Here is a 72,089-nt window from a genome sequence, read left to right as displayed (position 1 = left end):
TGTGAAGGCATAATGACTGCAGTTACTGCATTAGAGTCGCGCCAATCTATAATAGAGGAAAATCTGTCTAAATTATCTCCCCAAGTGTCGCAGCATGATCACATACTGAGAGACATTGCACTCCAGATAGATGACTTAGAGAACAGAGGACGCCGTAATAATATTAAAATAAGAGGCTTGCCAGAGGACATTAGTGAGGATAAACTCCCAATAGTGGTAAAGGCAATTTTTAATCGCTACCTTGGGGCGCCCGAAGATACCAGTATTGAACTGGACAGGATTCATAGAATGGCAGGCCCACGTGGTCTTGAGCGAAGTCGCCCCAGAGACATACTATGTAGGGTGCATTTTTTTCAGCAAAAAGAACAGGGTTAAATATTAAGATGTGTCTTAAAAGAAATAGATTCTGTCTGTGTTAGAGTGTAATCACTATGACATAATTTGATTTAGAGATATGGTGGAGAATATGAGCTTATAAGATACAGGAAATGTTTCTTAAGAAGTATTTCCTTGTGCAGGTGTAAGTTTTTTGTTTTTTTTTTGCTGTATTTAGAGAGACCGGAGGAACTGGCCTTACCCCCTATAGGAAGGATGTAATATGTGGCATTGATGCACTGTATGTATTTTTAAGGGATCCCGTATCTTTTTGTAATTTCTTTTTTTCACAGTTGTTTTTTTTTTGTACTTGTAGTTTTTTCTATTTTATACTGCTTTTTCTGGGGGGGGGGGGTATCTGTTTTTGTTTTTTTTTAGCATTTTTAATTCATGCACTTTTCTTTTTTTTTTGCATGTTTTTAATGTAGCTTTTTTATGCAGTTTTTTTGTGTGTGTTTTTTCCGCATTTTTCTTTTTTTGTATTTTTTTTTTCTTCTCTCTTTTTTTTTTGTTTTTGTTTTATTCTCTAATTGTATTGTTCTTTCTTTCCTCTGGTCAGCTTTATCTTCTTTTTCCTATTTTGAAGACTGCTCGTGATCAGATGGGCTTGGTTTTCCTAAGTGTGTGTGTGTGTGTGTGTGTGTGGGGGGGGGGGGTCCGGTAGGTGCTCGGTTTTTTTGCCCTACTGTTTTCCTGCCCCTAGTAGGAATTTGAGACACATAAAATAAGGGGGTTTCTGTGTAGGGTTAAAAACCCAGGGTGGGTGGTTGCGGAGGGTGGGTGTTTGTGGGTTTTTTTGTGTCTGTTTTGTTGATATTTCCCCTTTCCCTGTAAATGTCCCCTCTGACATGTATATCATTAAACTCTCAGGGTCTTAATATACCAGAGAAAAGATCTGCTTTCCTCAGATTACTATGGAGCAAGCGGGTAATAGTAGCACTGTTACAAGAAACCCACTTTAGACTAGACAAAATTAAGAAAATTACTAATCATTGCTTTTCAAAAACAAAAGGGGTTGCGATTCTTTTTTCTCGTACAGCACCATGGGAATATATGTGCCACCTGGCAGACCCGGGTGGTCGATATCTTTTTGTTAAGGGCAAAATGGCAGGTACAGTGTGTACTTTTGGCACAGTCTATCTCCCTAATAATGCTCAGTCATCAGCTTTGGAGACATATCTCCGCATAGCAGAGGATTTCCTAGAGGGCCTGGTGGTATTTGGGGGAGATCTTAATGTGGCACTAAATCCCCTAATAGATACATCTTCTGGAAACTCCCCGATATCATTTAAAACACTACGCAGGGTCAAATCAACTCTACATTCATATCAATTGATGGACGTTTGGCGTCTTATGCATCCAACAGAAAGAGATTATACTTTATTTTCAAATCCACACAACTCATATTCCCGTTTGGATTATTTATTTATCTCTCATTCCCATCTTAAAGTAATTTCAACTTCTATTGACCCAATAGGGTTTTCTGATCATGGTTTAACCCCTTAAGGACAGAGCCTGAAATGGCCTTAATGACAGAGACAAATTTTATGAATATGACCAGTGTCACTTTATTCATTAATAACTTCGGGGTGCTTTTACCTATCCGGCTGATTCTGAGACTGTTTTCTCGTGACATATTGTACTTTATATTTCTGGTAAATTGGAGTCGATACTCATAACAAATCTTTATGAAAAAAACCCAAATAATGTGAAAAAATGTGAAAAAATGCATTTTTCCAACTTTGAAACTTTTTTGCATATACAGAAAGTGGTTATACCACATAAATTATATAATAAATAGCATTAGCAACATATCTACTTTATGTTGGCGGCATTTATTAAACTATCTTTCATTTTTTTAGACAATAGGGAGCTTAAAACATTAGCAGCAAATTTCCAAATTTTCAGTAAAATTTCAAAATCAGATATTTTTAGGGACCTGTTCAGGTTAAAGTGTATTTGAGGGGCCTGTATGTTATAAAGCCCCACAAAGCACCCCATTTCAGAAACTGCACCCCCCAAACTCTGCAAAAGCACATCCAGAAAGTGTTTTAACCCTTTAGGGGAGTCACAGAAATAAAAGCTAAGTGTGTAAGGAATTTGAAAATTTTAATTTTCTGTGCAGAGATTTTATTGTAATCCAATATTTTTCATAATTATAAACCTATTACCAGAGAAATGCACCCCAATAATTATTGTCCAGTTTCTGCAGTTTATAGAAATACCCCATATGTGGCCCTATTGCGCTATTTGACGCAACCACAAGCCTCAGATATAAAGGAGCGCCTAGTGAATTTCAACGCCTCCGTTATATTTGGTCATTTTTGACTGTACCACTTCAGGTTGGCAGAGGCTCTGGGGTGCCAAAACGTAAAAAACACCCCTAAAGGGACACCATTTAGAAAACTACACCCCTCAAGGAATGTAACAAGGGGTGCGGTGAGCATCTGGACCCCACAGGTGCTTCACAGATTTTCAGAACAATATGGCTTGAAAAAAGAAAAAAAAAATTTTTACACTAAAATGTTGTTCTAGCCTTCAATTTTTCATTTTCTTAAAGGGATAAGAGGGAAAAAAAAGACAAAAAATGAGTAGCGCAGTTTCTCCCGAGTACGGAAATACCCCACATGTGGCGATAAAGTGCCAAGGGGGCGCAGGACGAGCCTCCAAAGTGAAGGAGCGCCAATTGGCTTTTGGAAGCTGAATTTCACTGAAAAGGATTTCAAGGGCCATGTCGCATTTACAGAGCCCTCGTGCTGCCAAGACACTGGAAACCCCCCACAAGTGACTCCATTCTGGAAACTACACCCCTCAAGGAATCTAACAAGGGGTTCAGTGAGCATATGGACCCCACTAGTGACGGGCACAAATGTGGAACAATGTGACGTGAAAGGGAAAAATTTCATTTTTTCACTTTCATGGCACAAATGTGCCCGTCATCAAGGGGTCCATATCCTCACTGCACCCCTTGTTAGATTCCCTGAGGGGTGCAGTTTCCAGAATGGGGTTCCTTGTGGGGGTTTCCAGTGTTTTGGCAGCACGAGGGCTCTGTAAATGCGACATGGCGTTCATCATCCATTCTAGCCAAATCCAACCTCCAAAATCCAAATGGCGCTCCTTCCCTTCGGAGGCTTGCCCTGCGCCCACATGGCGCTTTATGTCCACATGTGGGGTATTTACGGACTCGGGGGAAATTGCTCTACACATTTTGTTTTTTTTCCCTCTTTTAACCCCTTGTGAAAATGATAAATTCAAGGCTAAACCAACATTATAGTGTAAAAAATTTTATATTTCATTTTCACGCCACATTGTTCCACATTTGTGTCCGTCACCAGTGGGGTCCATATGCTCACTACACCCCTTGTTACATTGCCTGAGGGGTGCAGTTTCCATAATGGGGTCACTTGTGGGGGGTTTCAACTGTCTTAGCAACACAGGGGCCTTTTGAATGCAACATGGCCCCTCGAAATCCATTCCATCCAAATCCAGCCTTCAAAAACCAAATGGCGCTACTTCCCTTCGGAGGCTTACCCTGCACCCGCATGGCGCTTTATGTCCACATGTGGGGTATTTCCGTACTCATGGGAAATTGCGCTACACATTAAATGTTTTTTTTTATCTTTTAACCCCTTGTGAAAATGAAAAAATCATGACAAGATTAATGATTTAGAGTAAAAATTTTACAAAAATTACACTAAATGTTGGTCTAGCCTTGATTTTTTTCCATTTCCACAAGGGGTTAAAAAAGAAAATGAACACAAATCGTGTAGGGTAGTTTCCCCTGAGTACGAAAATACCCCACATGTGGGTATAATGTGCTATATGGGCACAGGGCAAGCCACCAAAGGGACAGAGCGCCATTTAGAGGCTGGAATGGAGGATGGAGGCCATGTCGCAATTACAAAGCTCCTGTGCTGCCAGGTCAGTAGAAACCCCCGACAAGTGACCATATTCTGGAAACAACACCCCATAAGGAATCTAACAAGGGGTGCAGTGAGCATATGGACCCCACTGGTGACGGGCACTTACGTAGAACATGTGCCGAGAAAATAAAAAATACAATTTTTTTCATTTTCACGTCCCAAATGTGGCCGTCACCAGGGGGCCATATCCCCACTGCCCCACTTGTTAGATTCCTTATCGGGTGTAGTTTCCAGAATGGGGTCACTTGTCGGGGGTTTCTACTGGCCTGGCCGCACAGAGGCTTTATAATTGCATCATGGCATCCTCTAATGGGAATGGCGGCCATACCTACTTAGCTGGGGAAAAAGGGACAATTCTAATTTATTTGGGGGTATTAGGCCAATTATTAGTTTATAAGGTTGGAAATGACAGGTGTCCATCAAACTCAACCTGTGTTGATCCAGAGGAAGGCAAAAACCCCTCGTGAGGCAGACAACAGTAGCCTCATCACTGGGGAAAAATTCCTTCCCGACTCCATAATGGCGATCAGAATAGTCCCTGGATCAACGTGACCCCTGAAATAGGAATAAGGGACAGAATATAGATAATGTAGAACCCCAATGACGTGTAGTACGCCTTGAAGCGAACCAGTATGCAGAGGCCGGGGGGATCAGGACAGGTGTCACACTGGAAAATGGCATCCCCCTGTTACGCCACACTCTGTACTTCTTCTGGGGTCTCCTGTTCTCCAGTGTGGGGGACGTCACCTGGAAAATGTTGTCCTGGTGCGATACGGGGTCCTTCATATCCAGAAGCGCTGGGTCCGCTCCATGGCTGCTAAATATTAGGGCGCTATTACTACTTCTGATATTTTCGGATCGTGCCGCAAGCTACAGGGCAGCGAGGGACCGGAAGAGGGGGTGCTGGTATAAAAGTTATCCCCGTACAGGTGGTAACCTTTATCCAGCTAAGGGAAGATCAGTTCCCGGACGATCTTCCCAGTTGTTCCGAGGATGGGGGGGGGGGGCATCTGGGGCTGGATTCGGGTGTCCCTTCCTACATACACTCTAAGGGTACGTGCACACTGCGGAATCGCGACAGATAACCCTTCGTACATTCCACAGCTGGCACCCACCGGCGGACTGATGCAGGCGCACGTCTCCATCCGTGTCATAGACTCCATTCTGTTTCAATAAGTTTTTATTAGGAAGAATTTTTCAAAGTTATTTTCAAATATAACAACAAAATAAAAGAAAAAAGAAAGAAAGGGCAATAACCCTCAACACAGATATGTCGCAAAAGTAATAAAAGCACCCATGCCGGGCACCCCCCCTCCAGCGCCTCCCGATATATCTATAAGTGCGGAGTCAATGAAAATGTCAAATAGAGACTACAAAAAGATGTCACCTTTCTTGACTATGGAAATGTAGCTAGCAAGTACACACTTAAACACTGTGGGAATGTCGGGAGATCACCAATGAGGGATAGCGGTGGAGGCGGGGACGCCAAACACAGACTGCCACAAAAGAATAATACAAAACCCAACAAAACAAAGAAAGAAAATAAAGGAAATAAAGACCTAAACAGTAGGCCACAAAGATTTGCTCAAGACAAAAGCATAAACATACCTAGAAGTAATTGAAAAAACCACATGGAGGTCCACGCCGCTGCACCCTCTCAGGAAAAAGGTTGAAAGCATGTAATACCGACTCTCCGATAGGAAGTATGTAACTACGTTAAATATGGTCTGCCAAAACTAGAGGAAGCTCAATACAGCCTATGATAGGGACAGTGAGGAATGACAACTAGGAACAATGGGTTGGAGAATGAAGTAAGCAGTGTTCCCAGGGGGCCCAAGTTCCACTAAAAGTTTTTATTGTGTGATTGCTCAGAGCTATGAGTCTTTCTAATGAATAGCAAGTACGTACATCAGTGATGATTTCCCCTATTTCCGGGGGATTCGGGGATTTCCAATGCCTCGTTATCCCCAACCTAGCAATGGTAAGGATTTTGCAAAAGAGAGGCTGTACAGGGGAGGGAAGTCCCTCCAATTGTAGAAATAGCAGCGCCTGTGGGGCTGTGAGGGACATCTGGACGCCTGTAGCATCCAGCAGAAGGCGGGTAACACCCGCCCAGAAGGATGCAAGACAAGGGCACTCCCACAATACATGCAACAGTGAGCCTATCTGGCCACACCCCCTCCAACACAGTGGTGAACTATTAGGAAATAAAATATGCAATTTTTGGGGGGTATAATACCATTGTAAGCGTACTTTTACGGCATTTTCTCGGTGAGCAGCCGACGTAGCAGACCTCATGGACCACTTATATGCTGAAAGCCATTGATCATCTGTGAATGTCTCGGAAAGGCTCCTTTCCCAACTCTTCAGTGCAGTGGGCTTAAAAAAGTCGTGAAAACCGCCTAGCCACTCATAAAGTGAGCGTAGGCCTTTTGTTCGGGCCGCAAAGGCTTGATAAAGAGAAAGGTCCCAAAAGGCTGCAGCAGTAGGCGTCTCAGTGAGGCAATGCCTAAGTTGGAGATATAGAAAAAATGATGACGAGGGCAAAGTATATTTTCTAGTTAGGTATTGAAAGTCATGGAGTTGTCCATCTCGTGATAGATCTTTAATTTTAACAAGGCCTTTGTTGCGCCATTGTGTCAATACTGTCGAAGAAATGTGTGGCAGAGTCGCAACCAAGGCATCAATGGGAACAGGGAGATCTATGAGTTTATATTGTCGTTGCCCCAAGACATGTAGGTGTGTCCAACATTTAAGGGTGGCAGCCATAGCAGGGGGGTAGTTGGAGAGTATCGGTCGTTTATTCCAAACATGGGAATATATTATAGCACTAAGTGGGGGCTTGCAATAGAAGTCCTCTATTTGTTGCCAAGGCTTAAAATCAGATGGTGGGGTGAGCCATTCACGAGCTTGATGAAGCAATGTGGCTCTATAGTAGTTATTGATATTAGGGACGCCAAGGCCACCAAGCAGAGGAGGTCTAATCAGAACTTTATACGCAATCCGAGAATGTTTGTTGTTCCAGATAAATTTAGAAGTCATTGTACGGGCTTTCCTAAAGAAGCTAAGAGGAATTTGAATCGGTAAAGCTCTGAACAAGTAGAGAAGGCGAGGTAGCAGCAGCATTTTGAATGCAGCAATCCTGCCAGACCAGGATATCTCCAAATTGGACATATCATTGGCCGCCTTTTGCAACTCCGCCAAAAGGGGAACATAGTTCTTGTGGTACAGTTGCCGAAGATTGGCAGTAATGTGGGTACCCAAGTATTTAATGGATTCCTGCTGCCAATCTAAATTACATTGCCCTCTCAACAAGTTCAGATCAGTTTGGGTCATGTTTAGAGGGAGGGCTTCGGACTTAGAAGAATTCAGTTTATAATAGGAGACCTTGCTAAATTCAGATAGTAAGGTTAGCGCTCTAGGTAGGGACTTCAATGGGCGGGCCAGGGTCAGTATAACATCATCGGCATATAGTGACAATTTATGTATGGTGTGTCCAATTTGTATGCCTACCATTTGGGAGTCATTCCTCATCAATTGAGCTACAGGTTCCATCGACATAACAAACAGGAGGGGGGAGAAGGGACAGCCCTGTCTAGTGCCATTCGTTATGCGAAATGTAGGGGACAACGTGCCGTTGATAAAGACTCTTGCGGATGGGGCAGAGTATAAGGCCTGAATACTTTGCAATATAGGGCCCTGTAGGCCAAACTTCTGTAGTACCGAGAAGGCGAACGACCAGGAAATGCGGTCGAACGCCTTCTCGGCGTCAAGAGATACCGCAACCGCCGGGGTCTTCCTCAAGTTTACATAATGAAATATATTCACCACTCTCCTCGTGTTATCATACGTTTGCCTGTGCTTCAGGAAACCAGTTTGATCTCTGTGTATCAGTGAAGGCAATATCTCTGCTAAGCGTGAAGCCAAAATTTTCGCATAAATCTTCGCATCACAATTCAGCAAAGAAATTGGGCGAAAATTGGCTGGCCTATCGGGTACTTTCCCAGGTTTAGGGAGGGCAACTATAATGGCCGCTTGGTTTTCAGGGGGCAGCAGGCCAGTAGTCTGAGATTCCTCAAAGAACCTGGTCAAGAAAGGGGAGAGAACATCTGAAAATATTCTATAATAGAGGCAAGTGAGCCCGTCCGGGCCTGGAGACTTACCAATTGGGGAATCTTTTATAGCCTGGCAGACTTCTACGCGGGTTATGGGGCAATTAAGTGCTTCTAGCTGTTCTGGGGACAGGGAGGGAAGTTGTATTTTATTTAGGAATTCCTCAATTTCTTGGGTGGTAGGCTGATGAGTGTGTGTGTCTGATTGTAAATTATACAGCTGTGCATAGTACGCTTGAAAATTAGAGGCTATGTCCCTGGGATCTATTAATTTGCTTCCAGAGGCGGTGTCTAGAAGGTATGGAATACGGGATTTGGTGTGTTGTGCTTTAATTTTCCTTGCTAAGGTTTTCCCAGCCTTGTCCCCCTCAGAGTAAAATACTGATTTGGTCTTATGTAGAGATCTTTCATAATCCGATAGTAGTAGAGTGCGAAGGTCCTCTCGTGATTTTTTAAGTTCTAATAATGTCTGAGGGGACTGGGTAGTTTTGTGTAACACGTCTAGGCGTTTAATTTCAGAAAGAAGGAAATCAAACTGTTTGGACCGTTTTCTTTTTGACCCAGGAGCCTATTTGTATCAGCTTCCCCCGCACGACCGCCTTATGGGCATTCCACAACGTGCTGGCGGAGACCTCGTTATTATCATTCTCTTTGAAATAATTCATCAAGGATTCTGATATTTGTGTCCTATATTTCTCTTGGGATATAATATGGGAGTTGCACCGCCAGAGGTATGTAGGGGGGGCATCTACTTGTTCTCTAAGTGAAAACAACAAGGGGCTGTGATCAGACCAAGTTCCCGTCTCGATTCTAGAGGTGTGAAGTCGATAAAGGGAGTCCCTATCCAGTATGGCAAGGTCTATCCTTGAATAAGAATCCGCTACGTGGGAATAGTGGGTAAAGTCTGTCTCATTACCATGCTGAGCCCGCCAAGCGTCATATAGCTCCGACTGCCAAAATAAGTCGTCCAAGGAAGGCTTAACGTAGGGGCCCTTATAGGTAGAGTCTCTAATCAGGTCTGGCACAGCGTTAAAATCCCCACATAACACTAATTGGCCCTGTTTATGTTGGTTAATTATCCTAAGGATTTTCCGGACAAATCTGACTTGGCCAGTGTTTGGGGCATATATTGAGACTATAGTATATTCTATATTATTAATAGAACAGTTTAAAAGAAGATAGCGCCCTTCAGAGTCTGCGATTTCTTTATGTATTGTGACCGCTATGGTGTTCTTAAAAGCTATAAAGGTTCCTCTCCTCTTCGAATGAAAGTGGGAATGGCGAATAATAGGGAATTGAGGGTGACGGAGTCTATGGGCGTCTGCTGTGATGATGTGCGATTCCTGCACACAGACAACGTCACCTCGCAGGGCTTTAATTTCCCTCCACAGGTGAGATCGCCTCTGCGGGGAATTCAGACCACATACATTATATGAAATAAAAGTTATAACCATAGGAAATGGTGTAAGAGAGCTAATGTGTGTCGTGTATTACCTAAGAAGAAAACAACGGACGTGTAGGCAGGGTTCCTCCCATGCAGGCCGGTATGTGAGAAGTGAGCAGCGTGGAGCTCCATGTCTAGAAAACATAAATAAAAAAGAAAAGATGAAACAGGCAAAGTAATAAACAGAACAAAAAGCATCCCAGTGTGGGATGACAAAAGTCACACACTCAAAGTGTTAACTATAGAGTTAACAAAGGTTAAAGGGGCACAACAGTCCGGACAAAACAGCCGAACGGGAGAAAGAAGCACAGAGGAGCCACGTCAAAGGATCCTGCTTCTATTATATCAACGACGTCCTCTCTTAGATGATCGAACAAGTTGCCAGTCCGCCTCTGGTCGGGAGCCTCTGGAAGTTGAGGGAGTCAAGATGTTGGCTGGTTCCAAGTTCCACTGTCGAAGTGCCGATGTTCCTTCTTCGATATTGGAGATCACGCTCGTTCTACCATCGCGCGTCACCAGCAGTTTCGCGGGATAGCCCCATCTGTACATGATATTGGCAGATCTTAAGGTTGTGGTGATTGGAGCCATAGACCTGCGCCATTGTAAAGTGTTAGAGGATAGGTCATTAAAGACCGCGATGGAAGCAAACTTTTCGGGAAAGTCCTTTTTATTCCTGGAGACTTGCATAAATGCTTCCTTAACGTGAAAGTAGTGCACTCTAGCCAGGGTGTCTCTGGGGGCCTCATCCGATAGATGTCTCGGTCTTGGCACCCTGTGAGCTCTATCTATTGTTAAGTCGCGATGAGAGCTATCAGGGAGTGCTTCCTTTATGAATTTTTGTACGAAGTGAATGAGCTCCGGCTGTGAGACAGACTCCGGAATGCCACGCAATTTGATGTTATTACGCCTGGAGCGGTCCTCCAGGTCGTCGATTTTGCTCTGCAAACGCTGTACCTCAATCCTGAGGTCAGTATGATCATCATACAATTCGTTGTTGGCAGTCACTAATTCCCCCATCTTCTTCTCTATGTGGTCGGTTCTGTGACCCAAATCTACTATGTCCGATCTCAAAGGCCTTAAAGCTCTCTCCATTCTGTTATCTAGAGATTCTCTGAAGGCCATGAGCATGTTCTTCATAGACATATCAGTCGTAGGGACAGCCTCCGTACGCAGGGAGTCAAAGCTGTCCGACTCCGGTGGAGCGTCCAAGTCCAATGTGTGCTCAGAAGTGCTAGCGGACCCAGCTCGCGCGGGGTCCCGGTCACCTGGGTCACGACTGCGTGGGGATCGGGGAGGCAGAGGGACAGTACTTGCGGGCCCAGTAGCCCCGGGGCCTTGCAGTGCCTCCGGCGATAACGTAGTCTCTGCAGCGGGATCCCCTCCGGTAGCCTCCTCCGGAAGATCAGCCAAGGGAGCGAATTTGTTCTCCCGAAGAATCTCCCTACCTTCCGGCAGATCAGGGACAGAGGAAGAGCTACTATCTCCGTCTTCATCTCCTCGCCGGGCCTCAGCGCCATCTTGTTGTCCCGCATACGGGAAGAAAGCTGTCATTTTCCCGGTGGTAAAGCGAGTCTTCCCCTTCTTTGAAGATCTTGACATGCTCCAGAAAGGTTCCGACACGGTTCGGGTACAGTTCTGAGTGGATTCTGAGATCCTAAGAGGGATATTCTTGCTGTGACAAGTCGCTGAAGCAGGAGCGGCTTCTCCGTGCGACTACTCCATTCGGCAGCAGGCCACGCCCCCCAGACTCCATTCTATGCTCGGGCGGATTCCGCTCTCTGTCCAACGTATTCATTCTTTGGACGGACGATGGAATCCGCCCGTGCATAACATGGAGTCTATGACACGGGTAGAGACATGCGCCCGCATCAGTCCGCCGGCGGGTGCCAGCTGCGGAATGCACAAAGGGTTATCCTTTGCCATTCCGCAGTGTGCATGTATCCTTAATCTGTAAGAGTACTCTGAGGTACTCTCACAGAGTTTGTAGAATTTCACACCATACCGTCATCTCTTATTGGGACGGTACTGGCGGAAAAGACGTGTCTGGGGGGCAGCGTACGCTACGCTACCCCCAGACACGTCATTGGATGATGAGGATGATGAGGATGAATGGAGGAAAGAAGGATCCCCCCATTCATCCTCACTGGCTGTTTCGGTGTCGGAGGCAATAATAACGTATCCCTCTGACGCCGAAAACACCCTGGGGGCCATCTTTATATGGGGATTGGTATATGGGGTATGTAGTGGTGTAGTGTCAAACTTTATTCAATGTAGTGTGGTGTAATGTAGTGTTTTTTACGTGTTTTTTTACAGTAAGTATAAAAAAAAAACCTACCCCAACAAAGGAGTTGCTGATAAATGCCGCACTTATGTGCGGCACTTAGCAGACCGTGGCAGTAGAATATAGAAAAAAAACACCCTACGCCAAAAAGGAGGAGTTGCTGATTAGCAGTGCACTTTCGTGCGATGCTGATCAACACTCAGCGGCGATAGGGTGCGGAAAATAGAAAAAAAAAACTTTCTACATTCTGAACATCCCTGTAGCTGCTGATAAGTGTATTACACATATCAGCCGCTAGAGGGCAGCAGAGCGCAAAATACGGAAAAAGCCGACGCTGGAGCCGAAAATAGCTAAAAGAAGCCGAACGTGACGTCACGGAGGAAGCCGAAGACCCGAACGAAGACGAGGACGCCGCGAACCCAGAAGACGCCGATCAGGAGCCCGGGACAGGTGAGTAATGTACAAATACCTGCTCTGGACCCGTCGGCTACCTAGCTGAGGGGTCCAGGGCAGGTATTTACTATTTTGTGGGACTCTGATCGCCGTGCCACCGGCCCGATCGCCGTGAACGGCCGGCCGGCCGTTCACGGCGATCGGGCCGGTGGCACGGCGATCACCATTACTTTTTACAGTAATGGCGGTCGGTGCCGTCCTCGGACAGCACCGACCGCCATTTTTTTCCGGGTCATCGGGTCGCCGATGACCCGGAAAGGTTCCGATCGCCGCTATTGGCTGATCTGAATTGATCAGCCTATAGCAGCGATCGTAAGCACGGGGGGTGTTAACCAACCCCCCGTGCCGTGAAGCTAAGATGGCCTGCTATGATTTATAGCAGGCCATCTTCCCCGATCGCTGTGTGCGAACACGCAGCGATCGAGGAAACATCGGGCGTAAATTTACGCCCTGATGCGCCAAGCACAGGGGCGCGAGGGCGTAAGTTTACGCCCGATGTCGTTAAGGGGTTAATAACCTTAACAATTTCTCTTTCCTCTAATAAAGCTCGATCATGGCAGTGGCGGCTGAATGAGCAACTACTTGAAGACCAGGTGGTGGTGAGGGAACTCCAGAGAGAACTACGCAATTTTTTTCTATTTAATCAGACCGATGACACCACTCCCACAGTTTAATGGGAGACACATAAATGCTATATTAGAGGCATCCTGGTCAAAATTAGGGCACGGGTGAAAAAAGAACGTTCATCCCAGATAACGTCACTTCTTTTAGAGATAGCAGAGTTGGATAGATCTCATAAGCATTCAGAAATTAGAGCAGTGGGAGAAGAGCTGAGTGCACTGAGGACTAAGCTAAGAGATCTTATTTTTTCTAAGGCCAGAACATCTTTTGCAAAATGTAAACGTAATTTTTATGAGTTTGGAAATAAGCCAAGCAAGATGCTGGCTCGGGCCCTTAGAACTCAACGCGCACGTTCTTTTGTTCCCTATGTATTGTCATCAAATGGTTCACCTACGGAACAGATTGCAGAAGTATTTAAAAACTATTATGCTTCCTTATATGGCTTATCGTCATCTGTGAGAGAGCCCTCTTCGTCTCTTTTAGCCAATATAGATACTTACATCTCAGAATCAGGCTTGCCAGGTTTTTCTGAAGAAACCATTATGGCCTTAGAAGCACCAATAGAACTTAAAGAATTGGAGGAAGCTATTAAAGCTTCACGAGTGGGAAAGGCTCCAGGTCCAGATGGGCTGACTTTAAAATATTACAAAAAATCCATTACAGAGCGTAAGGATTATTTTTTTCAGGCATTTAATGCCCTTCCTAGGGGAACACAACTACCTAAAGATGCCTTTAGAGCGCATATTACTGTTATCCCCAAAGAGGGGAAAGATCTATCTTTGTGTCAGAATTACAGGCCAATTTCTTTGTTAAACGTGGTCATAAAGTTGTTCACAAAGATACTCACGGCACGTATTATCCCTCATTTACAAGAAGTTGTGCACCTGGATCAAGTAGGCTTTATGCCCACTCGTGAAGCTCAGGACAATACTACATGGGCCATAAACACAGTTCATCACGCGGTTACTCACTCAGTTAATCTAATGCTTTTATCTACAGATGCAGAGAAGGCCTTTGACCGAGTCAACTGGACGTTTTTAAAACGTATTCTACAGCACGTGGGACTAGGCCCCAATATGACATCTTGGGTGAGTGCTTTGTACTCGGACCCCACGGCAGTGGTCTCGGTCAACAGCCTTCTCCCCCTTTAATATACGAAATGGTACACGTCAGGGGTGTCCACTCTCACCTCTTATTTTTCTCCTCACATTGGAGCCACTTTTGTGTTATGTAAGAAAAAATATAGACATAGGGGGTATCACAATTAAAGGACACACACATAAAGTTGCTGCATATGCAGATGATTTGTTATTTTTTCTTTCTAACCCCACAGTTTCACTTTCAAATCTAATACGGGTATTGAAACAATATGGTAAATTATCTAACTATAAGATTAACATAAATATACCTATATATGATCCAATAGATGTATATCCTAGGGTCCTTATGCACACTAAAATACCAAAACCAAAAAAGAAGAAGAGGGGGGGAAAAAACCACCCCACTAGCAAAACATGCAGGACCAAAAATCACTATATATATATATATATATATATATATATATATATATATATATATATATTGTTTACCTTTATTTGCATATATAGAAAAATGTATTTACAAAGCAAAAGTTTAAAACAGTAAAGGAACTGATACATAAACAGATCCCCAGAACAATGGTGGTGGTAATTTGTACAAAACAATATGTATACAGAGTACAGAGGTAATAAATTAATTTACACAAACGAAGCCCTGGGCATTGGGCATGTAATTAGCTAAATTTATGCATAGTGCTATATAAAGAGCATATAAGTCCATAAAGTGCATATTAAGATACTACCCATATGTCCTTACTGCAACTGCCACCATACCACTCACCCGACGCGAGTTTCGCATACTTGCTTTCCTCATTTATATCATGGTCAACCAATCCATGACTTACTCCACATGTGTTGTGTATAATCAATTCTAGCCTGGAAAACAGGAAGTGGTGTCACTTCCGGAAACGATGTCACCAAGTCATATAATAGCACATGTTACGTTCACCTGACCACAAATGTGATTTAGTTTTACTTATAGTCCGTGATATTTCCGGTTTAGGGCCCCATTTTGGGATCAGGTGATAGGTCCATGTGACATGCGGACACTTCCGGTCCGGCGCTTGCTATGATCAGATGACGAGTCTCAGCATCCATGTGATACGTTGTCACTTCCGGTCCGGAAAATAATGGGTATGTGAGCTGTGTCAATTCATTACACATGGTAGCATATGCGATGCCTGAGCGATGTGAGGGATTTATACAATACATGAATCGATATTTTTCTTTTTCCTTTTTTTCTTTTTTCCCCCCAACGATGTGTTATCATATGACTTGGTGACATCGTTTCCGGAAGTGACACCACTTCCGGTTTTCCGGGCTAGAATTGATTATACACAACACATGTGGGGTAAGTCATGGATTGGTTGACCATGATATAAATGAGGAAAGCCTACCACTTGCGACATCACCCTCGATAAAGCAAGTACGCGAAACGCGCGTCAGGTGAGTGGTATGGTGGCCGTTGCACTAAGGACATATGGGTAGTATCTTAATATGAACTTTATGGACTTATATGCACTTTATATAGCACTATGCATAAATTTAGCTAATTACATGCCCAATGCCCAGTGCTTCGTTTGTGTAAATTAATTTATTACCTCTGTACTCTGTATACATATTGTTTTGTACAAATTACCACCACCATTGTTCTGGGGATCTGTTTATGTGTCAGTTCCTTTACTGTTTTAAACTTTTGCTTTGTAAATACATTTTTCTATATATGCAAATAAAGATAAACAATATATATATATATATATATATATATATATTGTGATTTTTGGTCCTGCATGTTTTGCTAGTGGGGTGGTTTTTTCCCCCCTCTTCTTCTTTTTTGGTTTTGGTTTTTTATAAGATTAACATGCAAAAATCTGAAGCACTTAATATCACCCTACCTTCTAGTTTAGTATCTAACCTATCTTCTGTCACGGCCGCCGCGGCGTCCCGTGCTCCGGGCCGCCGCCACGACTCCCCACTGCCCCATGCAGCAGCCGGTGTCCGTAGGCAGGGACCCGGCGCTGCTGTCACTTCGGCCCCGGGGGGCGCCTTACCTCTCCACGCTCCTGTCCGTCACTGTGCCGGCCGGCGCGCGCGTCCCCGCCTCCTAGGGCGCGCGCGCCGGCTGTCTCAGATTTAAAGGGGCAGTGCTCTCCTAATTGGTCCATGTGCACAATCACTCCCTATAAATTCCAGCCCTGCCCCACTACAGGTGTTGGAGCCTCTACATGCTTCCCATAGCGTTTGGCCCAGCTCCCTGTTGTTCCTGATTCCTGTCCGCTACCTGGTCCCTAGTCCTTGTTCCTGATTCCTGTCCACTACCCGGTCCCTAGTCCTTGTTCCTGGTTCCTGCTTCCCCGTTACTCTTTTGCTCCTGTCTTCAGCCTGTCTCCTGCGGTCACGACTACAGACCTCTGCCACTACTATCTCCTGCCTACTGCTCCTGCCACGCCTCGCCTGCCATCACCAGCAACCAAGCCAGGGGTAGCGACCTGGGGGTCGCCTGCCGCAGCAAGTCCATCCCGCCTTGAGGCGGGCTCTGGTGAAAACCAGCGACCCCTTAGACTCCGCTCCCTGGTGAGGTTAGTGCCATCGCTGGTGACGGTCCAGTGGATCCACTACTCCAGGCGTTACATCTTCTTCTTTTTCTTTTCGTTGGAATTCACATTCTTTAAAGTATTTGGGTATATATCTCACTGCCCGTACATCCCAGCTTTTTCAGGTAAATTATATTCCTCTATTGAAAAATATAACTTATGATCTGAATAGATGGCAGAAAGGAACATTTACATGGTTTGGCAGATGTGCTGTATTTAAGATGAACATCTAGGCTTCCGGTTCCGGCGCGCGCGTGAGCAGTCGCATGTAGTAGGAGCTCCGAGTCCCGCATCTCCTCCCGCCGCTCCCCGCACCTCGCATATCAGCCTTTTACACCCGACTGGACCTCCCTACCTGCTGTCTAGATGGAGAGGTTCGTGACCCGATCAGGGGAGCAAGGCAGTGGATCTACCGCACCCCAGCCACCGCGCAGTTCAGGGACGGGGAAAGCCAAGATGGCGCCTGGCCAGTCTGCAGGGTCAGTCATACAGCCTGAGTTAGATGGAGATGCTCCCATAACTGCGTCGCAAGACTCGGTGAGCAGCCAAGACTTTGTTTTACCTGGCTCGACTGTGACATGCCGATCATTAGCAATAGAAGTGGCTAAAGTCCTTGCACCGGACATTATTGCGTCATTAGAGACGACTATATCATCTGCTCTGGCGAAATTGCAGACTGAGGTTTCTTCCCATACAGAGCATTTAGCCTCAGTGGATCATAGACTCGAGCTAGTGGAGGAAGAGCTTGCTGATACACGCCACAAGCTGCAAACCCTGGTAAAGGCTATCAGGGAACTTAGGGAGAAGACCGAGGACCTCGAGAATAGGTCTCGGCGAAGTAACATACGCATAGTGGGCCTGTCTGAGACTGTCTCGCATACCCATCTGGCCCTCATATGTGGGGAGGAAATCCCAAAAGCGCTAGGTATGAACCACCCGTGTGTAGTGGAAAGGGACCGCCGAAGCATGATGGTCGGGGGGATGCCCAAAATGTCCGTCCCCGACAAGTTATAGTGAAATACCTGAACTACATGGATAAAGCGACCATCATGCAGGCAGCAAAAAAATTGCCGCACGACCTCGTCATTCGGGGCTGCAAGCTACTGTTATTCAGTCACTATTAAGCTGAGGTGGCCAGGCGCCGTAAGGCATTTTCACCAGTTTGCACAACATTGATACAACTACAGATCAAGTTTTTCTTGCAGTACCCGGCGTCTTTGAAAGTGCTCAAAGAAGATGGATCAGCTATGACTTTTACTTCGCCTACGATGGCTCAGGATTATGTGGAATCCCTCAAACCGGCGGATGCCCGCTCACAGGAACCATCGAAAAGGCGCAGAATGAACAGCCCGAGAGGGGAGACCGACGACATGGCTTACTAGGCATGGCCCGTTCTATACTGAGGCTCCTAAACCTGGATTTCACTAGGACGCTTCCTTTGATGGCATGGACAGAGGCCTGTTTCAGTGTATTTTCTACCTCCAATGGGAGACTTTCCTGAAGTTTATCTATACTGTGGCTAGGTTGTGAAGAACTTTAACGGCTGCTTATCACACCTCATTCTCTATTTACCCTCTTTTTTCTCTATTCCTGGTATATTGTCATTATCTCCCCCTTCCCCTCCTTCCCCCCTTTTTGCCGTCCTGCCCCCCCTCCTCGGCTTCCCCTCCATTGCTTCTTTCCTCCCCCTCTCCCCCCTCCCCCCCTCCCCCCCCCGCCCTTTCTCCTTCTCTCCTGCCCTCCCCCCCTCCCTACCCTCCCCCCCTCTTTCCCTTCCTGCCCTTCATTTCACCCCCTATCCCTTCTTTCTATGACTCTTGTGCTCGTACTCCAGCTGGGGTGCGTACTACTTTGCTCGGCATGATGATTGTCGGAGAGGTGATGCCTGACGAAGGTTTTTCTACGTTCTTATTGTTGTGGTTTAGTATTAGTTAGGGACGCTGGGACGAGTCCCCCTGGCGACACGAAAGAAGTGAAGCCTAGAAAGCGGTTTACTCCCGTGAACACCTATAGTCTGTTTATTAAGTTGGAACCACCATATGTAATAGTTATGTTTTTTTTTTTTTTTTTTTTTTTGGGGGGGGGGGGGGGGGGGGGGGTTGGGGATGGGGAGAGGGAGGGAAAGAATCCTCGGCAGTCATCATACCTGTGACCATTCTTTGCAGGCGATTAACCCCAAAGCCTAATCAGATGTCGTATCACCCGGCTCACCCAACATGAAACTGGTGACCTGGAATGTTAAAGGCCTACGGTCCCCAAATAAACGAATGATGGTTTTGAGGCATCTTAAAAGGCTCAAAACTGATTGTGCTGTATTGCAGGAGACCCACTTAGATTCTAGTGACTTCCAACGCATGAACAAACTCTGGGTAGGCTCTGTTCTGGGATACCGTGCAAAGAATGGTAAGGCGGGAGTGCTCCTGCTTCTTCATAAAAAGTTGCAATGTACTGTACTTTCTCATGATTGTGACACCGAAGGTAGACTGATCCATGCGGTCATAGAAGGTCAGATGGGAAGGCTTAGCCTATACGGTGTGTATGGACCGACTGATACTAACACACTCTTTTTTCACTCATTAGAGGAAAAGCTGTTGGCTGACAAAAACGCTCACGTCCTGGTGGGAGGCGACTTAAATACTGTGCTATCATGTGCAGAGGACAGAAAATGGACGGATAAACTGGGGGCACCAGAGAGATCTAGAGATAAGGTACTGTGTCCACTCCTATCCTCGACAGGTATGATAGATGCCTGGCGTGAACATCATCCCATGGAGCGTAAGTTTACTGACTATTCACATGCACATGCGACGTGGTCATGTCTGGACTACTGGCTGGCATCATCCTCTCTGTTGGGCAGACTTCACATGGTGGCAATCGCGGACATGGTCATTTCAGACCATGCCCCCGTGATTTTACAATTGCTTGACAGATATAAGACAGGTAGTGACTTCATTTGGCGGTTGCCTGCCTACCTGGTAAGAGACCCAAACTTTCTGGATCTCTTGCGAGGCTGGTGGATTCAATACGCGTCAGACAACGCCCAACATAAGGAAACCCCACATCTTTATTGGGACACAGCTAAGGCAGTTTTGAGGGGACGTATATTAGCCTACCACCACACAACTAAAAAGAAAACGGAGAAAGCAGTTAGAGAGGCGACTGAAAAGGTGAGGCGGGCATACACGACATACCTGGGGTCCTTGACTTTGACAGATAAGGAGGCGTGGACGAATGCCAAAACAGAATTTGATGCATGGGTGGAGAAGTATGAGGACATGAGAAGACATCAGAGGACGGCGGATTTCTTTAGGATGGGGAATAAGGCGGGAACTCTGTTAGCCCGGATGGCACGGGGCAAATTCACTCCGACCTATATCAAGGCTCTGCGGAACTCCTCAGGCAAATTTAATACTGACCCTTGTAAAATTAACCTTATCCTCTGGGATTATTATAGAGACTTATACTCGGCTCCCACTAGGCCCCTACATTTAGCTGAAAATTTTTTAAATAAGGTCACACTGCCCGTCACGGACCAAGAAGTTCAGGCCACGTTAAAAAAACTAGCATCAGGTAAAGCTCCGGGTCTGGACGGATTCACTGGGGAGTTTTATAAAGCTCTAGTTACTGACATAACCCCAGCACTCACAGCAGTATTTAATCGCATACTTACCAACGCTGACCCACTTCCATCTGGAGATGTGGCACACATCAAATTGATCTATAAACAGGGGAAAGACCCCACAGACCCAGGGGCGTATCACCTTATCTCACTTATCAATCAGGACATTAAGACCCTTTCCAAATTATTGGCTGACCGCCTGGCTACCCTCATGCCTGATATTATAGGGACCCACCAAGTGGGATTTATTAAGGGTCGCTCGGCGGTCACCCACATAAGAACAGTCTTGGCGGTACTAGAATCTTCCAGGGGCAGCAGGGGCAATAATCAAGGCTTGGTGGCCTTGGATGCAGAAAAGGCCTTCGATAATGTCGAATGGGGTTGGCTCCAACTTGTCTTAGACCGTTTTGGTATACAAGGCCCCTTTCGACATTATCTGACGGCCATTTACAAATCGCCCGTGGCACAGGTGTATTCTATGGGTTTCCTGTCTGGAGCCATTGCCCTGAGAAAAGGGATGAGACAGGGGTGCCCCCTGTCTCCCCTCTTATTTGACATGGCATTGGTGCCCCTGGCTCATTACCTGCGTCACGGTGACCTCTATGAGGGCATCTCAGTGGGAAGATCAGTCATTAAACTCACCTGCTTTGCGGATGATATGTTGCTTTACATGAAAAATCCGCAGACACTATTGTTAGGGGTTCTCGATTTTCTTGAGGAGTTCGGGCAGTTCTCAGGTTACAAAATAAACCCCACTAAGTGCCAGCTGCTAGAAATTGGAGATACGCTTTCCTCTGATGTGAAAGTAGGGAATGTCTCTATAACTCAACATACCATCACCTACTTAGGAGTAAAAGTGAAACGTAATCCGGTCTCTGTTTATTCATTGAACTTTACTCCGATCATAGAAAAAATAATTAAGGAACTGGACAGGTGGAAGACCTTGCCCCTCTCGCTCTTTGGGAGAGTACATCTTTATAAAATGGTAAGCTTCGCTCGCCTACTCTACCCCCTACAAACCATACCTACTGTATGTTGATCAAACATGCTGATCACCAGAAACTGCAATCGGCGGTAGTGGCCTTCCTGTGGCAGGGGAAAAGGCCCCGAATTGCCTACAACAAGCTGGCTCTCCCGAAGAGTGAGGGTGGCCTACAGCTACCCCTACTGAGGGGATATAATTTGGCAGCACTCTTCAGGCATGTCCGGGATTGGGTACATGGGACTTCATTTTTCTCTGACTTAACTATGGACCGGGAGTTAGCAGGGGACTATAGTCTGACAGCATTGTTGCATTGTAAATTTGGGGAACTGCCACCGCATGTGAAGTCTAGCAGCGTTCTGGGGGATACGCTGGCAGCATGGCGGATTGTCCGCAAGCTTCATAGCCTCCCCTTCCGCATTTCAAGATATATGCCTCTCTGGTGCCCCCCGCTTTTTCCTCTTGGCAGACAAAATAGTCTCTTTACCCCATGGAAGACGGGTCCTCTACAAACAGTTGATGATATACTAAATCAGACTTACGGACGATACCTAGCGTGGCCAGATATAGCAAGGAAAGGGGGATTCGGATCTAACCAGTATCTCCAGTACTGCCAAGTGATAGCATACTGCAAGTCCTTAGCACTTGATTGGGGGGCCAAGGAAATACAAGGCTCTTTTGATGACCTAATTGGGCCTCGCACTAGACATGATTCCTTATCATATCTGTATGGGGTGCTGTGGAAGCAAATGCTTCTAAGGGTGAAAGCAGATGTCTTCAAGACATGGGGGCCAAAACTGGGGGACCAGGATGCCACGGCTCAACTGCTAAGGGGATGGGAGGGAACTCGGAAACATATAATAAATGAACAGTGGCTGGAGACGGTGTTCAGAATTCTACACAGGGCCACTTATGCATTTGATCTGTCCTATAGAGATGCTCCAGCAGACTACTTAAGAGAATGCCCGAAATGTAAATTACAGAGAGCAGATCTGATTCATGCCATTTGGCATTGTCCGCAAATACAGGACTTCTGGTCTAAGGTTTTGGGTTATATTAAACTGGTGTGGGACGCTACTATACCGTTGTCCCCTCGCACATTCATTTTCCATGACTACTTACTGGACCAACCGGGGCTCTCTATGGGACGAACAAATGCTACCATGCTCCATATCGTGAGCCTGGCAGCCAAGAAATGTATCCTCCGCCACTGGTTGACACCTGACCCTCCTGTCTTAGAGGAATTGATCGCACTGCTACACAAACTCTTATTATATGATAAAGTGGAAACACTGAGGAACAAAGAGAAGGAGGCGAAAAAGTTCTTCTCCAAATGGAGACTCTTTATTGTGCATCATTTTTCCAGGGCCGAGATAGATGATCTCATGTCCTTTTTCAGAAGTACCGGATGGTATAATATGGAAGCTCTAAAGGGCACCTTGGGTGCGCTGCAAATCCAGCACAGGGGGTGACTGCCGAGGAAGGGAGGGAGGGGGGGAGGGATGGGGAGGGTAGTTCTGGTTAAAGTGTTTGTCCATATACTGCACTGTGCTGTGTTCCATGGAAGGCACATCCTCTGCTTTCCTCTTTCTGGTGATTAGACCTGTTCATGTTCATGTTCCTTTTCATGACACTTTATGGCTACATGTATACGACTTTGCCTTATTGCTATCATTGAGTCCACTGTATGTCTTTTAGCCCCTTCGCCATCACCTTTTTTCCCTATACTAAAAAACCCGGCTTTCCCCGCATACCCAAAGAACAGTAGCAACCCTAAAATAATCCCCACGACTATGCTTCAAAAAGTGTGGATTTCACCTTTTGTGAACTATAGCCGTGGGGTTCTATCCTTGGCACCCGTGCCAAGGAACACTACTCACTGTTTTGTGAGCCGGTACTAACTGTTCTTGTGGTATTTTGTGGATATCATAAAAGTAGTGAAATCTTGCACCGCAAATCCCGATGGGGTTCTTCTGTGTGCAAATTATTTCACGCCTCTCATGCAGTCACACGTGGAATAAAGCTGTCTATGGGGTATATATCACGAAGGCTGCTGTCCTTCAACTGTGATATAAAAAAACCACCACAGTTAGTTACAGCAACAAACAGTTGCTGAAAGGCAGGTTAACTTGCCTTATTTACGGGTGCCTTTACAATGGGAGGCTTTTTTGTGGTTCCCTGCTGGCTAAAATCCACAGCGCATCGTTGGCTGATTTTATGCCACCTTCAGTACTATGGGGCTGGGCACAAATACCCAGTTCAGCGCAGAACTGCGTATGTCCCTCCGGCACCCTAGTACTGATTGCCATTTGGTCAACGGTATAAAAATGCCCTGTGGATTTTACTCAGCAGACCCGCAGCCACATGTGAAGGTACCCATAGGGTGAGGTTTTTTGCGAGTGACAAAAGCGAGGGTGGGAGGTCACTCCCATACCCCATCAGGGGTTTTTCCCCTACCCACTTTAAAAGATAAGTCTAGGCAATTAATAACTTTCTGTACCCTTACTTGACCCAGAAACTTATAAATTGACCGGACTTACCCTTTAAGCCAGCTGGTGACAGCACTTAAAAAAAACAAAAGCATACATCCCAGATTCAACAGGTTTAACACCAGAGTAGTTGCGTCAATTAGTAAAGCAAGTGCCAGTGAGGTGTCAATTTAATGAAAATTGGACACGTATTTTTGGATAATGGAACTGGGGTAAAGCCTTTTTGAATCTGTGCCTTTTTAAATGTCCTTTTTTCACCTCATGGATTCTGTGGGTGAGGTTCTCTGTCTATTTTACCGTATCCGTATCCGTATCCTGTTAGACTAGGTGTATTGTTAGAGGGTTTTCTTTTTTTAACGTTGACTGTCCTGTGCTGAACTCTACATCAACATGTTGTCATGTTTAAAGAATGATTTTTACACACATGCATATCCTTAGCTTCAAACTTCAGTTGTCTGTACTAGGTCCTTTTGGGTCCAAAAGAATACTACTCCTACTAATGCCCCCACCGTTAATTGTCTATTTGGAAACATACTGGGTGGAATCAAGAGCTGCGGAAGCTGCCATCTCAACTTGTCTGTTTTTAACAATACTGGCCTGAGAGCCATCAACTGCTGCCTTCTTCTGCTCCTCAACTGGTCTGTTTTTAAAAATACTGACATTGAATCAATCAACTGCTAGCTCCTCCTCAAGTAGCCTCTCCTCCATAATACTGGCCTTGAATCAATCAACTGCTGCCTCCTCCTCAAGAAGCCTTTCCTCAATAATACTGGCCTGGAATCGATCAACTGCTGCCTCCTCCTCAAGTAGCCTCTCCTCCATAATAATGGCCTTGAATCGATCAACTGCTGCCTCCTCCTCAAGTAGCCTTTCCTCGATAATACTGGCCTGGAATCGATCAACTGCTGCCTCCTCCTCAAGTAGCCTCTCCTCCATAATGCTGGCCTTGAATCAATCAACTGCTGCCTCCTCCTCAAGTAGCCTTTCCTCCATAATATTGGCCTTGAATCAATCAACTGCTGCCTCATCCTCCTCAAGTAGCCTCTCCTCGATAATACTGGCCTTGAATTGATCAACTGCTGCCTCCTCCTCAAGTAGCCTCTCCTCCATAATAATGGCCTTGAATCGATCAACTGCTGCCTCCTCCTCAAGTAGCCTCTCCTCGATAATACTGGCCTTGAATCGATCAACTGCTGCCTCCTCCTCAAGTAGCCTTTCCTCGATAATACTGGCCTGGAATCAATCAACTGCTGCCTCATCTTCCTCAAGTAGCCTTTCCTCGATAATACTGGCCTTGAATCGATCAACTGCTGCCTCCTCCTCATGTAGCCTCTCCTCAATAATACTGGCCTGGAATCGATCAACTGCTGCCTCCTCCTCAAGTAGCCTCTCCTCAATAATACTGGCCTGGAATCAATAAACTGATACCTCCTCCTCCTCCTCAAGTAGCCTCTCCTCAATAATACTGGCCTTGAATCGATCAACTGCTGCCTCCTCCTCAAGTAGCCTTTCCTCCATAATACTGGCCTTGAATCGATCAACTGCTGCCTCCTCCTCAAGCAGCCTTTCCTCGATAATACTGGCCTTGAATCAATCGACTGCTTCCTCATCCTCCTCAATTAGCCTCTCCTCAATAATACTGGCCTGGAATCTATCAACTGCTGCTCCCTCCTGCTCTTCAAGTAGTCTGTTTTTAATTTTACTGGCCTGGAATCAATAAACTGCTGCCTCCTCCTCAAGTAGCCTTTCCTCCATAATATTGGCCTTGAATCAATCAACTGCTGCCTCATCCTCCTCAAGTAGCCTCTCCTCGATAATACTGGCCTTGAATTGATCAACTGCTGCCTCCTCCTCAAGTAGCCTCTCCTCCATAATAATGGCCTTGAATCGATCAACTGCTGCCTCCTCCTCAAGTAGCCTCTCCTCCATAATACTGGCCTTGAATTGATCAACTGCTGCCTCCTCCTCAAGTAGCCTTTCCTCGATAATACTGGCCTGGAATCAATCAACTGTTGCCTCATCCTCCTCAAGTAGCCTTTCCTCGATAATACTGGCCTTGAATCGATCAACTGCTGCCTCCTCCTCATGTAGCCTCTCCTCAATAATACTGGCCTGGAATCGATCAACTGCTGCCTCCTCCTCAAGTAGCCTCTCCTCAATAATACTGGCCTGGAATCAATAAACTGATACCTCCTCCTCCTCCTCAAGTAGCCTCTCCTCAATAATACTGGCCTTGAATCGATCAACTGCTGCCTCCTCCTCAAGTAGCCTTTCCTCGATAATACTGGCCTTGAATCAATCGACTGCTGCCTCATCCTCCTCAATTAGCCTCTCCTCAATAATACTGGCCTGGAATCTATCAACTGCTGCTCCCTCCTGCTCTTCAAGTAGTCTGTTTTTAATTTTACTGGCCTGGAATCAATAAACTGCTGCCTCCTCCTCAAGTAGCCTCTCCTCCATAATAGTGGCCTTGCTTCACTGTGGGCTATGGGAAGCTCTGATGCGGGCACGCGCTGATGCGCCCGCATCAGAGCTCTGCGGCCGAAAGATCATTCGACCGGTACTTAAGTACCGGCCGAGATGATCCGGCCAGAGACCTGACATTCCGTAACCCTCCGGGGTTACGGAACGGCCGGTCTAATACGTATTGTGAACATAGCCTCATAATGCAAAAGATATTTAAATAAAACACTAGTTAGTTAAAAATCCAGACCTTAATAGGCCCGGTCAAAAATGACCGAAACATTATATGTGTATAGTAGAACCGAACAGAACAGGAGGGTTAAACATGGTATTTTTGTCAGTCGTTTGGTCAGTCTTTTTTCAACCGAAAACCAGGAGTGAAACTGACAGGGCAAAATTAAAATGGAAAGATTTGCAAAGCTTCTGTGTTTTCAACCCATTTCTGCTTTTGGTTGAAAAAAGACTGACCTAAAGACTGCAGGAAATACTGAACATAACTTTAACCCCTTGCCTCCGCAGCCTGTTTTGGCCTTAATGATCAGGCTCATTTTTCAAAATCTTACCTGTCTCATTTTATGCGCTTATAGCTCAGTGATGCTTTAACGTATGCTAGCGATTCTGAGATTGTTTTTTCGTCACATATGGCACTTTATATTAGTGGCAAAATTTGGTCATTACTTTGTGTGTTTTTTGTGAAAAACATCAAAATATCATGAAAAATTAGAAAATTTTGCATTTTATGAACTTATGAAATTCTCTGCTTCTAAAAAAGGAAGTCATAGCACATAAATTAGTTACTAAATCACATTACCAATATGTCCTCTTTATTCTGGCATAATTTGGGAAACATATTTTACTTTTTTAGGCTGTTATGGGGCTTAGAAATTTATTAGCAAATTATCACATTTTGTGAAAGTTTCCAAAAACTGATTTTTTTTAGGGACCAGTTCTTTTTTTAAGTTAATTTAGGAGGCTTTTATACTGGAAACCCCCATAAGTGACCCCATTTTGGAAACTAGACACCTTAAAGAATTAATCTAGGGGTATAATGAGCATTTTAACCCTACAGGGGCTGGAGGAAAGTATTCACAATTAGGCCTTAAAAAAAAATCGAAAATTTTAATTTTCCAATAATATATATGTTTAGATTAAAGTTTCTCCTTTCCAAAAGGAACATGAGAGAATCTGCACCCCAAAATTTGTAACGCAGGTTCTCTTGAGTACAACGGTACCCCATATGTGGGCGTAAACCACTGTATGGGCACACAGCCGGGCTCAGAAGGGAAGGAGCGCCAATTAGCTTTTTTAAAAAGTTTGAGTGCCAGGTGCGTTTGCAGTGCCCCTGTAGTGTCAGTAGAATAGAATCCCCCCAAAAGTCACTCCATTTTCGAAAGTACACCCCTCAAAGAATTCATATTGGGGTAGGATGAGCATTTTGACCCCACATGCATTAGAGGAAAGTATTCAAAATTAGACAGTAAAAATGAAAAACACGAATTTTTCCAATAATATGTTCGTTTAGTTTGAAATTTCTCAATTTCACAAGGAAAAAGAGAGAAAAATTACCCCAAAAATTGTAACGCAGGTTCTCCTGAATACAACGGTACCCCATATGTGGGCATAAACCACTGTATGGGCACACAGCGGGGCTTAGAAGGGAAGGAGCGCCAATTAGCATTTTCAGTGCAGATTTTGCTGAAGAAGTTTCTGAGCGCCAGGTGCGTTTGCAGCGCCCCTGTAGTGTCCGTAGAAAAGAACCCCCCCAAAAGTCACCCCATTTTGGAAAGTACACCCCTCAAAGAATTCATCTTGGGGTGTGGTGACCATTTTGACCCCACTGGTATTAGAGCAAAGTATTTAAAATTAGACAGTAAAAATGAAAAACTCGAATTTTTCCAATAATATGTTCGTTTAGTTTAAAATTTCTCAATTTCACAAGGAACATGAGAGAATCCGCACCCCAAAATTTGTAACGCAGGTTCTCCTGAGTACAACGGTACCCCATATGGGGGCATAAACCACTGTATGGGCACACAGGAGGGCTCAGAAGGAAGGGAGCGCCAATTAGCATTTTCAGTTCAGATGTTGCTGAAGAAGTTTCTGAGCGCCAGGTGCGTTTGCAGAGCCCCTGTAGTGTCCGCAGAAGAGAACCCCCCTAAAAGTCACCCCATTTTGGAAAGTGCACCCCTCAAAGAATTCATCCTGGGGTGTGGTGACCATTTTCATCCCACAGGTATTAGAGGAAAGTATTCAACATAAGACAGTAAAATTGAAAAGCTTGACTTTTTCCAATAATATGTTTGTTTAGTTTGAAATTTCTCAATTTCACGAGGAACAGGAGAGAAGCTGCATGCCCAAATCTGTAACGCAGGTTCCCCTGAGTAGAACGGTACCCCATATGTGGGCATAAACCACTGTATGGGCACCCAGCCGGGCTCAGAAGGGAAGGAGCGCCAATTAGCATTTTCAGTGCAGATTTTTCCGAAGAAGTTTCTGAGCGCCAGGTGCGTTTGCAGTGCCCCTGTAGTGTCAGCAGAAGAGAACCCCCCCAAAAGTCACCCCATTTAGGAAAGTACACCGTTCAAAGAATTCATCTTGGGGTGCAGTGAGCGGTTTGACCCCACAGGTATTAGAGGAACGTATTCAAAATAAGACAGTAAAAATGAAAAACTCTAATTTTTCCAATATATGTTCGTTTAGTTTAAAATTTCTCAATTTCATGAGGAATGGGAGAAAAAATGTACCCCAAAATCTGTAACGCAGGTTCTCCTGAGTACAACGGTACCCCATATGTGGGCATAAACCACTGTATGGGCACACAGCAGGGCTCAGAAGGAAGGGAGCGCCAATTTGCTGGAGCAAAACCGCAGCTAGTAATGGTTATTAGAATAGTTACTAAAATACAATAAAAAATTAGATTACAGGTAATGTGGGGTGGTTACGGGCAACCAGGGGTGGTTATGAGCAACCTGCGGTGGTTACGGGCAACCTGCAGTGGTTACGGGCAACGTGGGGTGGTAACGGGCAACGTGGGGTGGTAACGGGCAACGTGGGGTGGTTACGGATAAACTGAAGTGCTTATAGGTAATCTGGGATGGGAACCTGTAACGTGCGGTGGTCGGGGGCAACGTGCGGTGGTCGGAGGCAACGTGCGGTGGTCGGGGGCAACGTGTGGTGGTCGGGGGCAACGTGTGGTGGTCGGAGGCAACGTGCGTTGGTCGGGGGCAACGTGCGGTGGTCGGGGGCAACGTGCGGTGGTCGGGGGCAACGTGCGGTGGTCAGAGGCAACGTGCGGTGGTTAGAGGCAATCTGGGGGGAATTACATGTGATTAGGGGCAACATGGGGTGGTTACAGACAATGTGCGGTGGTTACGGGCAACATGGGGTGGTTACAGACAATCTGTGGTGGTTACGGGCAACCTGGGGGGGTTACAGACAATCTGCGGTGGTTACGGGCAACATGGGGTGGTTACAGACAATCTGCGGTGGTTACGGGCAACATGGGGTGGTTACAGACAATCTGGGGTGGTTACGGATAAACTGAAGTGCTTATAGGTAATCAGGGGTGGGTACATGTAATTTTGGGTGGTTACGGCAATCTGGTGTGGTTACGGGCAATCTGGAGGGGGTCACTGGCAACGTGTGTGAGTTAGAGGCAACGTGCAGTGGTTACGTGCAATATGGGGGGTTACGGGCAATCGGGGCTGATTACGGACCATCTGGAGGGGCTCACTGGCAATTTGGGGTGGTTACAGGCAACGTGCGGTGGTTATGGGCAACGTGCGGTGGTTATGGGCAATGTGTGGTGGTCATAGGCAATGTGTGGTGGTTATAGGCAACATGCGGTGGTTATGGGCAACGTGCGGTGGTTAGTGGCAACGTGCGGTGGTTAGTGGCAACGTGCGGTTGTTATGGGCAGCGTGCGGTGGTTATGGGCAACGTGTGGTGGTTAGTGGCAACGTGCGGTGGTTAGTGGCAACGTGCGGTGGTTATGGGCAATGTGCGGTGATTACGTGCAATCTGGGGCGGATACGGGCAATCTGGGGCGGATATGGGCAACCTGCGGTGGTTACGGGTACTTTGGGGGGGGGCTAGGGGTAATCTGGGAGTTTTTATCCCCTGTCACCAATGATTTATGGTGACAGGGGATAAAAAGTGCTGATCAGCACTGGGAACAGGCGATCGGCGGTATATAGTATATACTGCCGATCGCCTGCTCCGGGACCACACGGGGGGGTCCCCGATCATTGCCCCATGCTCTCCACTACCTCCGGTGGCGGAGAGCATGGGGCTTTGATCACTAATTCATTTCCATCCCTGCGAACAAACATCGTTTGTTCGCAGGGATGGGGGCGGCCATCTTGGATCTGATGGCCGCCCGGGTAGGGTGATCGGGGGGCTGATCTGGGGTCTGAGAGGACATTTTTCATCTCCCCCCACCGTGGATTCACGGTGGAGGAGATGAAAGCTATCGGCGGCGCCGGTAATGCCCGGTACCGGCGGATCGCCGCTAAAACAGTAGTAGCGGCGATCCGCTGGTATCGGGGGACGAGGGGAGGGGGCCAGGGGACACAGATTGAGTGGGGGTGGGGGGAGGCAGCGTTCTGCAGCCTCCCCCCGCCGCCCGATCGGCGGGGGACACTGAATCTCCCCATAGAGATTATGGGGTTAACTGCCCGGGGGGGGAGCGCGGCTCCCCTCCGGGAAGTGGCAGCAGGAGGAGGCTGTGTGACACAGCCTCCTCCTGCTGCCCGATCTCACCTAGGGACAGAGGGCGGAGGCAGGGAAAGCATGACGTCCAGGGACGTCATGATGCATTCTGCCACTGCTTTTCATGACGTCCCTGGACGTCATATTGGGGGAAGGGTTTAATTTGTCTTTACCTAACAAGTGTCTCCTTACTAGAAAAATGAAAGAATAACCTCAATATTACCTTTTGCCAACAGTCAATCCAGAAATTTGTGGACTTTCTCATGGATTATCCATGGCTTCAAAAGTCAAAGAGAAAAGTTACAAAATCATCTCCTGGTGGTACTATTGCCCAGCCACTTAAAGAAGATGTACCACCTGGTACATCCTCTTTAACCTAAACCCACTGATCGAACGGCGCTGGCACAGGGAAGCCGGTGCCGCGGTCCGTTTTTCAGACCGAGGCCTGGTTCCCGTGTACGGTGCCGTTCTATGCACCGGAACCGGACAGTGCTCAAGCATTGGAGGCCAGCCGGGCCGCCCCCAGTGGGAGGGAATTCCCTCCCCTGTATGATGCGGCTCCATTCATTCTGAGGGAGCCGTGTCATACAGGGGAGGGAATTCCCTCCCACTGGGGTGGCCCGGCCTACCTCCAGTGCTTGAGCACCGGCCGGTTCCGGTGCATAGAACGGCGCTGTGCACGGGAACTGGTCCTCGGTCCGAAAAACGGACCACGGCACCGGCTTCCCCGTGCCGGCGCCTTTTGATCAGTGGGTTTAGGTTAAAGAGGATGTACCTGGTGGTACATCCTCTTTAACATAGCATGTTCCCTAAAAATTCCGAGCAATATTGGTGATGCCACTTAGAGACAAGAGACATGCTGCGTATCTGCCGGGCGTCCCTTGGCATACTGGACTTTTGAAACAAAATCTTGGTATTGTAATTCTTATAATCATTATTCCTCTTTTTTTCTCTTTACCACTCTTTTTTTCAATCCTTCCCTCTTGTATTTCTTTCAGCTCATAATTCTCCCAAGCTTACACACACACACACACACTGGGCTTCTATGGTGACATTCTTTGTTATTATATTTATTTTTTCATTAACTGGCTCCAAAAAATTATACGAATTTGTAGAATACTAATATTTTTAAAAATTTGAAGGCTTCTAGTACTTATCAGCTGCTATGTCCTCTGAAGGAAGTTGCGTATTATTTCTAGTGCTCCCTAGTTCAACTATCCAAGGAGCTGTCTAGAGCAGAAAAGTTTGCTTTGTGTTTTTGCTACTGCTTTAGATGGTTGGCTTTTCTCTACAATAGCCCTTTAAAGAGTATCTGCCATTTTTTTTTGTAACACATTCTCTAAGACTGTAAGCAGCCACCATGCTACACAGTGTCTTTCATTACGGGTTATGCAGCTGACATGATTTTGTGTGTTTCCAGTGTGAACATGGGTTGATTCTGCTTTGGGCTAGTTGATTTAATTCTGGTTAACTCCCATGCATTTTTTGGAGTGATTTCTACCAGCACCTAAGTAATTAACTCTGCCTTGCCGTGATTGACAGCCCTATCCTCCTGTCTATGTCCTTTTCTGTCTGCTCCAATTACCTCTGAGACCAGGACCTGGCTCCCTTTAGAACTCAGTCACTCACTCTCTATGCCTAATGCCTGCTATAGCGTATACTTAGTGTGCCTATACTCCCTCCCTACCCTGTGATTCGCTATCTGTATGTATTAACCCCTTCCCTCAGAAGGAAGCACTAGCACATCCTGCTTGCCACCCAGCTTGCCACCCTGCTGCAGCAGCCGGAAGCAATCCAGTGCCTATCTCATTGATCTATGCTGTATTACTATACAGCATAGATCTCAATGAGAGATCAGTGTGCTTATACTAGAAGTCCCCCAGGGGGGCTTCTAGTATAAGTGTAAAAGGAAAAAAAAGTGTTATTATTAATTTTTAAAAAAAACCCTCCCCTAATAAAAGTCAGAATCACCCCCCTTTTCCCATGTTATAAATAAAAATAAATAAATAAACATGTTTTGTATCGCTGCGTGCGTAATCACCCGAACTATTAATTAATCACATTCCTGATCTCGCACAGTAAATGGCGAAAGCGCCAAAAAATCCCAAAGTGGAAAATTGTGCATTTTTGGTTGCATCAAATCCAGAAAAAATTGTAATAAAAAGCGATCAAAAAGTTGCATATGCGCATTCAAGGTACCGATAGAAAGTACACATCATGGAGCAAGAAATAACACCTCACACAGCCCCATAGACCAATGGATAAATGCGCTATAAGCCTGGGAATAGAGCGATTTTAAGGAACATATATTTGTTAACAATGGCTTGAATTTTTTACAAGCCATCACATAATATAAAAGTTATACATGTTACATATCGTTGTAATCGTAACGACTTGCGGAACATATATAACAAATCAGTTTTACCCCAGGGTGAACAGCGTAAAAACAAATTTCACCACACATTTATTTTTTTTCCTGGTTTTGCAGTGTACTTTATGAAAAAACTCAGCCTGTCATTGCAAATTACAATTAGTGGCGCAAAAAATAAGGGCTCATGTGGGTTTCTAGGTGAAAAATTGCAAAAGCTATGGCCTTTTAAGCACAAAAAGGAAAAAGCGAAAACGCAAAAATCAAAATTGGCCCGGTCCTTAAGGGGTAAACTTTTAGCCCCCCTTGGGGAATTTTAGTATTACTGCAGTGATCTCCCGTAGCAATGATCGATTAGACCAGATACATCGATTGCCAAGCCGGGATCAGCGTCAGTTTGGTGCTAAGCCCCGGTCCGGCAAACGGAAGGGATCTCACCTCCGCCATTGCATTGCTGGGGAGGAGATCCCCCCACTAGACACCAGGGAAAGGGGCACATATTACATTTAAATGCAGCTCTCAGTTTTGACAGCTGCATTTGAATGTATAATTAGCGGGGCGTGGCGATTGGACCAAACCCACTTATAGCTATGGTCCCGGGCCCCAATGGGATCATGGCGATTCAGAGTGGGGTCGCCGTATGGCCCCCCTCTGAACCTCCCCTCCCGCATCAGGATGTACAGTTACATTTTAATTCGGGAAGGGGTTAATAACTTGACTTTGACTTCTGTCGCTAACAACATGTTTGTCTCCTGACTTGGTCTGTATTTTTTGTCCTCTGGTTTTTGACCCTGGTTTGCCTCATTGACTCTGTTTGTTGCCTAGTGAATTTGTACTATCTGCCTCTCCTGGTTTGTCCCTAGCTTGCTGACAACCCGTCATTGGGTCTAATTGTTCTTGTCTCATAATTGTCTTAAGGTTGTCTCATATTTGTCTTGGGTCCTGTTCCACCTATATTAGCAAAGGTGGCGGATTCAAGTTGTCCTGTGCTGCCTAGGGCATGTTGAGGCAAGTAGGCAGGGACAGTGGGTGCGGGACAACGTCAGCATTGCACTCTGTGTCACCTGCGTCACACATTTAGACTCAAGATTTTGTTTCATCAGATTTTTAGGATTGCTGTCCAAGTCATGTGACATATTACCTGCGTCATCATCATCTGAGAAAAATCTTTAAACAAAGCTAACATGGCTATTGCTGAAGATTATTCACATATGTAAGAATATTTAGGCTGTGTTCACAAACAGTATTTCTGACAGTATTTTGGTCAGTATTTTTTTTAACCAAAAGCAGGAGTGCTCTTGTATCTAGATATCACTTTTATATATTTGTTACACCTGCCATTCCTGAACAATACTAGAAATCACTTCGTTTACCATGAAGCATAGAAATTTCTATGATGGCATTGAGTTACTATCATTACAAATGAAAACTTGTTTGGTATGATCCATCAGTGTAAATTGATATTCATGAGACAGTGCTGGGTTACAGCCCAGTGGCTGAGCAAATGTGTGCATTTGAAATTGATACCCGTCTGCAGTAACATGGGACTATGTCAGGTTTAAGGCCAGACATTTAAAGGGGTTATCCAGAGCTACAAAAACATGACCACTTTCTTCCAGAGACAGCGCCAATCTTGTCTCCAGTTTGGGTGGGGTTTTGTAACTCCACTGAATTAAATGGAACTTAATTGCAAACCACACCTGCTGTCTGTGGAAGAAAGTGTCCATGTTTTTGTAGCGCTGGAAAACCCCTTTAACCCATTCCACAAATAACAGCCATTGTATTATAATAACAGCCCTTATTTGGGCACAAAAAAAAAGGCCAAAAAACGATGAAGTTGAAGCCTAAAAACTAATTGGTACAGACATCTGGAAATGTTTACGTTTTTTAAATATAATTTTAAATTTCCTGCACAGAAGATAACATATAAATATTACTATTGCTGAAATTGCTTCTTTTTCCTTTACCTGACAAAATCTAAATTTTTATTAAAAGGGGATCTAAAGATGTATGTACTATGTATGTTGAGCGAGTACTAAAATACATACTGTAAGTGCATTTTTTAACATTCAAGTGCTCTACTCAAGTAATATTAAAAACAATGGAAGACTTAAGGAGTTAAACAGGTGCCCCATGCACCCGGGTACCTGGTTAACCTAAAGTGACAGAGTGGCCCCCAGGGGATTAGGCTTACCCCCTGGGGGCCAGATTGGGCTCTGTTGGGGGGGGGGGGTACAATTATACTTAATGCTCTGATCTTCTAGCTTCTGTCCACTTATTAACCTACTGGCAGCCAAATTGTTCAATCGCTTTAGTATGGCCCCCATTGGGTTAAATGGGGTTGCATAGCATGTACACTTAACCCCCTGGGGGCCAGAATGAACTATTTTTCCACCAGGGGGTGAAGTATACATGCTCTGCAAACCCACTTAAATCCCTGGGGGCCAGACAGTGCTCTAACCGCTGTGAAAAGCACACTGCACCCGCCCCCAAAAAATAGGGGTTAAGTGCCTTAACCTCTACCATGCTGGGGCGAGGGCATTGTGCTCAGGACAACAAATGGATCCCAGTCTAGCCCCCAGGGGGTTAAGCGTATAGGACCTCCCTCTTATTCTCTTAACCCCCTGGTGGCCAAAGTGAAAATGTGGCCTGCAGGGGGTTAATAGGACAGGCTATGTGAATCTTCTTAACAAAAAAGCAGCACTCTTGTCCTTAGTTTGGGTGTGATTTTGCAGTTAATTTCCATTGACGTGAATGGAGAAAATTGTAATACCACACACAAACTGGGTGGTGCTGTTTTAGCAAGAAAGTAGTGGTGTTTTTTCTTATCCTGGATAACTATAGATGTACTGTATAGCCATAAAGGGGGCAAGGCAGGGAGGGGTTGTGGCATCTCCTGTGTTAAATTTACCATGATTTACATATGCAAACAGAAAGTAATCTGTGCCAGCTTGAAGAAGGTGTAGATTTCTAAGACTACCACACAGCCACAGAAGCCTCAGAACTGCTGTATTTATTGAGAGACATGTGCTTCTCCATAAATCCAAAGTAGAACATGGGGTGGCGGGAATATAAATGATAAATTCCCCCTCATAGTGTATATATACACTATGCTGTATTATACATAAATATGGACACTATAGTTATACATATACGGTATTAGTCAGGCCACTGCCTTTAGAGCAGAGTGGTGATCAGTAACCAAGTCTGCTAAACAAATCAATATGTAAAAAGAGTTAAAGAGGTTGTACAGGCAAAATTAACATCCCCTATCCACAGGATTGTGTCCCCTATCTACAGGGTAGTCTGACCTCCGTACCCCCACTGATCTCCATACAGGACCCCTGGCTTCCTTGTTATAAATACAGCCACGGGTATGACGCCTGACTTGTGTCTCTATTCATTAACTTGACGAACCTTACATGTTCAACAATATTAGTAAAGATGGGAATATCTCTTTAAACATATCTTTAATAAAGAAAAATATTTTTTTTGAAGAGTTGTAGGTAGAGATGAGTGAAGCGAATACAAATTCTCTGCCAATTGGGCCATCAATTTGTTTTGTTCTGTGCTAAGCAAATTCCTGCACATTCGTTGAGAAAATTTGCAAAAAAAAAAAAAAAAAATGGCTGCCACACATGCTGTCTGGAGGGTCACTTGGAGGGAGAAAGGGATTAACCATAATTCCCAGCTCCCGTCCAATCATCTGCAGGCCCCCCTGTGATGTCAGCACCTCTCCCTCTATATATAAAACAGTGAGATAAACTTACTTTAACTAAACTTAATTCACTTACCTGTTGTGGTATCTGATGATAAATGTCCATATCCAAAGAAGCATGGGAACAAAATGAGAAAAATAAGGAGCATGTTTATAAGATCAAGGATACTATCATGGCCGGTCTAAGCAAGCAACACCTTCACCCGATCTGTAAGGTAAGTGAGGAAGTGGTGAACTTTAAATATTAGATGAATAGCCGTGAGGCAAAATTCTGAGTAGCTAAGACAACTGCATTCTCTGCAAAAAATTTTTAGAGAACAATAGCAAGGATAAAGACATGCTAAACCTGTTTTACATGTGACCTCAATAATTATATTTATTAGATTTGTATTAAAATATAGATTATAAATTTGTGTATTGATGATATTTGTGTCAAGAACTGCAGTTATCAACTAATATAAATAGAAGTAATTTTTCTGTTGTAAATAACCCTTTGCAGTTTTTTCTCCCTGTGTATTGCATACAACTATTCAAATATATGGACCGGGCAGTAAAAACTATAGCTGCTGCTTGTTTGTGGTTCTCTGCTTTATCTCAAATAGACAGTGAATAGGTTGGGATAAGACAAATAGAAGGGGTCTGGCAGTGATTTTCCATAATGTCTGCCACTTATATCAACATCATCTGTCGATGGAGTCTCGGGAAAGCCGTGAGCGGTGGGTTCTATGGGGATTTTCGGTTGGGGCTACATTGCAATTCCCAGTCATGCAACTAGGAATCAAAAACAGCCTGTAGTGCTGCCATTGTATTTGCTACTAGCTACTGGACAGTTCCTGACAAGTTATACGTCTGAGAAGATCATCCCGGCTGCAGTACGGACGGATGATCTTCACCGCAGTTGAATTCGGATGCAGGCGCATCCGTGCGCACTCACATCCGAATTCCCCACTGCACTCAATGGAGCATGCGGCCGGAGCCGCACCCTCCATTGTGCTCACTGACAGGCTTTCTGCGGCCGCTATTCATTGAATAGCAGCCCAAGAAAACTGACAAGTCATTTTTTTGTGCTGCCGCTAGGGGTCCTGGCTGGAGTGTATAGTATGTGTATATTCCCTTGGCATGCAGCACAATGTGGTAAAGGATTAATCACAACCATGTTGCAAATCGGCAACAACGGCCGTGATTAATAATTTACTAACGTTGTGTGAGCCTTATGCTGCAATCATCTTTGAGTGCTGGTGTCTTGTTCTACACTGCACACACATTAGTATAAAAACCTACTGTACATACCACCAGCCAGGACACTGTTACAGTGGAGTTCCCTGGGGTCAAGAACGTTCCACCTTGTGCAGATTCCTTTTGATAGAACCTTGGTGTCCCTGCAAGGGACCACCACCAGCTAAGCTGCATCACACATACTGCTATACCAAACTAGCATGCACTGTAACAGCCCTGTGTTATGAGTTTTTTTTGCCATCACAGAACAGGATTAGTTGTGTGTTGTGTCCACTCAGACACCCACTGTAACCTCTCTGTGTTTATTGCAGCAGGATAACGTAAATAAAAAATTTTAACTATAACACATGTAATAGAAGGACACCCAAATACCTTTCTTAATATTGGTTTTAATTTGCTTCGTTTATTTACAGGAAACTTCACCCAGTAATAAGATGATCACTTTTGATTTAATTTGAGCCACCCGACAAATCCAAATTTAGTTTTTTTCATCCCATTATCCACTAGAGAATTTTACTTTTATTTTAGGCATCAAGCTTGATAATACCTGGATTAAGGTGTCACTGTCCTTAAAACTTTCAAATTCTAAATCAACAGTAGATATTAAGTGATATAAAGCAAGTCTGCTATATATATATATATATATATATATATATATATATATATATATATATATTATTTTTTTTTTTTTTCCTGTTATCATGCTGTTATTCTGACTTGTGCTGGTGGAAAAAAAAACAGACTAAACACACAAAGTCCCGGCCAGTTCAGAGAGTCACGGCTCAATGCGTCCATCAATTACATGACTGCCTTCTCTCTGTGAGCGCTCAGATGGCCTGGGATACACAGGACTTCATGTTGTCTAAGAAAAAAACAATAATAAAACAGGAAGTGCCGTGTTTTCCATGATAACTAAAAAAATAAATAAATAAATGTATATTGCAAACTTGCTTTATATCACTATATCACTTGCTGATTTAGATTTTGAAAGTTAGAATGTCAGTGACACTTTAACATGATGCTATCTCTGATACTGTACATAATATTGTTTTTGTTATTATTAACCAACATATCAATAAAGTGTTAACTAATCATCTCCAAATTACATTTAGTGAAATAAAATCATCTTTGTAGATTTTCACAAAAAAACTATTATAATGCTGGCAGTTTGCAGTGTAAATACTGTCCACTATTCAGTAGTCATCAGGTGAACACAGAGAGCAAGTATCAAAATGACAAGAGATGTAGTAACTCCTGAAAAAGAAAGAAAAATAACAAAAAATTAAACATAATATCCCAGAAAATAATAGCATATATATTTATATATCCGTGCAATTCAAGAAAAGTGCACTAAAGATATGTTCCTTCAATGTGTTTCTAGATAAAATAATCTCCAGGGCTTTTTTTTTTTTCTAAAGCAGGCACAAATTATGATCATGAACAATATTTGCAACTGTTATTTATAAAAAAAAAAGTCTGACTTTTTGACTACAGTTCTGTTGTGTGAACATAGCCTAACACTGCCTTTTTCAAGTATTCAAAAAATGTTTCACATCAGCTACTGACCAGTGTAAAAAAAAAAAAAAAAGATTTTTTTTGTTTTGTTTTTGATTAATTAAATCTGATGAAGCATATATATAGTGTGAAATGGTGTGAAACTATATGTGTATGAAACTGTACGTATATGACATGAGTGGGTGTTTACACATTTTACACATACTTTAAAAGGCAGCAGGCTGGTGAGTGGATTGCAGATAGAATGAAGCACTTTGGTTCATTTTTACTGTAAACTCACTTATGTATAATTTCAGAATCCAATTTCTTCCGGTTCTGCCCACAACCCATACTTAGTGACAGTTCTAAGAGACTGATAATGCTGGAATCACACATTTTTTTGGAAAACTGTCACTGCAGTTTTTGAAGTGGATTCAAAAGGAATTTAAAAAAATATAAAGGGAGGGCTTGTACTTCAATTTGTTTTTGGATCCACTTCTGGTTTTGGCACAAAAACTGCAGTGATGGCGTCAGCGTCAGGTATGGCAGGAGGCAGTCAGACAAGACACGGACAGTGAGCCCTAAGCTGACACTGCCCACTTTCTCTGCCTACTTTCCACAAGACAGTCCTAGGCGACTGCGGACAACCACGGTGACAGTCCCTATACTCAGTAGGGTGAAGCACAGAACAGCGTCACACAAACAAACACAATAAATCCAAGGTTAACAATCCGTGTTGGTAACGGCGGGCAGCAGAAGTACAAGGTCGGCAGACAAGTCGGGTAAACGGTAACAAGCCAAAGGTCAGGGCAGGTGGCAAACAGAATAGTGGATACAAGCAGAGGTAAGAGTAAAGCACAGAGAAACAAACAGGAAAGCTTAGCCTATTGGTTAAACTAATAGCCAGCGTCTTGCTGCTGACCACCTAGACTATTTATGAGAAAACAGGAGTCTGGTTCAGATCCCCATTGGACCAGTGCCCAGATAAACAGATAGCAGATTCCTTTAATAGCTTCAAAACATATAGCTAGACATGCAGAACTAGTGGTCACATAAGGTAGACAAACATGTTAATAACTATCAGCCAACAGTTATCTCTCACAAACCTGCTCACGTATAGGAACATTTGGCATGGCCAGAAAATTCATCTGTTTTCTATAATGAGGGGTAAGCCACAGCCAGGACGGGTTGGGTAGTGAAAATCAAAAGGCTAACATGTATTTATATTACTATCAGTTGAACCTGCCACCAGTATATAGTGTATGGAGGCTTCCTGAGTCCTCACTGACAAAAGCTGGCGTGATAAATTTTCATTACCTGACCTTTTTGTTCTAACAGAGATAAGCCACCACCAAAGCTACTTCCCCATATAACAAATGTTTGGTTACACAGTCATTCGACCGACAGCTATTGAAGGTGTTTGACACCTTAACATAACCAACCCTTCTCTTCACTGACATCATCCACAGCTAAACCCACCAGAGACAATTTTTGTCAAGTTCAGAAATTTCTCTTAAAGGGGTTATCCAGCGCTACAAAAATATAGCCACTTTTACCCCTACTGTTGTCTCCAGTTCAGGTGCGGTTTGCAATTAAGCTCCATTTACTTCAGTAGAACGGAGTTTCAAAACCTCACCTAAACTGGAGACAACAGTAGGGGGAAAGTGGCCATGTTTTTGTAGCGCTGGATAACCCCTTTAACTATCACGCCAGACACTGCATGTAAATGATAAACTATGAACATGCACTTAGTTGATTATAAAAATGAACCAAATGAAAATTTCTCATAGTCATCATATGGTTAATTGGTATATACATAACTCACCTGAGCATGAGGACAGGGGTACTGGTGCAGGCAATGGTTCTGGGATTGGTGCTAGTATTGCTAAATATTAAATAAAAATGAGAAATAAAGATTATGCTTGTGCATGCAGGGAATTGGACAAAACTATTTATAATTTCTCAGCAGCATTATGTGAGGGATAAAAATTACTACAAACAATAGGCAACTCCCTTTCCCCTAGGAGCCCTAAGTTTTAAAGGAATGTATTATCTACATTTTTTACTGATTAGAGCCAGATAAACATGTTCTTTTTTTGTTTTTTGTTTTCATTGTAAATTTTGTATTTCATTTTTATGCATTATTATGAGAGCAGCCATATTGCCTGAGATTTTGTTCTGCCGTGTTGTGAGCATATAGGAACATGTTTTACAGAAGCCACAACAGCAGTGACTCATTGACTTCTATGGGAGAATTTTCTCGCTATGCTCTGTGACCAGGGTTATTTATATACAGGTGTTATCTTTCATTGCTATCATGCATATGATGATAATGATGAGCTTGCTGCACAGTTTTCTCTTCAAAACAGAAAGTGAGTTTGCTAAAAAGTCACATGCTCCTCCATATAACGCCATCATTTAACAGCATATAACGCCACTCAGCCAGCCGAAGGCGTTGGTAAGGGGAGGAGCTACATTAGTATGAAGAAAAGGGCTGCAGTCAACAGTTTGTTTATGTGTAAGTGCCTCCTTAACTAGTGTAATAAAATTAAAGTTTATCCTCTGATCAAGGAGGCTCTGTCACTGCAATCCCTGACACCCTAGTGCAACAGCCGGGAACAGACAGGGTTCAGTGCCCAACTGTTTAACCCTTTACATGCTGCAGTCAATAGAGAGTAGACCAATGTTTAGCAGCAGTATGACAATTCTGCTGCCAGTATGTAATTGCATTGAAGGTGACAGTGAAGGGATCCACAGCAGATTTAGCTACGAACTCAAACCGTGAAATCCGCTGCAGATACGCTATGTGTGAACCCACCCTTAGGCTATGTTCACACAACGTCAAAAATATTGAAAAGACAGCCGATTTTGATATTTTAAAAAATGTCTGTTTTTGCCACCATTTACCTGACTGCAATGGCAATGCATTGAAGCCAATGGGAAGATAGACGTCCAATGCGCACAATGCATTGCATAACGGACGTTTTTTCTGCAGACATCAAAATAATGAACATGATGATTATTTTCAGACATGTTTTGCAAACAACGGACGTTTTTTATTAGTAGTTCACAGACAGTTTTTCTTTTTCCACCGTTCTTTCTCTGTTTTTACTATTAAATTTAATAGACTTTTCAATTAAGTAACACCCAAAGAGCAATTAGTAACCCCAAACTAGAATAATGTACCAGCAGCTGTCCCTGCACTAAGGGGGGCCAGACAGCTAAATGACATCCATTATTTTAGACACAACATGACAGACGTCATTTTAAACAGAGCTGAAAAAACTTTGTGTGAACATAGCCTTACTCTGCTAATTATTTTATTGTTTAGCTTTACCTCTATGATGAATTGGACCCAGAGTCACAGTAGTGTCCTTTTCATTATTCAGATAGGCAGACCGCATCCCAAAGCAATTCTGTAGATAAAGTCATAATTTTTAGTAGGTAACATGTTGCGCAAAATAATAAAATTGTGCAGCAGTACGCCAGTCCCTGGTGCCGTTTTTTTTAACAAATTTTTGAGCCAAACATACTGCTTTAAAAAATTATGCAAGCACACAAAAAAATGTGCAGACTCATCAAGGCCTGTACACCTAATAATAATTTTTGAGCAAGGTCTGTAAGTTTGTACGCAGCACGTAAAATATGTGTGAGAGCAAAAATGAAAATGCGATTGATCAACGTGCCCCTTTGACTTTAAGAAACCCTACACTTTACATTCTTCCTTTATGGTAACACTATCACTTAACCTTTTTAAGCAGTTTAGGCGTACTTACGGGGGTACAGCTTCCAGATAAAGTATTACATAGTTTGATTTGGCAGTGTAAGTAAACTTGATCATAATTTCCAATAAACCTAAAAACTTGAACGGAAAACTGTCCATGAAGGGATAAGCCATTTTGTTCTACAGATATACTGGGATCATTGCGGTTGGGGCAGCTGGGAAGACAAGATAAAATTTGGTGACTAATACTTTCTAACACAACTAGGCATATAGCAAATGCAACTTTTATCAAAAAGCCATACTTGTCCTTAATGATGTAGTATTTGATGGGATGTCCGCTGTCATTTGTAGGGGTGGCATAACAGTTTTTCATGAGTAAGACAAAGTTGGGTTCTTGAATTTCCTCCACAATTACACCTACATACAACATGGAGTCTGTATTTAACCAAACATCTGAGCCTTTGAATGGTATTGAAAATCCAGAGTCTTGATACAGAGCCATCTTTGCAGTGTACAGTCCAGTTCCACCAATTGAAAAGTTAACTGCACTGCAAATGAATAAGGAATACAATGTAAATTATTGTCTAATACTTTGATTTATAAGCATATAGAATAGGTATTTTGAATTTTACAGATCTCTTAATGAGTATGTGTATGCTTTATATTCCCCATAGAATGTGTTGTGCCAGTGACGGTAAACACTCACTGAACACTGTAGTAAAGTTGTAGATTTCCAGGTAGCATAATACAGGAATGGTACAGCACAGAGTTCTAAGGAAATATGCAGATGGACGCATAAAATAAAAGTCTGTACCACAGAATGTGAATTTGATGGATATTTTTGGCAGAGACTGCCATTAGAGGAAAGTAAGTTAGGTTTTATAGCACCTTTTATAGCAACAAATTAACATGTGATGGTTATACAGTATATACAGTAGCTGTGTAAAAAAGGAAGTAAGTCAAAAGTGATATGGTGTCAGGTAGCAATATGATTAAGGAGAAGTCTGTCGAAAATTTTTATTAATGTATTGTATTACACCCCAAAAGTTATACAAATTACCACTAAACACTTATTACGGGAAATGCACGTAAAGTGCTTTATTCCCTGCACTTATTACTGCATCAAGGCTTCACTTCCTGGATAAAATGGTGATGTCACGACCCGACTCCCATAGCTGTCCGGGCTGTGACTGCTGGAGAGGATGATGGCAGGGGGACACTGAGGGACACAGGGCACTGGAGGGACACTGAGCATCCCCCTACCATCATCCACTCCAAGAACCACCACACAGCCTGCACAGCTCTGGGAGTTCCAGCGGGTCGTGACATCCTTGATGAAACCTTGATGCAGAAGTAAGTGCAGGGTGGAAAAAGCACTTTGTATGCATTTCCCATAATAAGTGTATATTGGTGATTTGCATAACTTTTGGGGGGCAATACAATATTTTAATAAAAATTTTCACTGGACTTCTCCTGAAAGAATAAAGAACTCTTTAATGTTTCTCCAAATGGAAGGTTTAGAGGTGTCTTCTCCTTCTTCTGACAAACAGCACATAAAACATATCACGATTAGAGATGAGCGAACCTCGAGCATGCTCGAGTCCATCCGAACCCGAACGTTTGGCATTTGATTAGCGGTGGCTGCTGAAGTTAGATAAAGCTCTAAGGTTGTCTGGAAAACATGGATACAGCCAATGACTATATCCATGTTTTCCACATAGCCTTAGAGCTTTATCCAACTTCAGCAGCCACCACTAATCAAATGCCAAACGATTGGGTTCGGATGGACTCGAGCATGCTCCAGGTTCGCTCATCTCTACTCACGATGTAAAAGAGAACATTGGGGCTAAAATAGCCTCTTAATGGGAGGAGTTATCAGTTGAGATAAAGGAACCTCAAAATATTAGTTTGGAAGGTTTTGCTGGTCATCAAATGTATTTCATATTTAATGACTCATTTGGTTACAGTCCAGTGAGTGTAAGGAATAAAATGGGTTGTCCAGGATTCAAAAAATCACACCTATCATCTTGAGGACCCCCTGTTCTCAATGCAACTGAGCTGCAAAACCACGCCCAAACAGGAAACAAGAGTGCTGTTGGTTCTGGAAGAAAGCAACCATATTTTTTTTAAACCTTAATAACCTCTTTAAATGGTAATGCACCACAGCAGACAATAAGAAGCAATGCATTTCATATTGCTTTATTTAATATTTGATATTTTTTATATTTTGTAGCTCATATTTTATTTCATATTTAATAATGTGTTAGTCTTTGGAGCAGCCAATGACTCCTGGCATACATTGTATGCCTCACTGCTTACTGAACACTCATGGGCCAGGCATCCAGCCCAACAAATGTGAGAAAGCTCATAGCATCGCCGCTTACCTCCAGGTGGCGCATTTTCACCTAGTAAATGGTAAGTGATCAGCAGGTATACCATTCATAGCTCACTTCTCCTGTACCAATTCACCCAAAGCAAATCACAAAACATATCGATCCTGACAAGTTCACGTTTTTGTTTTTTGTAAAATTTGGAATGTAATGGGTCTGTATCTTGCCATTGTGGTGAGCTGTTGCACTTTTTTTGTGTTTTTGTGTGTTTGCAACTTCAGCCATAGCAACGTGCTCCTGTCTAATGTGAATGGTGTTCTAGGAGAGCTGACCAAATTTGTCTTTTTTCTGTGTTCTAGATGGGGGAATGGCTGCCTCTACTTGGTCGTGCAGTCAACCTATCCCACCCAGGTGGTATAATTACTTTTGCCAGTAGACAGATCTTGCATGCCCAGAGCATAGGCGTATTTCATGCCATGGAGAGGGCATCGTACAGTGTAGGACTGCCTCGGTATGAGGCCACTGTGACGTGGTGGGATAGTTTACACCATTTTCAAGTGGTAACCAAGAGCCTCATTGTTTTTGTGGAAGTTTTTTTTTGGCAGTTGGGGGGGGGGGGGGTGCTTTTAACTATTTTAATGTCTGTAGTTGATCTGTATCTTGACATTGTGGTGAGCTGTTGCATTTTTCTGATCTATTATGATTAGTTGATTAATAAGGTGATACATTAAATCAACTTTTGAACGATACTTTTTCTTAAGAATTTTAATATATATATATATATATATATATATATATATATATATATATATATATATATCATCCCAAGACTTACAAGGTTATTTAGGAGTAATTAAATGACATTTCTTTTGGAAACATAACACTAAAGGTATTTAGAAACTTGACATATGTATGTGCTAGTATTATACCAGAAATTGTATGGTGCTTTAGGCATATGTGACAATCACCCAAGTCTTAGCTACCAGTTGCATTGAAAATAACATATGGTGAATCAAGTAACATAATGCTGAACAGGAATACTCTGCTGTAACTAAAGCATGTGTGTAAACATGTGTGGAAACCACCAGCTTGCTTACAAACCGGTACAAGAATACTGATACGTTTTGCAAATATGAAATTAATTCCCATCTGACAATGTAAATAAAATTCTAATGTACATTAAGCGTAAAAATAAGCAATAAAAATAGTAAAATAGAATGTAAAAAGGAAAAAGTAAATAATTCATAACTTCCACTGTTAGTCTATTTTCACACATGGTTTTAAAATTAGTGCTGTAATATTGAGGTTGAAATGATGGACGTCATTTCGCTGTTTTAAATACACTTACGAGAATAATTGACTTGATCATAATTTTGATGTCTGCGCAGACAACGTCCGTCATTCAATACACTGTGTGCATTAGACGTCCGTCATCCAATTGACTTCAATGCAAATCATTACAAAAATTGACGACTTTTTAAATAGACAAAACTGATGCCTTTTTCTCTTTTTTTTTCATGTTGGTTATGTTCAAACAATGTTAAAAAAAAGGTCTTTTCTATTTAAAAAATGTCTGTTGTAGTTAATTGGATAACGGACATCCAGTGCACCCAGTGTATTAAATGACGGACGTTGTCTGTGCTGATGTCAAAAGAAAATAATCCCTCTTCCCTCTGAGCCCCTTCTGGTATTTTTTTTTATTTCCATAGCTCTAGGTGGGTAGTATTTTTAACTTTTGTGCTTAGCTCCATAAGCTAATGTCTTTGTAATGTCCATGTCCTTTCTCTGCAAACATCAGAACTTCCCCAGGGATGTAAGTCAGTCTTATTTTCCCCCACTAAAACTCTTTCTAGAGTTCTAATTAGAGATGAGCGAATCCGCCGGATTTCTGGTTCGTATGAACCAGAACTCTTGGCGTCTGATTCCCGCTGTCTGCAGGCTCCGTGCAGCGGGTGGATACAGCCTAAGGACCGCCTGGGAAACTGGGATACAACCTATGCCATAGGCTGTATCCCAATTTTCCAAGCGGTCCGCCGGCTGTATCCACCCGCTGCACGGAGCCTGCAGACAGCGGGAATCAGACGCCAAGAGTTCTGGTGAGCCAGATTGTGCCCGTTTATGATGATTCTGCATACGTGGCGTATAACCCAGACCTATATTATGATGTCAGCGTCCGTGATTGCCCGTCAGCCGTCCTGTGCATGTCCATGATGAGGATGTCCTGTGCATGTCCATGATGCTTCCTCATCATGGACATGCACAGGACGGCTGACGGGCAATCACGGACGCTGACATCATAATACAGGTCTGGGTTATACGCCACGTATGCAGAATCATCATAAACGGGCACAATCTGGCTCACCCTGGACCTCTGGGGTAACAGTATCAGGAACCCAACACAGCAATCCAAATATCCTGGACGCTGACTTTGTACCTATAAACCTATAAACTGCTATAAGTCTCTGGAATACCCCCATCCACGTGGACTCCAAGGCTCGACTGACTAGATACTTTATGTCAGGGACATCATTATCCCATAGAGACACCCATGCTGATGACCAAACTAAGCACTATTGGTGCCCTTACACGTGACCCACACACATTTCCCTGATAAACCCGCTTTATTCTTAACAGCAGGGGGAAACGCGTTGGAAGAAGTGTGACGTCAGGTTCTTGTATTTACCTATGATTGGCTAAATGCGAATCATATATGACTTAAACATTTATGGATAGGCACAGACTGGCCAAATAACTTGAGCCACAGACGCCATCTAATTTATTTGCATCTTATTAATTCAGTGCATTCCATGGTATGTTTTTTCGTGTTTCTGCCATAAGACATTATTGCATTACAGTATGCTTATTATATGACGTGCCATTTATCACTGCTATTGATTTATTGTGGTACTATTGTAATGTATACATACACCTGTGTATGATTTTTAATTACTAGAGTGCAGGGATAGTCCCTCTGCACCTGGCATCTGGGGACGCCCATACCAGGGGACTCCTTACTAGCATAGGCAGGGACACAATAGCTTATCAAAATTCTTGTATGTCTTTACATGTGTTTGTCACATTTTTTTGTAATAATAAAAATTAGTTTCTACACCTGTGAAACATAGTCATACAGTGTTTCTTGCTACACATTTCTATTAATAAATAAACAAATAAATAAACATATTTACTATTGCCGCGCGCGTAATCGCCCGAACTATTAATTTATCACATTCCCGATCTCGCACGGTAAACGGCGTCAGCGCAAAAAAATTCCAAAGTGCAAAATTGCGCATTTTTTGCCGCATCAAATCCAGAAAAAATGTAATAAAAAGTGCTAAAAAAGTTGTATATGCGCAATCAAGGTACCGATAGAAAGTACGCATCATGGCGCAAAAAATGACACCTGACACAGCCCCATAGACCAAAGGATAAAAGCGCTATAAGCCTGGGAATTGAGCAATTTTAAGAAACATATATTTGTTAACAATGGTTTGCATTTTTTAAAAGCCATCAAATGATATAAAAGTTATACATGTTACATATCGTTGTAATCGTAACAACTTGAGGAACATGCATAACAAGTCAGTTTTACCATAGAGCGAACGACGTAAATGCAAAACTCCCCGAAATCAAAACAAATTTGTTTTTTTCAATTTGACAGCGCAAATGTTTTTTTCCCGGTTTCTCAGCATATTTTATGGAAAAATAATGCCTTTCATTGCAAAGTACAATTGGTTTCACAAAAAATAAGCCCTCATATAAGTCTCTAGGTGAAAAATTGCAAGCGCTATGGACTTTTAAACATAAAATGAAATAAGCAAAAGCGTAAAAACGAAAATTGGCTTTGACCTTAAGGGGTTAAATACGTAAGGCTGATTATCCCCTTATAGCCCTCTCTGGCTCTGACTTATTTCTGCATTCCTGCTGGACACGCCCCCTCCCTGCAGATCCGTCCTGAGTGTACAGACTGTGACAGGAGGATCAGATAACAGCCCTGACACAGAGAGAAACATAAACAAAACCTCCCCCCCCCCCCCTAGCAGCAGGTTCTCCCCCCTCCCCTCACAGAGGTGACTAAGCAGAGCTGAGGGTGTTGTGTGTGAGGAGCAGCGCAGGGGAAGAGCTGGATGGAGGGACAAGTGTATCCAGTGCCACCATGACTCCAATGTACTGCATGAGGGAGAGTGGGTGAGTCACTGAGGGGAGGACTACAAAGTCCCAGCACAACACAGCTGTAGACCTTCCATAGTACATATAACATTCACTATCAGATGTCTGCAGCAGGTGCCCCCACCTCCATGGCTGACATTATCCTACAGTGTTATGAGAGCAGATGACTGTATCTAATCCCAATGTGTGTGATACCATCTGCTGGATCTCTGTATCTAATCTTACATTGTGATACTATATGCTGGGGCTGTATCTAATCCCACTTTGTGTGATACATCTGCTAAGGTGCTGGTCAGTGAATGGAGGGACCCAGCCAGGGAGATGAGGGAAAGGCCACGCCCACTTTCAGTCACCCAGAAGAAAAATTCATTTATTCTTCTGTGCCAAACAACTGGTGATATCTCAGCGAGCGTCCACACTATCAACGCAGTTTAGGGCTCTTTTTAAAGGGTAACACGAGGGCTTTTTATTTGAGGAATTTCATTTTTTCGCTACTGAAATTATAGTTACGCTTTAAATGTAAGGGGGAAACCTGATGATACCTGGGCTTTTACTGGTGGCTATAACCTCCTAGTTGTACTGTATACCTTACCATAATTTCATTAGGCTCACAGTGACTTATATTATCAGAATTTGTCCTACTCTTCTCTAACATTGTGGAGGTAATGCAAAAGAACTGCAGAAAATATAACAATACTGTACCTGATAACTGGATTTAATGCAGTCCAAAGACTAACTTCCATATCCAGTGGATAAGAGCAGTAAAAGTTTACAATAGCTGGATTTCTTTGGATGGTATCATGAAATTGTTGAGACAGATACACAGAGTTGGCATAAGTCACATGGGTTTTATTTATCTGAAAGTACAAATAAAGATTATAATTCACTGTGGATGTCATCATGATACTTGTAGGTGTTTCCTTAGTTTAGAAGACTAGCAGCTTTCCTTGATTACAGACCAGTTTGTAGGGAATTTACTGTCTAAGGTTATGTTCCCAATACGGAATATGCACAGACATTTCAAACGGAAGTCCGCAAGTAGTAGGTAGTAGACTAGTAGAAGAGTTGAGATAGTGAAGTAGCAGAGTTTAGGTAGTCAAGAAGCAGAGTTGAGATAGTGAAGTTGGATGGGGGTGGGGGGGTTGGTTGCTGCGTGTGAGCTGGAGGAGGGATGCAGCAAGCTGTGGTTGAGCTTCGGGGAGCTTGGGGGATGGGGTGACCTGGGGGCTTGGTGTTGAATTGCGTGGAGCTGGTTGCATGGAGGATGGTTTGCAGCTGGGGCGGGCTGCGAGTGAGCTCTGGGGGAGGTGGCTTGCAGGTGGTGGTGGGCTGTGCATTAGCTCGGGGTGGAGTGGGGGTTGCAGTCGGGGTGTGGGGGTTGCGAGGGTGCTGCAATAGGAGCGCTGCGGGTGAGCTCTGGGAAGAACGAGGATGTGCTCTTGGGGGTTGCTGAAATCAAAGGAGCGCAGTGGGCGGTCATGAGTAAGCTCCAGGGGGAATCCGCTGGTGAGCTGGGAGGATGTGCTGCAATGATAAGAGTGGGTGAGCTCTGGGGGGGGCAGTCAGGAGAGGCTGTGGGTAAGCTGGTGGGGCAGTCAGGGGGGGCGGCGGACGGCCGCAAATGAACTCCAGGGGTAGGGGGTCTTATGTGCTGCAATCAAAGGAGCTGGTGGGGTGAGGGCAGTCAGGGAGGGTAACTGCAGGTGAGCTCTAAGAGGGGGCTGCTGTAAGAGAGGGAGACAGTGCCAGACAGTGATCATCAGTGGCAGGCTGTCCTCAGTCACTTCAGTGGGTAGGGTTAAGAGCCCTGACCCAGCATATTGAAAAGACGGAGGACACCTGATCCCCGACACGGAGGGTGGGGGCTAATAGTTCGGAGTGGTGTCGTAGTGGACCTAGTTTTGATGATTTTATGTGTGCAGTGGGGTGAGTGCAGCTAAAATACAGCAAAACTGTTCAGAATCCATAATAAGATGATATTGGAAAGATGGAAAGCTATGGTGGGCAATTTATTAATGCAAAGATCATTTGTGGGGGAATACCCCTTTAAGCACTATTTAGTGACAGGGTCTTTTCCCCAGAAATGACCTATAGCAAAGTGGTGCTAATACTGAAAAAGAGGTCAAAAAGTGATCCCGACAATTATATATGGCTTCTATTTTATGGGGATTTTTGCCTTCTTTGGAATCAACACTGCAGCATAATTGGTTGGACATGTCAGGCATACACACTGTGTTACTATGGTTAAAGGGGTTGTCCAACGGGGGAAGAAAAAAAAAATCTTTCAAATCAACTGGTTTCAGAAAGTTATTTATATTTGTAATTTACTTCTATTTAAAAAAAAAAAAAATCTCAAGTCTTCCCATACTTATAAACTGTTGTATGTCCTGCAGGAAGTGTTGTTTATTTACATTCAGAAACAGTGCTCTCTGCTGACATCTCTGGCTGAGTCAGGAACTGTCCAGAGCAGTAGTAAATCCCCATAGAAAACCTCTCCTGCTCAGGACAGTTCCTGACTCGGCCAGAGATGTCAGCAGAGAACACGGTTTCTGAATGTAAATAAACAACACTTCCTGCAGGACATACATTAGCTTATAAGTATGGGAAGACTTGAGATTTTTTAAATAGAAGTAAATTACAAATCTATATAACTTTCTGATACCATTTGATTTGAAAGAATTTTTTTTTTTTGCTGGACAACCCCTTTAAGGTTATGCTCAGCATACAACAAACTAAAACTTAAATGTTGCCATCTGTGTATAGACAACATTACAAACCTTAAGTTCTGCACCACAGTATCCATATCTAGGTGACATTCTGATTTTCACATAACTTTTTTCCTCTCTTGAGATAAGCCCTCTGCACATTCTGTCTTTAAGGTATATTGATGACGTATCATAACCCATTCTTTCCAACGTACATTTGCTGTATGTCAACTCAATCTGGCTAGAGCCACAAACTAAGTCTGGATAAAGGTTGTCTGAAAAAAAGTTGAAAACCCTTAGAAAAGGACAATATATGAAAACTTGTTAACCCTCTCATGTGTTCCATATAGATAAACCAGACATACTTGCATGTGCGCTGCTTTCAGTTACATGTACTGGGCCATAGTTATTCTTGCAGTGACATTCTGATTTTCCTTCTGCAGTTATACATTCTTCATCTGATGCACAGTACACTGAACAGTTTTGATTGCTCATAAGAGGTTCTGTAAAAAAAATAAAAAAAAATAAATAAGAGTAGATACTGTACTAGACGTCATTTTGCTAATGTGTGGTGCTTGTGGCAAAGTCTAAAAATAGAAATCTGTATAAGTGATCCTCACCAATGGTGAATGCCAGAATTTTTTAAACAACTTTAAAAAGTAAGGCATTTCACAAAAATGATACTCCATGTGAGAGGTTTGTATAAAAAACATAAATCAATCAAATACCGGTATACAAGTATAGTAAAACTGTGCAATCACTTCCAGATACATTATACACTGCACATTGCAATGACTGCTATGAAGAACGTACTGAATACACAGGCTGCAAAACATGTTAAGGCCAGGTTCATACACACAGTAAAAAAAAAAAAAAAATAGAAGTAGAAAAAAAAAATACATATTTGCTTTAGACTTTATTAGAAAAATTACCACCTTTTTCCCTTATTTAAAAGACATTTTTTGTTTTTATTTTACTGTGTTTAAACCCAGCCTAAACGTTTAAGTTTATGACAGTACAATTATTTAAAAAAAAAAAAAAAACAATTTGAGCTTCCCAGGGTTGCCAGGACAAAATCTTTTCTTAAAAAAAAAATTCAATTGGAGATGAAAAATGATCCTTTGCACAGATCATATATACACAAATGTATTATTAATCCAGTAAAACATATGTGTATGTATGATATGTGCAGAGGATCATTTTTCACTTCCATTTGAATATCTTCTCCTATTCTGTACCCGTACCTAGAGATGAGCGCACCTGCCGAGGTTCGGGTTCGTATGAATCTGAACTCTCAGGGTCTAATTCCCGCTGTCTGCAGCCTCCGTGAAGAGGGTGGATACAGCCGGAGGACTGCCTGGAAAACTGGGATACAGCCATAGCCATAGCCTGTATCCCAGTTTTCCAGGCAGTCCTCCGGTTGTATTAACCCCCTTCACAGAGCCTGCAGACAGCGGGAATCAGAAGCCGAGAGTTCAGGTTCATACGAACCTGAACCTCGGCAGGTTCGCTCATCTCTACCCGTACCATGGTATGGCTTGAATCACTCTTGCTGCAGCCATTTGAAGCATTTATGCTGATGATATCAGTCCCCGCTATATAGTGGTTGTGACCTGGCACTACCCAACCAGGTGAGCCTGAGCCTTACAATCACTATATTTTTTCATCTTATCCATATAGTGTCACCCTATGAGGCGCTATGCCTATATGTTTTATTGCTTGTTCTATTTTCTTTCTAAAGTTTGTTTTGTTCCAAAGATGTTTGGTCGTATTACACAGCACCACATTCTACAAAAACCAATCATAGCATACCAGAGCAAACATCTCATACCAACTGTCTAGTACGGTGGTGAAGGGAGGATTTATGCCAAAGGACGTGAGCACTCAATCATTGAGACAACCATGTATACCATAATATTCTATGGTCAATGTGGGGAAAATGGTAAAGCATGGCTGAAACACTTGCAACTTCTACAATGTAGGGACACTGGACTAAGAGGGGTCATAAGTAGTGTTAAGCGAACCAGTCAAAATGTTCAGGTTCTGCAACGTTAGGCGAACCAGAACACTCTGCGTTTGAGTCCCAGAGGCTGCATAAGTTGGATGCAGCCCTATGGACTCCTGGAAAACATGGATACAATCTGTGGCTACGTTCACACACAGTATTTTTGCTCAGTATTTTGGTCATTATTTTGCAGCCAAAACCAGGAGTGGATTGGAAACACAGGCTATTTTCACACACTGTTGAGTGCATGGCCGTCATTTAATGACAAACAACGGCCCGTATTTCACAACAATAGCTGTGGTGTTAAAATAACAGCAATTATTTGCCATTAAATGACGGCCATCTACTTAATTTCAACAGTGTGAGAACATAGCTTTTCTGTTGTTTCATCCACTCCTGGTTTTGGTTGTAAAACACTGACCAAATTACTGAGCAAAAATACTGTGTGGGAACATAGCCTGTAGCTGTATCCATGTTTTTTAGGACTGCTTAGAGCGGCATCCAGCGTCCGTACGGAATCAAACGCAGAGGGATTAGCTTTTTATCTGTATTCTTTACCTCCCGCCCTGTATTGTATGTTTAAATTATTTTTTTTATATCTAATATTCTTTCACATAGCTGGTATTTTTGTATACACGTTTTCTAGGTAATCATTAAAAATTATGATTTACATACTTACCCGTGCAGTAGGCAGAAAAACAAGATGCCGTTCCTTGGATTTTGTATACATAGTATCCATCTGGGCATGCCCTAATTGAAATCGGGTGGGTCCATGTGCAACAATTATCCCATGATGCACAAACAGTAGCATTCACTGTTCCATCTTCTATCCTGGGATGGGTGCCATTTATCCACAATGGCATTTGTGTCCCACAACTATGTTGTTTTATGCAATGTTCTGGAATTTTCAGTTCTGTTCTACCTTGAAATCTATACCAACCAGACATGCTATAGTCACATTGATACCAGAGAAAATAATCAAAATCAGCGTTAGTAAGTCTCCACTGTTCATAAACTCCAGTGTAGTTGAAGCATGGGTCAAAACAGCCAGGTGGCTCAAGAGACGCATCACACTCCACTTCACAGTGCTTTCCATCTCCATAGTATCCACTGAGGCATGTACAAGAGTATGAGCCATAATAATTTGTACAAGTGGCTAAAGGATGGCAGTCATGGTTTAGACATTCATTGATATCAATACAACCTTCGTTTTTAACATATTCAGATCCTGGGGAGCAGATGCAGTCGAAGGACCCAATAGTATTGGTACAATTACCATTACAGTAGTTCAGATAGAAATTTTCACACTCATTTATATCATGACAGATTGACCCATCTCCATGGAATCCAGTAGAACATGTGCATTCCTGGTAACCGCCAAACTCTTCACAAGAAGCATTTGGATCACAATCAGAGTTTGAACAACTTTCTAAAAGTAAAAATGAAAACTTTTGCAATCTAGAAGAATAAACAGTAACTAGATATTTGACTTTTTGATAATTTTAATGTACTTACCCGCTGATTCCAAACCTACAAAAGAAGTAAAGAAGTCGATTAACCACAGCGATTCCATTATTGACCAACTATAGGTATCATCTTTTGATATGTGTTGATTTTTAAAATTCTTGAAAATATATTTATTTTGGTTATGTGATTTGGGACAGATTAAAATAGTCATATGTTCATTAAGTTTATCCAGGAAATATCCAGCATGGGGGCGCCAGATGAAGAACTAGATAGGGGAAGCACGGACTGGGATAAAAACACAAAAGTGTGTAGAGCTATTTTCCCACAACAAATGTTTTTGGCCTTTTGAAGTCAAATAATGGCCATTATGACAATAATTATGACAATCATAATTATGCATGTAACAGTCGACATTGTAAAATAATGGCCATTATTTGGCTTCAAATGGGCAAAAGCAGATGTTGTGGGAACTTAGACCTACACTGTTTTGTCATCTTTTTACAATCCATGAGTCAGGTTATAGGACTGGAGGACATGGGACAAGTGGGGCCCTAGCACTGACACCTGTCCCGCTGAACCTGCCTGCTTACAGCAACTGCCCTAAATGGCGGTGGATAACTGGGCAACAGGTCCTGGCCTGAACAGGTGTAGCACAAAATGCAGACAAGACAGATAAAACACAATAGTAACAGGGTAAACGGTCCGGGTCAATAACACGCGGTTAGAAGAAACATCTAAAGCCAAGCCAGAAATCAGGAAACAAGGGATACAATCAGAATACAAACGTTAGGTCAATGGACACACATGGGTACTGTGTCTTTATCTGACATAAATTAATGTGAAGGCTCTTTAATCTAGCTTCTGATTATATTTCATCTGCACACTCGCTCACTAGCTAATCTCTGGTGCTATGTTCCCACTATGAGAACTGGGGAAGGGTGTCCATCTCCTAATATTGATGAGTGAAGGTAATGATCATGCCCATTATTTGCGCCTGTGAATATTATGAGATGACCGCCTTTCCCCGCTACATCCCTGTAGTGGTAACATAGCCTTAAAGGAGAAGTCTGAAGGGAAGCAAAAAATCATTATGTGCAGGGGGTGGGGGGAATTAAAAAAAGAGTTATAGTCCCCTTTCCCAAAACCGCCGTGTCCCTCTCCGGGACCCTGTCGGCTGTCTTCCGAGCTCCCCACCGGCTATGTCACAACCCGGCTGACGGATGCCCCGCTAAGCCAGTCAGTGACTGGGGCGTGACCCTGCCAGACTTCTGCTTTAATGTTTTAACTTGAAATGAATGATAAGGAATTAATTTCTTAAGGTTTTTTTTCACATTTATTATATTTTGTATTTAGACGGTGTTCTCTTTAGGCTATGGTCCTTAAGGATGTGGATCAGATTTGTGGTAAGAAAGAAAATAGCATGCAACACTATTCTTGCTATCTTATTTTCCCATTATGAACCTATGTATTTACCACAAGGGCAGTCATTGCATAAAAAATATTTCAGTTGTAGTAGAACACAATAGTAGCTTTATAGATTTATATGCAAGGATCTTGTTGATAGTGACTAGTGGAGAGGTTGAAGTATTAAAGAAAAAGTGACAGCACAGATACACATATAATATAATTATAATATAATTCATGTCAGTTGTACAAGTTTAGTATAACTCTTTTCATTGGACATTTAATTCAGGTAATTCATTAGAAGTGGTACAGTGTGAATTATAGCTCATATCAGGAGGTATGGTCTATATCATAATTAAAGTGGCACAGTATATATTATAATTAATTTTATAAAGCATGTTGTACATTATAAAGGGGGACACCTTTTAGTCAGTAGTGTTTCCCTATACTTTATGCACTTTGCATCTGTATACATAAATTAGCTTCAGACTGGCTCATCTACTATTATGCACTACCCTAGTTATACTCAATGGCTGGACCATTATACACAGAAAAACTTTTCAACCTCATTCCTATTGTTTGGATAATTTGTGTGTAATTCTGTATTATGTACAAAGACCTGCGGAATGTGTTGACATTATATAAATGAACATTATTATGATTATTTTATTGGACATTGGAAATTCCTGGATATTGGATATTTCCTTCAGCAGGAAAGGAAATGGGGGTTGCCTCCATATTCTTTGAAATGAGCAGCTGCTTATAGTTTGGATGGATCATTTATATATTTGTCCTACTCCTAACATATACATTAATTAATTTATAATATCAAAAACATACCTGTGAATCCCGATATGCTTATGGAACAAAACTCATTAACATCATAACAAAACACTTCTAATGTCCAAATACCAGATACTGGGAATTTCACTGTGTTACCACTTATGTATGAAAGAGTTCTCCCCAAAATGGGTCTGTTTCCTGAAACAAAGGCAAGAAAAAAAATGAAGGCCATGTTCACACTACATATTTTATCATTAAACAACGGCTGTTATAAGTTGCAATAATGCTCATTGTTTAATGACAGCAGACGATTACACTGCAGCCTATGGAACTACGGCCGTTGTGTATACACAATATATACACTACAGGCGGGGTTCTCGTTGGCCACACAAAATAATTGCAAATAGAAAAAAAAAAAAACAAGGGCACCAGCGCCTCGTGTCTTACCGAGATGACACTAAAATAGGGGGAGTGGGTGATTCCACTCACCTTTGTGCCCCTTGGGCTGTAGGCTTGTCACCCCTCTGAGGTAGCTGTAAATCCGTCAGGATATAGTAATAGGTAGGTGGCTAGGATCCGGGACTGCAAAGCCGAAAATACCGAGGACGGGATACTCCCAACAACAGGGCCCGTAATGTAACAGCAAAACACACGAAAGAAAAAAAATGGTACTAAATACAGCGCTGTCCCAAAAGGAATCCAAATATGCACCTTGAAAAACTTTAAATATATCATGATATTGCACTTTTCTGATGAAGGGAGACTTACTTACCTCCTGAAACGCGTAAACTTTGTGCTTTTGTTAATAAATTAGATATATTTAAAGTTTTTCAAGGTGCATATTTGGATTCCTTTTGGGACAGCGCTGTATTTAGTACCATATTTTTTATTTTTTTTCGTGTGTTTTGCTGTTACACAAAATAATTGACAGGTCTATTTTGTGCGGCCGCTTTTGATTGAACAGCGGCCACACACAATGTAAAGTACGGCTCCCTGACGTACTATTTTATTGTGCTCTATGGCAAATTGTAGTGTGGGAGAATCAGTATTTTCCTCCTTATTATCTTAGGACAGATACATGTTTATCCCAGGCAGGTTTATATTCTATTATTGTAGATTTACCAACCACATCTGATGGAAGTTTTTTTTCCAAGTATCTACTACTCTTTCAGGAATATTTTCTCATGTTGCTTTTGATTCCCCTCCCCCCCCCCCCCCCCAACTAATCTCTCACTGTGTCCTCTTGTTCTTGAGCTCAGTTTTATGCCTCACACCCTTCACCATTTTTGTAGCTCGTCTTTGGACCCGTTCTATTTTATCAATGTCCTTTTGTAGGTGAGGTCTCTAGAACTGGACATAGTATTCCCGATGTGGTCTCATCAGACCTCTATACAGCGGGATCACAATCTCCCGCTTCCTACTGGTTATACCTCTAGCTATACACCCCAGCATACGATTTGCTTTCCCCACCGCCTGGTTACACTGGTGACTCATTTTAAGGCTGTCAGAAATCACTACCTCTAAATCCTTCTCTTCTGAAGACTTTGCCAACACAGAACTGCTGATGTGATACTCGGATAGAGGATTCCTCCTCCCTAAGTGCATTGTTTTACATTTGGAAACATTTAAATTCAAATTCCATTGCTTGGACCACTTATCTAGCAAAGCTAAATCATTTTACCGTGTTACTGACACCTCCAGGAATATCAACCCTATTGCACACTTTTGTGTCATCAGGAAATGTACAACCTTGCCTACCAAACCTTCTCCTATGTCACTTAAAAAAAACAACTTATGGCTATCCTTATGTTGATTGTTATACCGATTATAACATAAAAAGTGGCTTATACAGCAGATATACCAAAAAAGTGAGACCTAAAAAAAAGTAAGCAGAAGCTATCAATACAAAATGTAATGCCTTACATCGATAGCTAGTTCATTTCCCCATCAAGGATGAGCTTTTATGGGAAAAAACATGGTAACAAGTCTGGTAACCTGTTGTATGCACCCCCTGTAGAATATTTTACCAACCTTTTGCAAATTGCAAGACACTTTTGATGCAGATGGTAGTAGTGATTATGATGATGATGATGATGATTATTATTATTATTATTATTATTACTATTTTAATTAAAAAATCAAACCAATGACATATTTTTCGACAATACAACCCTCTAGTAGTGTTACAATGTACTTGCTGTACAAAAGCACCTACAGATACAGCTGGAGATGGCAAATATATTGGGGTCAAGAATCCCATGAGATGTCATGGGTCTGGAACGCTGCTTTATTCAATTTGGTAAACACTGCCAAACATACACTAACCTTATTATTATACATGAAAATATCAAATCAGATTGTAGGATGCCATTGGCTACGTGTATCAATAAGCTCTGCATCTCCATATATCCTCTACTCTCAATAGGAGACCGTAGAGATCTGCTACTTTAAAGTGATACTGTCATCCCCTTGCTCTATGTGTGGGTCTCCGCACCATCCACAAGTTTAGATGCTGCACATTCAATATATACCTGTATAATACCTGTCTGTGTCTTCTTTCTGCTCTAATCACTTTATTTCATCAGTGGGCAATGTGAACTAGGCGGGGAGACAGTACCGCTTTTATAATAAAATACTCACCATCAGGATCAGTAATGTTAAAGATTCCAAAACCATTTGTAGTAATCATCAGAAATTTTAAGGACGGCTGAACATAAAACTCTTCTCTATACTGACTGAATGATTTGATGTCTACATTGAAGATGTGCAAAGAGGAATTCAAAGGTTTAAGAAGAAATAAGTCCAAACCATATGAAGCCTGTGAAATGGATAGAAAATGCCATAATGTAATATGTTATATATTGGCTGTTTATTTCACTCTATACTTGTCCAGCAATGGGTTGTCCAGCAAAAAAATTTTTTCTTTCAAATCAACTGGTGTCAGAAAGTTATATAGATTTGTAATTTACTTCTATTTAAAAATCTCAACTTTTCCCATACTTATAAGCTGCTGTATATCCTCCAGGAAGTGGTTTTTTATTTACATTCAGATACAGTGCTCTCTGCTGACATCTCTGGCCGAGACAGGAACTGTCCTGAGCAGGAGAGGTTTTCTGGGGGGATTTGTTCCGCCTCTGGACAGTTCCTGTTTCGGCCAGAGATGTAAGCAGAGAGCGCAGTGTCAGACATTTCTTGCAGGACATACAGCAGCTGATGTGTATGGAAAGACAAGATTTTTAAATAGAAGTAAAATACAAATCTATATAACTTCCTGACAACAGTTGATTTGAAAGGAAAAAAAATGCTGGACAATCCCTTTAACATATAATGGCCCAGATTTATAAAAATAGAAATGATATATAATCTGCCTAAAGCAACCAATCACAGCTCAGCTATCATTTTGAAAGAGTTGAATACTGAGCTGTGATTGGTTGCACATTACAAAAACATGTTGCACATTACCATGACATGCCATGCACATTGTACGGGATGTATACTACACCTGAACAAACAAAAGAAAGAGGTATAGCAGATCTCCCCCACACTGAAGCGTATATGTGTTATTCTATGAGTGGAGGATATTGTATTGAAATAGTGTCAATGGGTTCTAGTTACAAACCATATACCTATACAGAGACAACTGAACCTCCTTAAATAGTTAAAGGGGTTGGCCACTTTATAGTAAAATAGGTCAGTACAAAGTATTAGTAAGTGTAGTCACTGTATATACTGACATCAGCTTCCTCTGTACCTCATAGAGCTAAAATCAGACTCCCCTTCACCAGGCTGGGCTGCCCTGCTCTGTTTTGTTTCAGTCCACAAAATGGCTGACATGGAGGAGCATGTGACATGCCCTGTCCACTGTGTTCTCCATAGACATATACAGGCTCAGTGGTGGACACTGGGGGGCGGGGCCTGGTCACATGCTCCTCCATGTCAGCCATCTTATGGACCAAAACACCACAGGGCAGCCCAGCCTGGAGGAGGGAAGTCTGATTTTAGCTCTATAAGGTACACAGGGAGCTGCTGTCAGTATATACAGTGAGTACACTTACTAATACTGTACACTGAACTATTTTACTATAAAGTGGCCAACCCCTTTAACATACTAAAATTCTTTATTTCATAAAAAGGCACATACATTTAGAAAAAGTCATAATGAACAGTGAACTGCGACTGAGAAAATACATTAAAACCAACAGAAAACATACAAATGAGGGGTGCTGCTGTCAGGCAATATATAGAGAGATGGTGAGGGAAATAGATTACAAATCAATGGTATAATACCATAAACAAGACCCTAAACCAGCTCTATCAAAAGATGACCATATAAATTGTTATACTTTACCCAAGTGGATTCAAGATGCCAGCCGTCAAGGCGTCATAGACGCGCGCCGATGTACAAGCGCGCAAGGACTTCAATCTTGATTAGGTTTACGTTTATTGCTTCTTTCATATGTTTGTTATACCCCATCATATGTATAATCTTATAAGGTTTGGGAATTGTTGTCGTTGGCATAGCACGTTTGCACTTTATTAGTGATAATCATGATCCTAACACAGATAAATCAATTATCCATGTTTTTATGATAATGATGTTTTTTCTATGTATACAAGGTTCACCAGCATATTTGCACTGTGTATGTTGTAATCATGGGATATATTTGAGTTTACGGTGTCTCTATGGAGGAACTTCCTCCATATATGGACATACATTTAAGTATCACCTAAATTTAATTTATTTTGCTATTTTGTATATGCACTCATGTTTTTCACTGGTATTGCACTATTCACATCTGCATGTCACATAGCACGGGGCACTTTTTCACTGCACTAATTATAACATCTCTTTTGCTCACAATTATTTTATTTTGGTTTGTTATTTATTTTTTGCATGATTTGGTTTGCATCACATTTCTATTTCACTTTTTAGTATTAATTTATAGAATTCTCCTTTTTTGGATTCTACATTGTAGTATATCGGATGAGGGGTTACAACATGGATAGTAACATTATTATTATTATTGTTATTAATAGATTTTTAACTCTTGTTGATCTTTTTAAAACTTAATTTTTAAACCTACATTGTTGTCCAGATATTATTAAAGTTCCTCCATAGAATAATAATAACAACATCTTGATGTGTAATTACATTTGTGATCACTGGGTGGCAACATTGTGGCTATATCTTATGCATAATTATGTTATGTATACATCTTTATCTCAGAGTATGTGGCACATCTGTTTATATTGATATAGCTCTTACTGGTCTAGCTACATTGTGTCTTTTAAACCCCGGGAGTTATTTAGATGAATAGTTTTTATGGGCTGAGTGCTTCTTTTGTTCTTTACCCATTGCGCATGCGCATATACTTTCATTACGCGCTCGGGGCGAGTCATGTGACTTGGCTACGTCTCGTGACTTTGTCACATGACGCGGACATTTTGGCGCATGCGCACTTGTACATCGGCGCGCGTCTATGACTCCTTGACGTCGCGTCGATGCAGTGGCCGTGAGTGTGTGGGCGATCACATGACTTTGTTCGGTAAGTAGCGAGAGCCAGTCTGATTGGCCTACACTTGGCATAGACGCCACATATGCAATTATTCATTTCACCTGTGGGGGGTGTAGGGGATTGGACACCATGTCCGGCATGTGGGTATTTATATCAGGGCCTTCCAACTATCCAGTACCCCTTGAAAAAGGTTGTTTACCGAAACGTGCGTTGGGGTGGGGGCAACTGTCCGGCTGGCATCTTGAATCCACTTGGGTAAAGTATAACAATTTATATGGTCATCTTTTGATAGAGCTGGTTTAGGGTCTTGTTTATGGTATTATACCATTGATTTGTAATCTATTTCCCTCACCATCTCTCTATATATTGCCTGACAGCAGCACCCCTCATTTGTATGTTTTCTGTTGGTTTTAATGTATTTTCTCAGTCGCAGTTCACTGTTCATTATGACTTTTTCTAAATGTATGTGCCTTTTTATGAAATAAAGAATTTTTGTATGTTAACTATTTAAGGAGGTTCAGTTGTCTCTGTATAGGTATACACCTGAACAAAGTCCAAGCCTTATAGACCAAAAGACATTGCATTATATTCGAATTTGGATCCTACCAGTGCTCTTTTTAACCCGGGTCGGTATTTTTTCACAACCACATCCTGGTTTTTAAAGACCTCAATTCTGATTTCAATTACAATGTGTCCTCTTTGTCCATATATTACTTACTTCTGATATACTGAACATATTTCTTTTTGAATAATGTCCAAAACTCTCCTTTGTAATCTCACGTAAAGTATCTTCTGGTAGTTCTGAAGCACAGTGATCATAGTTTATAAAGAAGACCTGAAGATGGATAAATAGATGGATAAATGTGGTCTTAAAGGGATTTTCCAGATATCACTGGAAGATCTTCCCACTACAGCAAGTACTCACTCCTCCTTTCACTAGCCATGTGGTTTTTAGTTTGCTTGGCCAGTCGGAACCAAGCAAGTAATGTCACATATAACGGTAAAGCTGGGGACTGACCTAACCAGGGGACAGACGCTCAGTAAGTGCCCAGATATGACACATTGACACAAAATGGCTGCTGGACAAAGAGGTCAACGCACCGCTGAAAAATTATGAGCTACTGGACTTATAGTAAGGGGGCGGTATGCAGCCAGTAAAGGTAGTATACTTTAAGGTGTACATACTTCTTTAAATTAACTTATACTCCAAATACATAACACATTTTTACAAAGCTATATTACAGATTACCCCTTTTAGGCACTAGTCTGTTCCTACAGGCTCCTGAGATACAGTAAATACAGTGCAAGGGACATCTGTGTACCTGCAACACTGTATACTGCTACACATATATTCATGCAACATAATTCAGAAATATGTATTGACAATCAAACCTGAGATTTCTTTTCATTGAGCAATCGGTAAGTCTCTGCCAAAATTTCCGTATTATTTTGGTCAATAACAGATCCACCACTTAATGTCAGAATAAAACTTTCAGGCGGTGAAATCTCCAGTGCTCGTCTGATGCCATGCAAAAGAGTGTGGTTGCAGAAATAGGATGTATAGCTTTCAGCGCTGGTTAAACTGTTAAAATACTCAAAGTAATAGTCCCAGAAGTTATAGTCGTTTAGGTTGTATACAAAATCTTCTTTTGTGTCTGCGACCCTTTCAGAAATTGCTAAAATGAGAGAGAAAAAAAGTAATGTTTTGTAAAATGATGTGATATTATTATTATTATTATTATTGTTGTTGTTGTTGTTGTTGTTATTATTATTATTATTATTATTATTATTATTATTATTATTATTATTATTATGTTCAAATGTTATGATACTGCTGTATTTTTGCAGTATCTCTCATTGGCACCACCATAAAGCATTACACATGTCCCATTGAAGTGAACAATTTGTCCATAAAAACAATAACTGTGACATTGTCAATAGATGAGGTTCTAAACAAGGACACCGCCAGTAATAACTCAGACTTTCTAAATTTCAAACACCTATTTTATATTAGGGACCCCACCCCATTTTGATATGAACCTATTTTTGGTCTGAATGAACCCTTTAAGGACAGAGCCAATTTCGATTTTTGCGTTTTCGTTTTTTTCTCCTTGCGCTTAAAAGGCCATAGCACTTGCATTTTTTCACCTAGAAACCCACATGAGCCCTTATTTTTTGCGTCACTAATTGTACTTTGCAATGACAGGCTGAATTTTTGCATAAAGTACACTGCGAAACCAGACAAAAAAATAAATGTGTGGTAAAATTGAAAAAACAAAACAAAACGCATTTTGTTTATTTGGGGGAAATGTGTTTTTACGCCATTCGCCCTGGGGTAAAATTGACTTGTTATATATGTTCCTCAAGTCGTTACGATTACAACGATATGTAACATATATAACTTATATTGTATCTGATGGCCTGTAAAAGATTCAAACCATTGTCAACATATATACGTCACTTAAAATCGCTCCATTCCCAGGCTTATAGCACTTTTATCCTTTAGTCTATGGGGCTGTGTGAGGTGTCATTTTTTGCGCCATGATGTGTTCTTTCTATCGGTACCTTGATTGCACATATACGACTTTTTGTTCGCTTTTTATTACAATTTTTCTGGATTTGATGCGACCAAAAATGTGCAATTTTGCACTTTGGGATTTTTTTGCGCTGACGCCGTTTACCTGCGAGATCAGGAATGTGATTAATTAATAGTTCGGGCGATTATGCACGCGGCAATAGCAAACATGTTTGTTTATTTATTTACTTTTATTTATAACCCGGGAAAAGGGGGGGGGATTCAGACTTTTATTAGGGGAGGGGGCTTTTTACTAATAACAATACTTTTTTTTTTTTTACTTTTACACTTATACTAGAAGCCCCCCTAGGGGACTGCTAGTATAAGTGCACTGATCTCTCATAGAGATCTCTGCAGCATAGATATGCTACAGAGATCCATGAGATAGGCACTCGTTTACTTCCGGCTGCTGCAGCCGGAAGTAAACGAGTGCCGAGCCGGGGACGGCGCCATCTTGGAGCGGTCCCCGGCCGGCTTCAGACAAGGAGATCGCTCCTCCGAGCTAACATCCGCCACTAGACACAGTGCTGCGTCCGGTAATCGGATGCAGCTGTCATGTTTGACAGCTGCATCTGATTACTGTATTGGACCGTGCCCGCTAATACCTGCGGTCCCGGGCTACAAGCACCACCCGGGACTGCAGCGGCCCCGCTTTGAACGTCCTTATTGGCATCAGGGCATAAATATACGCCCTATGTCGTTAAGGGGTTAAAATACAGTATTTATGTTACATCGGCTCATAAATCACAATGTATGCTATATATAACACTATATTCTTCTAAGGGCCCGTTCACACTACGGAATCAGACGATAGCTGCTTTCTATCTGTTTGAATGGCAGGGTTCCCACGCCAAGAACTGACAAGTAATACAGGTAATTTGACATGTAATGGAAGTAAATAAGGTCATTTTGGATGTTTTTTTTTTTTTTGCTTGTTTTTTTAAGGTGAAGGTTATGGACACTTGTGAGTCCCAATGCAACCCGTTCACATGAGTGATGGAATCGTGAAACAGGCAGAAAGACACGGTTGTTTCTGAAATTTATGGGCATCGTCAACCTTACATTGATAACCTTTTATTTATATGTAATACTACATTTCCCTGTATTCCCTGTTGTGTCCGGTGAGAGAAGTTCTTCGTTATATTGCCAAATACATATATATTTACCTGAATGGTTAACTCTAATGAGGTTGTAGTGCCGCTGAACACAAGGAAATCTTTTGAGGACACGACTGACAAGATTACTAACTGAATCTACATAATACCAAGGGTACATATTGTCCACTATCAATGTAAAAGAGGTTCCCTCTGTAATAGAAATAATCAGGTTAAATAAAGGTCCGACATTTTATGTAGTTATTAAGCCTATACCTATAGTACGGATGTCATTGTAAACTGCATAAGGATTTTAGCCTCCTTGTTTCAGGTTCAGCAATAGATGACATGAACCGTCAGAAATGTTATCATAGTTATGATTTAAGGGCCAGTTCACATGGAGTAAAACTGGCGGAATTTCGCGGTGGAACTCTTCACCGCGGAATCCCTCCAGCCTCCGTGTCATACAGGCTATCTATAGGCACCTCCTCTCTTCGCGCCTCTCCGCTCAGAAAAATGTCAATTCTTCTGAGCCGAAAAAAGAGACACTCAAGCCTCCCACTGACAGCCTGTATGACATGGAGACTGGCAGGGTTAGTTACTAAATGTGAACTGGCTTTAAGGGAAATATTTTTGTTTTAATGAGCTATCATCCTTAAAAAGGTTATCCATTGCTACAAAAACATGGCCACTTTCTTTCAGAGACAACACGACTCTTTTCTCGGGTTCACGTGTGGTTTGCAATTAAGCTCCATTCACTTCAATGGAACTGAGCAGCAACACCCCACCCAAGCTGGAGACAAGAGTCGTGTTGTCTCTGGAAGAAAGTGGCCATGTTTTTGTAGCACTTGATAACTCCTTTAAGTAGCAGTAGTTAAAATGAGGGTATTGATATATCTTATAATGTGAAGTTACATAATGTGCTAAGGTTGCAAACTTTGGTCTTCCAAGGTTGAGATGCCAAAGCAGACGAGTGCTGATCAGTGAGATTGACATACGCTTGCAATGCCTTTACAATTAATCAAATGGCTGGGCAGAACAAACAAACCCTATATCGTTCATTTGGCCACTTAATTAGATTGTTATCGGCCGCACATCTCCTGTTTGCACAGGGCAATGTGCTACCAGTAAACATTGATTTTTATAGACACTCAAAAATGAGACTAGCCAGTGTTTTCCTGCTCCTCGGCTATTCACTAGCACTGTTACATGGCCCGTTTCTAGCAATGCTCAAAGCCGATAATCAGCCAGTGTAAAAGGGCTCTAAGACTAAAAAAAAAAATGTACAACTATTTAAACTAAGAACATTTAGCCTCTTACATAACGCTCATTTACATCTATTTACTTACCTTTCTCTTTACAGTTCAGCCTACTTGCCGTTGTGCTAACTTCTGAAAGCAAAAGCTCAAAGTCATATAAAAAGAAAAAAATTATATAATATAAAATTAATTTTTATTGCAATAATGCCTGTTATTTTTCTTCTTAAACCCCATGTGCTTTCTGGAACTGTCCAAAACAGTAAAGGTTTTTTTACAGGGATTTGCTACACCTCTGGGCAGTTCCTGTCATGGACAGAGGTAGCAGGAGAGAGCACTGTGTCAGACTGGAAAGTATATACCACTATCTGATAGCAGCTGATAATACTGGAAGGTTTAAGATTTTTAAGTAAAAGTAAATTACAAATCTATATAACTTTCTGACACCAGTTAATAAAAAAAAAGTAAAAAGTAATTAAGCTGAAGTACCCCTTTAAGGCCAAACATATACTTTGCAGGATCCATTAGAGTAGAAGGGTATTTCATGCTAGTCATTACCCTACATGTTGGGAGACATGTTTGCTTAGCAGCTCTCTGGTCTGATTATGGTTTTAAACCTTGGATTCTCTTCTATTTATATCTATGTTTCCTAAAAGGGTCCATAGAAGGTACAGTATGCATCTGCTTAAGACTGTCCTTCATGTTGTTAAGGGTACCTTCACACATACCGGATCCGCAATGTGAATTTCACGCTGCAAGTTTTTTCATTCCGCTGCAAGTATGTGACCTGGCCCCTTTAACTCCCCGCCCCCCCCCCCCCCCCCGCGCATCCCGCCGCCCGCAGCCCCCGGCTCGCAGCATATATTACCTGCTCGGCGCCCCGGCTGTGTAGGAAGCTCCCGGCACCCCTTGCTTCTCATCAGCCAATCAGTGCTGCCGTGCACTGATTGGCTGATGGGGAGCCAGGGGAGCCAGGGGAGACAGGAGCCTCACACACAGCTGCACCGCTCCAGGCCGGGACTGCAGGCTGTGGGCGGTTAAAGGGGCTGGGTCACATATCCGCAGCGAGATGAAAATTCCGCTGTAGGTATGTAACCCCATAAAACTTCACTATACCAGGATCCGCAGGGGATTTTGCTGCAAACTCGCAGCGTGAAATCCGCTGCAGATCCGATATGTGTGAAGCTACCCTAAAAAAAAGTCTTCCTGATTGGGGCTATGTTCACACTACGTACGCATCCGTATGCATTTCGTACGGCGCCGTACATGTGCGGCTGAAACAACGGCCGTGCGAATATTCGATGTGCGGACGGATGCGTACGCAGTGTGTACGCAATGCGTACGCATTGCGAACGTACGCCCGTAGTATACTTACGCTTCCTGAGCCCCCTACGAAGCGATCTGACAGCGGTCTTTTACTTGGAAATCTTCACCTAGCCCCGGACACCCCACAGAACCTTTTGGATCGGCATAGAAGAGCGGAAAAATGAAGAAATCACCACTTCGTATGGAGCCGCGGGATACGCTACGGGCGTAAGTTATAAGCCTTCCGGACGGAAACAATGGTCTTGTTCATTTCTTACGGCGCCGTATACGATCCCGGCGTACATTCGTATACTTTGCATTGTAAGCTAACTACGTAAATTTCCGGCCGCGTATTCACGGAGCGCGCTACGGCCGGAAACTTACGTAGTGTGAACATAGCCTGAAAGGATAAGTATAATTTTCAGCCACATGTTGACATGACTTACCTTGAGAATTGGCCATATTTGCGGTAATGAGGAGCAGGAAAACTGTAAAATAAACCATTTTGGGGTACTTTCTGTTCCTAGTGCAAAAATAGGTGAATGTAATTATTATATTGACAAAACCAATAATATTGTTACCTTGCTGTTGTCAATAATGCTATTGTCAAATACTGATTTCTAGTCTATTGATATTAAAATCCTCTCCTTCGTGGACTCCAGTACCAGCAGCCTAATTTCACTGCAGTGACAAATCTCCACTCCCTCTCTCTGTAAAACCAGAGGCTTTATAGAAAATGTAGGCAGAATTAGAAAATCATTTTAGTGATCAAATTAGTATGGCAGAAATTTCATGCCTGTAACGTCAGCTAAAATACATAAATACAGGGTATATACAAGAACCTCTATATTGTTCTTTAATGCTAGCCTATCTTGCAGTATCTAAGGGAAAAAAAAAAACTTTTTTAAAGTCTAGGCATAGATCGGGCAATACATTTCAATACATTTTTCATGCATTCGAACACATATGCTTAACAAATAGTAAAAAAAGACAAAAAAAAAAAGACTCCCCCAATGTTAAAGCTACCCCCTGTTTATAATTTCCCATCATAACTCCTCTATGACAACTGTATGTTCTATTACATTTTGAGATGGTTTGTCTTTATAAGATATTATAATATAGCATGTGTTATCATATATTGTTATGTAATATCATAAATATAACCACTACATGAATATGTGGATGAATGAAAATGAAATGAAAAATGAAATGAAATGAAAAAAAAAAAAAAAAAAAAAACATTATTTAAAAAAATATTACTTACCAAATGGTAAATTTCTACAAATCTCTACTCACTGGGTTCATACTGTTTGCACAAAGGATAGTCTCTCCTTATATATACCATGGGACATACCATGAGGAAAAATGTGGGAAATTCACAAGGTTTTGTGTTACTGTTTGCTCTTTGTTGTATGTTTTTTTTTTCTAAACTCCTACTTCAGTTGTGTATTGTAATATCAGATCAGATTTAATGCCATGTTTTGTTGTTTAACATGCAGAGAATTGTGATTTGTAATGATGCTGTTCTTTCCATAGTCAAAATAAATCCATGAGACATTCATTTTTCTGCAACCTATACAGGTCAACCATAACTAAATGGCTAGGTTTATGCACATTAAAATTAAAATTAAAGCTAAATATGACTGTAATTTTTTGTGAAACTAAAATGTGTGCACAGATGAAAGAAAACATCATTATTTGCAAAAGCAGGCGGTAAATAAAGGGCATGTTAATTTTTTAGACGACTGTAATAATTTCCGGTAGTTATTCCATATG

At 42.5% G+C, this 72,089-nt stretch overlaps 1 protein-coding gene and 1 long non-coding RNA gene across 2 annotated transcripts; both read right to left on the bottom strand.

The window, feature by feature from the left end:
• Positions 1-39,658: 39,658 nt before the first annotated feature.
• Positions 39,659-43,378, bottom strand: LOC138800355 (uncharacterized). Its single transcript, XR_011364445.1, has 3 exons — positions 43,317-43,378; positions 41,805-41,864; positions 39,659-39,739 (listed from the first exon to the last, which is right to left on the bottom strand). It is a non-coding gene; the product is annotated as an uncharacterized lncRNA (long non-coding RNA).
• Positions 43,379-43,719: 341 nt separating this feature from the next.
• LOC138801813 (uromodulin-like) lies at positions 43,720-70,775 on the bottom strand. Its single transcript, XM_069984910.1, has 14 exons — positions 70,760-70,775; positions 69,102-69,143; positions 67,825-67,965; positions 65,476-65,759; positions 64,802-64,918; positions 61,208-61,385; positions 58,625-58,765; positions 56,429-56,443; positions 55,593-56,342; positions 53,289-53,411; positions 52,981-53,183; positions 50,906-51,060; positions 44,006-44,251; positions 43,720-43,918 (listed from the first exon to the last, which is right to left on the bottom strand). The coding sequence occupies exons 1-14, from the start codon at positions 70,773-70,775 to the stop codon at positions 43,720-43,722; spliced, it is 2,610 nt and encodes an 869-aa protein (XP_069841011.1).
• Between the last annotated feature and the right edge of the window lie 1,314 nt (positions 70,776-72,089).

The sequence above is a fragment of the Dendropsophus ebraccatus genome, chromosome 9, assembly GCF_027789765.1.
Source record: "Dendropsophus ebraccatus isolate aDenEbr1 chromosome 9, aDenEbr1.pat, whole genome shotgun sequence".
Classification (NCBI taxonomy): domain Eukaryota; kingdom Metazoa; phylum Chordata; class Amphibia; order Anura; family Hylidae; genus Dendropsophus; species Dendropsophus ebraccatus.
This window is presented reverse-complemented; position numbering and strand designations above follow the sequence as displayed.

Coding starts and splice junctions, on each gene's coding strand:
- LOC138801813 (XM_069984910.1), bottom strand. Junction 65,760..67,824: donor CATTAGAGTTAACCATTCAG/GTAAATATATAT, acceptor CTCTCATTTTAG/CAATTTCTGAAAGGGTCGCA. Junction 64,919..65,475: donor TCAATGAAAAGAAATCTCAG/GTTTGATTGTCA, acceptor ATCCATCTTCAG/GTCTTCTTTATAAACTATGA.